This window comes from Pistacia vera, unplaced genomic scaffold (genome assembly GCF_008641045.1).
Source record: "Pistacia vera cultivar Batoury unplaced genomic scaffold, PisVer_v2 Contig317, whole genome shotgun sequence".
Lineage (NCBI taxonomy): Eukaryota > Viridiplantae > Streptophyta > Magnoliopsida > Sapindales > Anacardiaceae > Pistacia > Pistacia vera.
The window spans coordinates 1,031,318-1,103,406 of NW_022196132.1; the positions used below are offsets into that span (position 1 = coordinate 1,031,318).

General features: G+C 37.3%; 6 protein-coding genes and 3 pseudogenes across 7 annotated transcripts in view; all 9 read left to right on the forward strand.

Moving 5' to 3' along the window:
- Window positions 1-2,796: 2,796 nt before the first annotated feature.
- Window positions 2,797-5,485, forward strand: LOC116136565 (annotated as a pseudogene).
- Window positions 5,486-8,075: 2,590 nt separating this feature from the next.
- On the forward strand, window positions 8,076-24,069 carry LOC116136610 (anthocyanidin 3-O-glucosyltransferase 2-like). Of its 2 annotated transcripts, XM_031422280.1 has the most exons (3): window positions 8,076-8,374; window positions 20,339-20,563; window positions 23,679-24,069. In XM_031422280.1, exons 1-3 carry the CDS (start codon window positions 8,259-8,261, stop codon window positions 23,989-23,991), a joined length of 654 nt encoding a protein of 217 aa, XP_031278140.1. In that variant the 5' UTR covers window positions 8,076-8,258; the 3' UTR covers window positions 23,992-24,069. The 2 variants fall into 2 exon arrangements, with proteins under 2 accessions (XP_031278140.1, XP_031278139.1); XM_031422279.1 differs by lacking the exon at window positions 23,679-24,069 and having other exon boundaries at window positions 8,080-8,364; window positions 20,329-20,954.
- On the forward strand, window positions 14,974-17,528 carry LOC116136607 (pentatricopeptide repeat-containing protein At3g22150, chloroplastic-like). Its single transcript, XM_031422277.1, is given in 4 exon segments — window positions 14,974-17,196; window positions 17,199-17,327; window positions 17,330-17,434; window positions 17,437-17,528. Coding segments are annotated over 4 exon segments (2,475 nt in total). The 5' UTR covers window positions 14,974-15,029; the 3' UTR covers window positions 17,511-17,528.
- Window positions 24,070-27,626: 3,557 nt separating the features above from the next.
- On the forward strand, window positions 27,627-29,959 carry LOC116136566 (annotated as a pseudogene).
- A 5,153-nt stretch (window positions 29,960-35,112) lies between these two features.
- On the forward strand, window positions 35,113-36,149 carry LOC116136567 (annotated as a pseudogene).
- A 1,587-nt stretch (window positions 36,150-37,736) lies between these two features.
- Window positions 37,737-39,207, forward strand: LOC116136649 (anthocyanidin 3-O-glucosyltransferase 2-like). Its single transcript, XM_031422321.1, has one exon. The coding sequence runs from the start codon at window positions 37,737-37,739 to the stop codon at window positions 39,189-39,191; it is 1,455 nt and encodes a 484-aa protein (XP_031278181.1). The 3' UTR covers window positions 39,192-39,207.
- Window positions 39,208-43,068: 3,861 nt separating this feature from the next.
- Window positions 43,069-44,571, forward strand: LOC116136568 (anthocyanidin 3-O-glucosyltransferase 2-like). The gene has a single exon (XM_031422247.1). The coding sequence runs from the start codon at window positions 43,069-43,071 to the stop codon at window positions 44,569-44,571; it is 1,503 nt and encodes a 500-aa protein (XP_031278107.1).
- A 4,611-nt stretch (window positions 44,572-49,182) lies between these two features.
- LOC116136571 (anthocyanidin 3-O-glucosyltransferase 2-like) lies at window positions 49,183-50,748 on the forward strand. Its single transcript, XM_031422248.1, has one exon. It carries the CDS (start codon window positions 49,183-49,185, stop codon window positions 50,683-50,685), a length of 1,503 nt encoding a protein of 500 aa, XP_031278108.1. The 3' UTR covers window positions 50,686-50,748.
- Window positions 50,749-71,160: 20,412 nt separating this feature from the next.
- Window positions 71,161-72,089, forward strand: part of LOC116136632 (anthocyanidin 3-O-glucosyltransferase 2-like) — a 1,794-nt gene continuing 865 nt past the window's right edge. Inside the window, exon 1 of the mRNA XM_031422304.1 lies at window positions 71,161-72,089. This exon is cut by the window's right edge and continues 865 nt beyond it. Within this exon, the coding sequence (XP_031278164.1) occupies window positions 71,209-72,089 (881 nt within the window). The 5' untranslated portion in view covers window positions 71,161-71,208.

Sequence of the window (72,089 nt, forward strand, 5' to 3'; positions counted from 1 at the left end):
TTTATGTGTGTGATTTAGTGTGAATGAATTATGCCAATTGCTTCCTGGAGGATAAATTCTGAGTAATTGTTCGCTTCTAGTTGCAGTAGATTCTGAAAGTGGAAATGTAATGGTTTGTAATTGAATTTCTAGATGGTTGCAGCATAAAAGTTTGAGTTCGACTCTTTTTACTTTTGTAATATGTGGCGTATGAGGAATTTTGATATGTTTCATGATGCTTCATTTTGAACTCCATTACATGACCTGTGTCGTTTTTAGTATTGTTCAACTCAAAATTATATCATGTATGTATTATAGTTTGTGGAATTCTGAGTAAAAGTTATTGTTTTAATCTGTTTCGGGTCAAAACCCGTGAGATCAAGGGTTTGTAGTACAAAGCACCAGAATTAAAACCTGATTTTTATTTACCATTTTGTCACCTGGACAGATCAATACTGGTCTAGATTTATGATGGTGGCATGTAGGGAGATGGGATTGTATGGATTTGACATTTTTGAAGAGAATTGTGACGATGCAATGAATTGGCTTTGATATATTTGAATGTGAATTGTGACTGACAATGAAGTGATTTTAACTCCAATTTTGTGATCTCCCATTTAAAACCTACTAGTTTTTCTATCCGATTGAAGATCTTTGTATTGCCCCCCAATTTTTTTTTTCTTTTTTGTTTACAATTCAGCGAATTGCATTTTGATTTTCAAATCTACTCTCTTGTTGGGTTTAAATTGACAAATTTCATTATATAATGTCAATTTATTTTGCATCAAACTCAAGGTCAAAATGGTAATTCAATAGTTTCAAAATTTGAAACTCTCAAAGGTTACCGGTTGATTTTTAGCATTGGGGACAAATTTCACACAGTACCACGTCAACATATAAACATATTCGAAATTTCACCTATGTCGTATTATGTAATAATAAAAAAATATTATATAGGACATTTTATCATTTCATCTAAGCGATATAGTGAAACCCATTCAATGAAATAATGACATCATTAAGTTGGAAAAAACTATTCATAGACAAGATTTGACATTGGCATACTTTCACTTTGATTCTCTTGGTTTTATTGCTTTTATTTCCTTCTCCTCGCACGAGTTTTCAATATCTTACATGGATCGCGGAACTCAAAAAGACCATATTTACCGTATACCGCATCATCTTCTAAATGAAAAATGCTGATATAGGGCCGCTCTCAGTTTAATGAAAAGTAAACTCAGAAGATAATGACAGAAGAGTTGAAAAATTAATCCTGTTGAGAAGTTCAGTGCCTGAATTGAAGCAAATGCAAATTATGCCTGTAATCAAAGGCCGCCTTCATCTTTACCTACTTCTAATGTCATTAAGTATAGTAAATTATTAGTTATTGTCTCGCTTATCACTTTAACCTGAACATTTATTTTTCTATACAAATAATTATTGTCTTTGACCTCGATGATTGAATGAATCTTTTAAATTAAGATATAGTCTACTGGTTTATTATCACATGCTGTGAACAACTTACTTGGAGTCTCAGAAAATAATCAACTTACTTGCTCACTCATTTTTCATTAATAAATAATTTTAGTTCAATCTCTGTATAACTTTCATTGAATTTACTCTCACAACTGAAAACAGTCACAATCAATAGGTTCAATGAATAACAAAGCCGAGCTCGTCTTCATTCCTGCACCAGGCGTAGGCCACCTCGGCTGCACCGTGGAGTTGGCCAAGCTCCTCCTCACGCCACCAACGCATCTCCATCACGGTCCTCGTCATGAAATTACCCTCCGACTCCAAAGTTAACATCTATCTAAACTCACTCTCTTCTGGCGACCGCATCAGCTTCCTTCATCTCCCCAATGATGACCTACAAGGATTCAACCCCAAAAAATTCTTCCCTTCTTTCATTGAATGTCATAAAACCCTCGTCAAGAGCCGTCTCTAAGCTTGTTCACTCCAAGTCAGCCTCCCATGACTCACCTCGACTCGCCGGGTTTGTCTCGACTTGTTTGTACCAGCATGATCGATCTTGTGATGAGCATGGAGTTCTTAGCTATTTTCTTCACGTCCAGTGCGGGTTATCTGGGTTTGATGCTTCACGCGCAGGCTCTTTATGATGAGCAGAACAAACACATTATTGAGTTCAAAGACTCAGATTCTGAGTTGGAAGTACCGAGTCTTGTTAACCCAATTCCTGCAAAGTTTTGCCTTCTGTATACTTGGAGAAAGATTGGTCCATGATTGGGTTTGAGCTAGCGAGGAGCTTTCGGAGAGTTCAGGGTATTGTTATAAATTCATTAGTGGAGCTGGAATCCTATGCGATCAAGTCTTTCTCAAATGGTGAAACCAACATCCCACCCGTTCATCCTGTAGGACACATTTTGAATCTTGAGGGTAATAGCATTGACCTAGGGTCAGGACTCAGGTGGGTCCAAAACAAAAGCAGAGATAATGGAGTGGCTTGATGATCAGCCGCCAGCATCAGTTTTGTTCATGGGAAGCTCCGATGAGTATCAGGTGAAAGAGATTGCCTAAGCGCTCGAGCAGAGTAAGCATCGATTCTTACGGTCTCTACGTCAACCTCGACCTAAGCATTTATATAGAGCAAGTGTGACTTGATAGACTTGGTAAACAAACGAGCATGGAAACTTGGTAAGCAAGGCAAGACTTAGACTTTTAAACAATTTGCCATAACTTAGTAATATTATTACATAAGACATACAGGTGTCTCGCTGTTAGCAAAGCATTGACATCATCACTTAGTTATCGTCTTGTTTTTTAATAAATAATTTTACTTCCATTTTTTTATATAAAATCCATTACCTACTCACCAAAATGAAAAAACAATCAATCCACACACAATCAACAGCTTCAATGAACAACAAAGCCGAGCTCGTCTTCATCCCTACACCAGGCGTCGGCCACCTCGGCTCCACTGTGGAGCTGGCCAAGCTCCTCGTCCAACGCCACCAACGCATCTCCATCACGGTCCTCGTCATGAAATTACCCTCCGATTCCAAAGTTAACACCTATCTAAACTCACTCTCTGCCGGCGACCGCGTCAAATTCATTCATCTCCCCAGCGATGAATTTCAAGGATCCAACCCCAAAAGCTTCTTCACTTCGTTCGTTGAATCTCATAAACCCCTCGTCAAAGAAGCCGTCTCTAAGCTTGTTCACTCCGAGTCAGCCTCCGATGGCTCAGCTCGACTCGCCGGGTTTGTTCTCGATATGTTTTGTGCATGCATGGCCGATGTTGCTGATGAGTTTGGAGTTCCTAGCTATATTTTCTTCACGCCCAGTGCGGGTTTTCTGGGTTTGATGCTTCACGCGCAGGCTCTTTATGATGAGCAGAACAGACAGATTACTGAGTTGAAAGACTCGGATTCTGAGTTGGAAGTACCTAGTCTCATTAACCCATTTCCTACTAGAGTTTTGCCTTCTCCGTACCGGGAGAAAGATTGGTCCATGATTCTATTTGAGCTAACGAGGAGGTTTCGAAGGGTTAAGGGCATTGTTGTAAATTCCTTCATTGAGCTGGAATCATATGCGATCAACTCTTTCTCAAATGGTGAAACCAACATCCCACCAGTTTATCCTGTAGGACCCATTCTGAATCTGAATGGTGATAGCATTGATTTAGGTTCAGGTGGGTCCAAAACAAAAGCAGAGATCATGGAGTGGCTTGATGATCAGCCGCCATTGTCAGTTGTGTTTTTATGCTTTGGGAGCATGGGAAGCTTCGTTGAGGATCAGGTGAAAGAGATTGCCTATGCGCTCGAGCAAAGTAGGTATCGGTTCTTATGGTCTCTACGTCAACCTCAATCGAAGAGCCAGTTTGACACTCCGAGTGATTACGCAAATCTAACAGACGTGTTACCAGAAGGATTTCTCAATCGAATAGTTGGGGTTGGAAAAGTGATCGGGTGGGCCCCACAAGTGTCGATATTAGCCCACGAGGCGATCGGAGGGTTCGTATCGCATTGCGGGTGGAATTCGACGCTAGAGAGCATATGGTTTGAAGTTCCAATGGCGACGTGGCCGATGTATGCGGAGCAACAATTTAATGCATTTGAGATGGTGATTGAGTTAGGATTAGCGGTGGAGATTAAAATGGATTATAGGAAGGAATTTTCGGGAGAGAACCAGATGATTGTGAAGTCATATTTAATGCCATTTTGTCATGTATTCAAGATGCGCTTTGTCCATACATCATTTAAAGTTTTTGATAATATGCCGGAACGGGATGTTGTTTCTTGGAATACAATGATTTCTGCTTTTGTTCAGAATGGGTTGGATGATGAAGATTAATCTTGTGTATGAGATGCGAAGCACAATTTATGATTGATTCCGTTACTGTTACTGCTTTGCTTTCAGCAGCTTCAAATCTGGAGAACCGTGATATTGGAAAGCAGACCCATGCTTATCTTTAAGGCATGGCATTCGTTTGAGGGAATGGCAAGTTATCTTATAGACATGTATCAAAATCTGGTTTGATTAGAGCTTCTCAACAAATTTTTGAGAGAAACAATACTGGAGACAGAGATCAAGCCACTTGGAATGCTATGATTGCTGGGTATACCAAAATGGATTGGTTGAGGAAGCTTCATTACTTTTAGGCAGTGCTTGTGCAGAACGTAACTCCCAACGTTGTGACTATAGCATCTGTGCTTCCAGCTTGTAATCCAATGGGAAGTATAGAGTTAGCAGGCAACTCATGGATTTTCTATCCGCCATTTGTTGGACCCAAATGTCTTTGTAGGCTCTGTCTTGTTGATATGTATTCTAAGCAGGGTCAATTCTTATGCTGAAAATGTGTTTGCCCAAACCTCTGAAAAAAATCCGTCCATATACACACATGATATTGGGTTATGGTCATGGGATGAGCGAAAGAGCCTCTCTTTGTTTCATAAAATGCAGAATGTGACATTGAACCTGATGCTGTTGCTTTTGTTGCAGTGTTGTCTGCTTGGTTATGCTGGCTTGGTTGATGAAGGTCTTCAAATATTTGAGTTGATGGAGAGTAAATACAAGATTCAGCCCTCAACTGAGCACTACTGTTGTGTTGCGGATATATTAGGTAGGGTTGGGAGGGTGGTTGAAGCCTATGAGTTTGTCCAAAAATTAGGTGAAGAGGGGAATGTGTTGGAATTTGGGGTTCACTTCTTGGTGCTTGCAAACTTCATGGAAAATCTGAATTGGAGAAGTTTTGCCAAAAGTTGCTTGAATTAGATACAAGAAACAGAATGACGGGCTATCATGTTTGCTCTCAAATATCAGGCGAGAAGGAAACTGGGAAAATGTGACAAAGTAAGGAAAGAGATGAGAAAAAGAGGGTTGAGAAAAGAAGTTGGATGTTCTTGGATTGATACTGGAGGTTATGTGAACCGTTTTGCGTCTAAGGATCAAGACATCCGCAAGTGATGAGATATATGAGATGTTGGAAGGATTAGCCATGGATATGAAAAATGCTGGTTATAGGCCAGCCAAAGCTCCAATCTAGATGCCATCTCACAGTTTAATGAATGAACCGGAATAGTCGTTATAGACTTTGAAATGGGAGAATGAAAACCATGTTTAGTGAAGACCCTAGCTGCAAAAATGTTGGCTGTTGAAGTATCGCTCTCTTTTGCTCCAGGAAATGTAATCCGAGACAATTTCGATCACTGCTCAACTTGCTCAGTTGAGCAGCTCAGTGTTTAGGATGACGCAAATAATCTGGATGTTGCATGGCCTTCAGTGGTCAAGTTAAGCAATGGAGACTAAATCAGAGTAAACTGAATAAACTGCTCACTTTATCAAACAGGTCTATCTCATTGATCAGGTAAATACAGAAAAACTCTCATCCTACATGATGTAAAGATTTGCCTTTAAAAAAATTATATCACTCTCTTGCTCAGCAGCAACGGGGCGTTATTATATATGGTGCATGATTTCTTTATTGGATCTTTGACACTTTCCTAACTGCAGTGGCTGCTTTCTCTTGCTTCTTAGTTATGGATATCTTCTATGTTCTTTCCTCTGTTGTGATCAAAGCACTTTCTTCATATTGTAAAGTGACCTTACCTAAATTTTATCATAGAATCGTCTTTCAGGTGCAAACAAAGAAGAAAATGAAAGATTCAACTGAGAACTATATAAAAATGTAGAAAAAATTGTCATATAGTTTCTATTATTTAAGTTTTAGATACTTTATTCTTGAAACTGTTAGGATTTCTTTAAGCTGATAGTTTAGACATCTTTTCATATCTCAACATATGAAACCATTTCAGGTAGATAAATTGGTAATATGGAGAGTTTGGATCTTATGCTTGAATGATGGATGATTGAAAGGGAAATTTGAACTAATTTTGATCCTAGACAAGAATAAGTTTTAAAACGATAAACCCGAGCAAAAGTTTATAGCCTTTTTTTTATTGACATATAAGATTTGACATTCACTAAGTTGAGAAGAAAATGCCTATTTTGGATTCTCTAGGTCTTTTGTTTTGTTTCCTTCTCCTTGAAACAATTTTTGATAGTTGTCGATGTGATACTCTAATGGATGTTCACAAGATTAATTAGTTCAAAAATTGTAATTTCATTTTCCCTTTTATTGAAAATATCAATTATAATTGTGACAGGAACGAATGTTACATGGATTGCAAAACTCAATAAGACCATATTCTCGCTCTAGCACATCATCATCTGCAATCGGGCAGCATGATCGTGGAGTTGCCAAGGGGTCGACGCCATCTACCGCCTTCTGCCAGTTTGCACCAGTGTTCCTGCAGACCAAATGAATTAAACCTGAGAGATTGAAGGAGCTACAGAACTTAACCCTCAACCGACATTCAAGTTCATATGAAGTGATGCTGAACTTTTTCATATGAATTCCAGCATGTAAATAACATTCTTCTATTACTTTCACACTGAATTTATATGAAGTAACAGTGTTCATGAAATTTCATCAATGTGGTTAAAAAAATAAAAAATAAATACTTATCACCTCAGCAATACAAAGATATTCGAGAAATTTCATTTATATCGTATAGATGTTGAAGAAAAATATTTATGTAGGGTAGTTTCATTGTCTCATCTAAGTAATTTAGTTTTCATAATCACATCACTGTGTTAGTTATTGATGAACATATAAGGTAGTTATTGATTAACAAGTTCATAGGCGGGTGAAGAGTCATTTAATAACACGTGTCACTATTTCATTGGATTTTATTAGTCACGTATGGGATATACTCCTTCATAGTTATGCTTGTATGATGACATGGCATACACAGCACACTCATTCATGAGTTACACGTGTCTCTCCTCTTTTCACTGTTAGCAAAGCAGTGACATGCATACCCAGCGCACTCATTGCATGAGTTACACGTGTCTCTCTCTTTTCACTGTTAGCAAAGCAGTGACATCATTTACAATTATTTACGTATGTAAATCCATAAAAGCTTCATATAATTTTACTCACAACCACAAAAGGGCTCATCAATCTCCACACAATGAAGAAAAGCTCAGCTCGTCTTTATTCCTAACCGGGCATCGGCCACCTCGTCTCCACCTTGGAGCTAGCCAAGCTCCCGTCCACCACCACCACCACCTCTCCATCACCGTCCTCGTCATGAAAGTACCATCTGACTCCAAAGTCAACGCCTACCTCGACTCAATCTCGTGAGCCACCGTATCAATCGTTCATCTTCCCAACGATCACCTTCCACTTCCTGGATCCAATCCCAGAAAATTCTTCCCTTATATATTGAATCTCATAAACCCTCGTCAAAGCAGCTGTCTCTAACTTCTTCACTCCGAATCAGCCTCCGACTCACCCAGACTCCGGGTTCGTTCTCGACATGTTTTGTACAGTCATGATCGATATTGCTGATGAGCTTGGAGTTCCGAGCTATATTTACTACACATCGAGCGCAGGGTCTCTCGGTTTGATGTTTCACGCGCAGGCTTTTATATGATCAGAACATGCACACCGCTGAGTTAAAGACTCGGATACTGAGTTGGAAGTCCCGAGTCTCGTTAACCCAATTCCTGCTAAGGTTTGCCTTCTGCGTACTTGGAGAAAGATTGTCTATGATGTGTTTTGAGCAAGCGAGAGGTTCCGAAGGGTTAAGGGTATTGTTGTAAATTCATTTATGGAGCTGGAATCCAATTGATAAAGTCTTTCTCAAATGGTGAAACCAACTCCCACCCGTTTATTCTGTAGGACCCATTTTGAATCTTGAGGTGATAGCATTGATTTAGGGTCAGGTGGGTCCAAAACAAAAGCAGAGATCATGGAGTGGCTTGATGATCAGCCGCCATCGTCGGTTGTTTTCCTATGCTTCGGGAGCATGGGAAGTTTCGATGAGGATCAGGTGAAAGAGATTGCCTGTGCGCTCGAGCAGAGTGGCATCGATTCTTATGGTCCTTACGTCAACCTCCCCAAAGGGTCAGTTCCCCATACCGAGTGACTACACAAATCCAAACGACGTGCTGCCAAAAGGATTTCTTGATCGAAGGTCAAGATTGGAAAAGTAATCGGATGGGCTCCCCAAGTGTCAATCTTAGCCCACAAGCGATCGGAGGGTTCGTATCACACTGTGGTGGAATTCTACACTAAGAGCATATGGTTTGGCGTTCCAATTGCGACTGCCTATAGGAACGAGCAACAATTGAATCCTTTGAAATGGTGATTGAGTTGGGATTAGCGGTTGAAATTAAATGGATTACAGGAAGGATTATTCAGGAGAGAAACAAGTGATTGTGAGCGCTGGGAGATAGAGAGAGGGATCAGGAAATTGATGAGCTGATATAACAAAGGAAAACTTGAAGGAGATGAGCGAAAAGAGTAGAAAGCCATGATGGAAGGTGGATCTTCATCACGTCATTGGGTTGCTTCATCGATGATGTGATTAGCAATTTGGAATAAATTACAGGAAAAACATTTCATGTATAAGATTTGACATTGGCATACTTTGGATGGATTCTCTTGGTTTTTTGTTTTTATTTCGAGTAAACGATTTTTTTTCTCACACAAGGTTTGCCTTAATGACTTTTCCACCCAATTGTCAGTTCCGGTAGTAGTTTTTGTGGAGGGCGAAGACTTGTACATACCCAAAGTTTACTGTAATGACAAGTTGGTACCCAAAAGGTTTTGAAACGCAAATGGTACCTTCCGTCATATTCGGTTGATGATTTTTGTTTATATAGTGAAAAGACTAAAATGCCCTTCAAAGTTTCAATTTTTGTTTTTTATAAATTTAAAAATCTCAAAAAACCCCCTAGGTTTGCTAATTTAATTAAACACCCCCATATATAAAAAGTTTTAAATAACAAAAACACCCCCACCACCCAATGCCAGATTCCGGCCACCAGCGGAATCTGGCCGAAAAACTGCATTACGACACAGATCCCCATCGGATCTGTGTCGTAAAGTGCCGATGTGGCCTTTCAGGCCAGATCCGCCACGGATCTGCCGAAAAGGCCAGATCTACTGCCAGATCTGGCCGTCGACGCCGCAGATGGAGTTTTGCAGCGTCGACGGCCAGATCTAGCCGTAGATCTGCTGCTCTTTTCCGCCCAGATCAGCCACGGATCTCCGGAAAAGGCCAGATCGACGCTTACGACACAGATCCGACGGGTCTGTGTCGTAACGCAACTTTCCGGCCAGATTCCGGCGGTGGTGGCCGGAATCTGGCACTTGCCAGTGGGGGGTGTTTTTTGTTTATTTTATAAAACTTTTATATATTGGGGTATTTGTGAAATTTGTAAACTTAGGGGGTTTTTTGAAATTTTTAAATTTATAAAAAACTAAAATTCAAACTTTTAAGGGTATTTTAGTCTTTTCACTATTAATAAAACTAATAAACAGAAATCACTAAAAGAACATGACGGAAAGTACCTATTTGTCATTTCAAAATCTTTGATACCAACTTGTCGTTATGATAAATCTTGGGTATGTATAAGTCGTTCTCCCTTTTTGTGATGTAAAGACATTATTGTTAATTAATATTTAAATCTAAAATTAAATTTGAAATGAAGTATAGGGCTTGGGCGTTGACACGTGTCTATCAGAGTTGACATTTGAAAGAAACTGTAAAAGAAAGGCAGTAGTCATTCGACTTATGCGTGTTCTTGAAGCGGAGACTCTTGGGTTTGGGCGACGTCTTCGACTGCCTTCTAGTGGCTATTTACGATGACCGGTAGTGTTACGGCGAGGTAGACTGGCAGTGAGTGGCTGTTTGCGAGTTTAGGGTTTGGGTTCGTGTATAGTGTTAACGATAGGGGTTAAGGGTTGTTGACAGGGACTTTTTTCGGCAAACGGCGAGGTTTTCGGCGACTTCTGTGACAAGTTGGTCTTCTGATCCCTTTTTAAAATTTGTTTAGGCTTTCATTTGTCCTTCCTAGTATCTATGATTCCAAAACTTCTTTTCTAGAGTTTGATTTTCTGTTTGTGACGTAATGTGTTGAAGTTTATTGGGGTGTTGATGCATATATGTTAGTGAGTGTGATGCAAAATTGCTTTATTTGTTCGACCGGTTTGAGTTGATGTGTTGCATGTTCAATTCCTTTTCTTTTAGCTGACAATTTATAAAGCCTGAAGTCTTTGTGAACTATGGCTGACTGGATTGCATGTATCGGTTGGGAAAAAAATTGAAGTTTGCATGTTAGTTTAGAGCTTAGCCGAATGCATTGGTGGGAACCTGAAATGGGCGTTTCGTAATGAAAATCTCTGACTTGCTTTTGGGTGGTAATTGGATTCTTTTGGGTTGAACATCTCGGCTGGAATGATTTGGAGGACAATTACATTAAGCTCAGCTCCAAAAAGGATGACTCTTGTTGTCTTTTTGCTTGTTAATTATAATTAACGTACTTAGCTTTTCATAAGATTAATTGGTTTTCGATGTTGAATTGAGCAAGACTTATAATGATCTGAAACAGCAGCCCGCCAATAGTTTAAAAAACAGGGGCAGAGCAAGCAGAGGCGGGTAGAGCAGAAGCGAGGAAGGCAGAAGCTTCACCAATTTATCGACCCAGAAAAAAGTAGCAAAGGTAGTCTCAACAGCATCCAGTGGATCAGCATCAGAGGCGAAGCATTGAATCAGATCCAACTAACCTATGGAAATGCAGTACAGCTACATCTAAGCTAATGTGAGTTGTTGATTCAGCTTAGACTATGGTCATGCATGTGGGTTTGGGTTATTGCAGAAAGTAGAGGTAGAAGGCTGACTGGATTGATGGGCTCACATACTTTAGTATATATAGTATGTATATATTATTCTATTTTATAATGATCAAATTATTTTCTCAGGTGACACTGGAATCTTGGCTTCTAAATTATGTCCCATTGTTCAATTGCCTGTCGTTGTTTCTATAAGATTGCATTTTACACTTGTTTTGCTTTATTGTTAATGTTGAGCTCTTTGTTAGCCTTGAATCCTAGGGATCTTTTATGTGTGTGATTTAGTGTGAATGAATTATGCCAATTGCTTCCATGGAGGATAAATTCTGAGTAATTGTTCGCTTCTAGTTGCAGTAGATTGCTGAAAGTGGAAATGTAATGTTTTTTTGAATTTCTATGGTTGCAGCATAAAATGTTGAGGTTCGACTCTTTTACTTTTGTAAATATGTGGCGTATGAGGAATTTTGATATTGTTTCATGATGCTTCATTTTGAACTCCATACATGACCTGTGTCGTTTTTAGGATATGTTCAACTACAAATTTATTACGTATGTATTATAAGTTTGTGGAAATTCTGAGTAAAAGTTATTGTTTTAATCTGTTTCGGGTCATAACCCTGGAGATCAGAAGGGTTTGTAGTACAAGAAGCACCAGAATTAAAACCTGATTTTTATTTACCATTTTGTCACCTAGACAGATCAAATACTGGTCTAGATTTATGATGGTGGCATGATGGGGAATGAGATTGAATTGGTTTGACTTTTTGAATGGAATTGTACGATGACAATGAATTGGCTTTGTATATTTGAATGTGAATTGTGACTGACAATGAAGTGATTTTAACTCCATTTTGTGATCTCCCAATTATAAAACCTACTAGTTTTTTTTCTACCAATTGAAGTTCTTTGTATGCCCTCCATTTTTTTTTTCTTTTTTGTTTACAATTCGCGAATTGCATTTTGATTTTCAATCTACTCTCTTGTTGGGTTTAAATTGACAAAATTTCATTATATAAATGTCAATTTATTTTGCATCAAACTCAGGTCAAAATGGTAATTTCAATAGTTTCAAAATTTGAAACCTCAAAGGTTACCGGTTGATTTTTAGCATTGGGGACAAATTTCACCAACAGTACCACGTCAACAAATAACATATTCGAAAAATTTCACCTATGTCGTATATATGTATAATAAAAAATAATTATATAGGACAATTTTACATTTCATCTAAGCGATATGTGAAACCCATTCAATGAAATATGACATCATTAAGTTGGAAAAACTATTTAGACAAGATTTGACATTGGCATACTTTCCTTTGTTCTCTTTTTTTTATTGCTTTTATTTCCTTCTCCTCGGAACAGAGTTTTCAATATCTTACATGGATCCGGAACTCAAAAAGACCTATTTACCGTATACCGCATCATCTTCTAAATAAAAATGCTGATATAGGCCGTCTCTCAGTTTAATGAAAATAAACTCAGAAGATAATGACAAAGATTGAAAATTAATCCATGTGAGAAGTTCAGTGCCTGAATTGAAGCAAATGCAAATTATGCCTGTATCAAAGCCGCGCCTTCAGTCTTTACCTACTTCTAATGTCATTAAGTAATAAATTATTAGTTAATAATTGTCTTCGCTTTATCACTTTAACCTTTACGTAACATGAACATTTATTTTTTCTATAACAATATAAATTATTTTGTCTTTGACCTCGATGATTGATGAATACTTTTTAATTAAGATATAGTCTACTGGTTTTAATTATCACATGCTGTGAACAACTTACTGAGTCTCAGAAAATAATCAACATTACTTGCCCACTCTTTTTCATTAATAATAATTTTAGTTCAATCTCTGTATAACTTTCATTGAATTTACTCACAATACTGAACGAACATCACAATCAATAGGTTCAATGAATAACAAAGCCAGAGCTCGTCTTCATTCTCCTGCACCAGGCGTAGGCCACCTCGGCTGCACCGTGAGTTGGCCAAGCTCCTCCTCAACCGCCACCAACGCATCTCCATCACGGTCCTCGTCATAAATACCCTCCGACTCCAAAGTTACACTCTATCTAAACTCACTCTCTTCTGGCGCCGCATCAGCTTCCTTCATCTCCCCAATGATCCTACAGGTTTCACCCCAAAAAATTCTTCCCTTTTTCATTGAATGTCATAAACCCCTCGTCAAAGAAGCCGTCTCTAAGCTTGTTCACATCCAAGTCAGCCTCCCATGACCACCTCGACTCGCCGGGTTTGTTTCTCGACTTGTTTGTACCACATATCGATCTTGCTGATAGCATGGAGTTCTTATCTATTTTTTCTTCACGTCCAGTGCGGGTTATCTGGTTTGATGCTTCACGCGCAGGCTCTTTATGATGAGCAGAACAAACACATTATTGAGTTCAAAGACTCAGATTCTGAGTTGGAAGTACCGAGTCTTGTTAACCCCAATTCCTGCTAAAGCATTTAAGTTTATAAAAAAGTTAGCCAGTAAATAATAACAGAGAAAGAAGTTAATTGAACCCAATAGGATTGTGTATAACTTTTATTAAAGATAATTAAGATTATTCTTTATTAATGACATATTTCCTAATACATCATCAATAAAGCGTCCAAATGCAGCAAATGAAGATCCTCCTTCCATCACTGCTTATATGCTCTTTTCACTCATCTCTTTCACCTTCTTCCTCACTGCATTATCACTCTCCATCACACATTTTATAGCTCTTGCTATTTCATTTCCCAATACTACTTCCCCATTAGTGATCCTATAATCTACTCTCAACTCCACAACCAATCCCAAATCTTTCACCATTTGGAAATCATTAAGCTGCTGCTCAGCATACATAGGCCATGTCACAATTAGAACACCAAACCACAAACTCTCCAAGATTGAATTCCACCCACAATGTGACACAAATCCTCCCACTGATTTATGAGCCAACACCTCCTTTTGCGGTGCCCGTCCACACACCAAACCCTTGTCCTTTGTTCTTTCCAAGAACAAATTTCATTATCTCATCAGCTTTTTCTGTCTCATCACTCTGACGTCCCTTTACATCAATAACTGGTCCGACTGTGTAAATTGCTGGCATATGATCAATTACCAACCCAGCAAGAGTAGCTGAATTAGAACTGGAAATCACATGCTTGACAATCGCTTCTTTAACACAAGTTTTATGAGAATCTATGAACTCAACCCCAGACTTTCCTACAGATTTATGAGCATCTTTTGAAGATTGATGAACCTTATTGCAGAATTAGATTCTGCAAGTGATTTATAAAACGTATGTGTAACAAGATTTCCAGCAAGAATAGGATCCATGAGAAGAATAGTCACTGAGAAACGTCCATCATCTCGCTCTAGCAATCCCTGTGCAAACTCAACTTCAGAAACCAAGTGGCCTGCAGCAGCTATAGGGATGAACACAAGCTCAGCTTTCTTCATTGTTGGCGATGGCAGAGGAAAATGAAATGAAAATTTGTGATTTCTTTTCTTCTGGGTAGTGGATAAGGATGTGGACCACTCCTTTGATAAAGTAGTGGTCTTGTTGGATACGTATATGAAATCAATCAACCGACAACCATGTTACACAGAAAGTCTTTTGGTCATGGAAAAGCCTGACATATACAGTAATAGAAGTTGTAATTAAGGATTAACAATAAAATAAAAAAATGAAATAAATTTACACCACAAAAATAATTTTAATCTATTTAAAAATTATTAGAATTTAGTAATTTACCCTAGTCTAAATAAATGAATAAAAAAGTGCTTTTGGTAAAAGCACTTTAGTTGATTGTAAAGCCTTTTGACGAGTTTGAAAGGATAACAGAAAACCAGAGCCTTAAAACTGCCAACAAAACTCACTCATCCATCCATGGCCTCCTCTGTTCCTCTTCCGCCGCCGCCACCACCGCCCACCACTTTTCCGCCACCCCTTTCCCTTTCACCGCCCCTTCCCAAACTCAAAACCCCCACAATTCGTTCCCGCCTGAGTAAAATATGCCAGGAAGGCCAACCTCATTTAGCCCGCCAACTGTTCGACACAATTCCCCGCCCTACTACCGTCCTTTGGAACACCATCATTATCGGTTTTATTTGCAACAAAATGCCACAAGATGCCATTTTGTTCTATGCCCAGATGAAAAAATCCGCTCCTTATACTTTGTGTGATAACTATACTTACTCTTCGGCTCTCAAGGCTTGTGCCGCGACACGCAATTTGAGAGTCGGTAAAGCTGTTCATTGCCATCTTATTAGGGGCTTATTGAACCCCAGTAAGATTGTGTATAACTCTCTGTTGAATATGTACTCTACTTGTTTGAGTTCTGTGGCGGATAGTGAAATTGGTGGGTGTGGTTATTCTGATTTTGATTATTCGAAGTATGATTTAGTTTGTAAAGTGTTTGATACGATGAAAAGGAGAAATGTTATTGCTTGGAATACAATGGTTTCATGGTACGTAAAGACAGAGAGATATGCAGAAGCGGTTAGGCAATTTAGGATGATGATGGTGAAGGGAATTAGACCCAGTACTGTTAGTTTTGTTAATGTTTTCCCGGCTTTGTCGAGTTTAGGGGACTATAAGAATGGTAACGTACTTAATGGACTGCTTGTTAAATTGGGAAGTGAATATGTAAATGATTTGTTTGTTGTGAGTTCGGCTATTTTTATGTATGCTGAGCTTGGTTGTCTTGATTTCGCTAGGAAGATTTTTGACTGTTGTTTGGAGAGAAATACTGAGGTTTGGAACACTATGATCGGTGGGTATGCACAGAGTAGTTCTCCTGTCGAAGCTATTGAGCTTTTCATTGAAGCTATGTTATCAGATGAAATTGGTTTTGATGAGGTGACTTTTTTATCGGTCTTAACTGCAGTTTCACAGTTGCAGCGATTGGCCTTAGCTCAACAGCTGCATGCCTATATAATTAAGAATTTGGCAACATTGCCAGTTATTGTATTGAATGCCATTATTGTCATGTATTCAAGATGCGGCTTTGTCCATACATCATTTAAAGTTTTTGATAATATGCCGGAACGGGATGTTGTTTCTTGGAATACAATGATTTCTGCTTTTGTTCAGAATGGGTTGGATGATGAAGGATTAATGCTTGTGTATGAGATGCAGAAGCAACAATTTATGATTGATTCCGTTACTGTTACTGCTTTGCTTTCAGCAGCTTCAAATCTGAGAAACCGTGATATTGGAAAGCAGACCCATGCTTATCTCTTAAGGCATGGCATTCAGTTTGAGGGAATGGCAAGTTATCTTATAGTCATGTATGCAAAATCTGGTTTGATTAGAGCTTCTCAACAAATTTTTGAGAGAAACAATACTGGAGACAGAGATCAAGCCACTTGGAATGCTATGATTGCTGGGTATACCCAAAATGGATTGGTTGAGGAAGCTTTCATTACTTTTAGGCAGATGCTTGTGCAGAACGTAACTCCCAACGTTGTGACTATAGCATCTGTGCTTCCAGCTTGTAATCCAATGGGAAGTATAGAGTTAGGCAGGCAACTTCATGGATTTTCTATCCGCCATTTGTTGGACCCAAATGTCTTTGTAGGCTCTGCTCTTGTTGATATGTATTCTAAGTCAGGGTCAATTTCTTATGCTGAAAATGTGTTTGCCCAAACCTCTGAAAAAAATCCTGTCACATATACCACAATGATATTGGGTTATGGTCAACATGGGATGAGCGAAAGAGCTCTCTCTTTGTTTCATAAAATGCAAGAATGTGACATTGAACCTGATGCTGTTGCTTTTGTTGCAGTGTTGTCTGCTTGTAGTTATGCTGGCTTGGTTGATGAAGGTCTTCAAATATTTGAGTTGATGGAGAGTAAATACAAGATTCAGCCCTCAACTGAGCACTACTGTGTTGCGGATATATTAGGTAGGGTTGGAGGGGTGGTTGAAGCTATGAGTTTGTCCAAAATTAGGTGAAGAGGGAATGTGTTGGAAATTTGGGGTTCACTTCTTGGTGCTTGCAAACTTCATGGAAAATCTGAATTGGGAGAAGTTGTTGCCAAGAAGTTGCTGAATTAGATACAAGAAACAGAATGACGGGCTATCATGTTTGCTCAAATATCTATGCAGAAGAAGGAAACTGGGAAAATGTTGACAAAGTAAGGAAAGAGATGAGAAAAAGAGGGTTGAGAAAAGAAGTTGGATGTTTTGGATTGATACTGGAGGTTATGTGAACCGTTTTGCGTCTAAGGATCAAGAGCATCCGCAAAGTGATGAGATATATGAGATGTTGGAAGGATTAGCCATGGATATGAAAATGCTGGTTATAGGGCCAGCCAAAGCTCCAATCTAGATGCCATCTCCAGTTTAATGAATGAACCGGAATAGTCGTATAGACTTTGAAAATGGGAGAATGAAAACCATGTTTAGTGAAGACAACTAGCTGCAAAAATGTTGGCTGTTGAAGTATCGCTCTCTCTTTGCTCCCGGAAATGTAATCCGAGACAATTTCGATCACTGCTCAACTTGCTCAGTTGAGCAGCTCAGTGTTTAGGATGACGCAAATAATCTGGATGTTGCATGGCCTTCAGTGGTCAAGTTAAGCAATGGAGACTAAATCAGAGTAAACTGAAAAAACTGCTCACTTTATTCAAACAGGTCTATCTCATTGATCAGGTAAAATACAGAAAAACTCTCATCCTAGCATGATGGTAAAATTTGCGCTTTAAAAAAATTATATCACTCATGCTCAGCAGCAACGGGGCGTTATTATATATGGTGCATGAATTTCTTTTATGGATCTTGACACTTTCCTAACTGCAGTGGCTGCTTTCTCATTGCTTCTTAGTTATGGATATCTTCTATGTTCTTTCCTCTGTTGTGATCAAAGCACTTTCTTCATATTGTAAAGTGACCTTACCTAAATTTTATCTAGAATCTGTCTTTCAGGTGCAAACAAAGAAGAAAATGAAAGATTCAACTGAGAACTATATAAAAATTGTGAGAAAAAATTGTCATAAGTTTCTATATTTAAGTTTTAGATACTTATTCTTGAAACTGTAGGATTCTTTAAGTGATAGTTTAGACATCTTTCATATCTAACATATGAAACCATTTCAGGTAGATAATTGGTAATTGGAGGGTTGGATCTTATGCTTGATGATGGATGATTGAAAGGGAAATTTGAACTAATTTTGATCCTAGACAAGAATAAGTTTTAAACAGATAAAACCCGAGCAAAAGTTTATGCCGTTTTATTGACATATAAGATTTGACATTCATAAGTTAGAAGAAAATGCCTATTTTGGATTCTCTGGTCTTTTGTTTGTGTTCTTCTCCTTGAGAAAGTTTTGATATGTTGCGATGTGATACTCTAATGGGTTCACAAGATAATTAGTTCAAAAATTGTAATTTCATTTTCCCTTTATTGAAAATATCAATTATAATTGTGACAGGAACGAATGTTACATGGATTGCAAAATCAATAAGACATATTCTCGTCTAGCACATCATCATCTGCAATCGGGCAGCATGATCGTGGAGTTGCCAAGGGAGTCGACGCCATCTACCGCTTCTGCCAGTTTGCACCAGTGTTCCTCTGCAGACCAAATGAATTAAACCTGAGAGATTGAAGGAGCTACAGAACTTAACCTCAACCAGACATTCTAAGTTCATATGAAGTGATGCTGAACTTTTTCATATGAATTCAGCATCGTAAATAACATTTTTTATTAATTTCACACTGAATTTATAGAAGTAACAGTGGTTCATGAAATTTCATCAATGTGGTTAAAAAATAAAAAAATAATACTTATCACCTCAGCAATACAAAGATATTCGAGAAATTTCATTATATCGTATAGATGAATGAGAAAAATATTTATGTAGGTAGTTTCATTGTCTCATCTAAGTAATTTAGTTTTCATAATCATCATCTGTGTTAGTTATTGATGAACATATAAGGTAGTTATTGATTAATCAAGTCATAGGCGGGTGAAAGAGGTAATTAATAACACGTGTCACTATTTCATTGGATTTATTAGTATGGGATATACTCCTTCATAGTATATGCGTTGTATGATGACATGGCATACACAGCACACTCATTGCATGAGTTACACGGTCTCTCCTCTTTTCACTGTAGCAAAGCAGTGACATGCATACACAGCGCACTCATTGCATGAGTTACACGGTTTCTCCTCTTTTCAATGTTAGCAAAGCAGTGACATCATTTCAATTATTTAGTATGTAAATCATAAAAGCTTCATATAATTTTACTCACAACCAACAAAAGGGCTCATCAATCTTCACACAATGAAGAAGAAAGCTCAGCTCGTCTTTATTCCTATACCGGCATCGGCCACTCGTCTCACCTGGAGCTGCCAAGCTCCTGCTCCACCACCACCACCACCTCTCATCACCGTCCTCGTCATGAAAGTACCATCTGACTCCAAAGTCAACGCCTACCTCGACTCAATCTCTGGAGCCACAGTATCAACTTCGTTCATCTTCCCAACGATCACCTTCCACTTCCTGGATCCAATCCCAGAAAATTCTTCCTATATATGAACTCATAAACCCTCGTCAAAGCAGCTGTCTCTAAGCTTCTTCACTCCGATCAGCCTCCGATGACTCACCAGACTCGCCGGGTTCGTTTCGACATGTTTTGTACAGTCATGATCGAATTGCTGATGAGCTTGGAGTTCCGAGTATATTATACTACCACATCGAGCGCAGGGTCTCTCGGTTTGATGTTTCACGCGCAGGCTCTTTATGATGATCAGAACATGCACACCGCTGAGTTGAAAGACTCGGATACCGAGTTGGAAGTCCCGAGTCTCGTAACCCAATTCCTGCTAAGGTTTGCCTTCTGCGTACTTGGAGAAAGATTGGTCTATGATTGTGTTTGAGCAAGCAGGAGGTTCCGAAGGGTTAAGGGTATTGTTGTAAATTCATTTATGGAGCTGGAATCCAATATGATAAAGTCTTTCCAAATGGTGAAAAACAACATCCCACCGTTTATTCTGTAGGACCCATTTGAATCTGAGGGTGATAGCATGATTTAGGGTCAGGTGGGTCCAAAACAAAAGCAGAGATCATGGAGTGGCTTGATGATCAGCCCGCATCGTCGGTGTTTTCCTATGCTTCGGAGCATGGGAAGTTTCGATGAGGATCAGGGGTGGAAGTAGATTAGTTGTGCGTCGCCAGCAGAGTGGGCATCGATTCTTATGGTCCTTACGTCAACCTCCACCAAAGGGTCAGTTCCCCATACCGAGTGACTACACAAATCCAACGAACGTGCTGCCAAAAGGATTTCTTGATCGAACGGTCAAGATTGGAAAAGTAATCGGATGGGCTCCCCAAGTGTCAATCTTAGCCCACAAGGCGATCGGAGGGTTCGTATCACACTGTGGTTGGAATTCTACACTAGAGAGCATATGGTTTGGCGTTCCAATTGCGACGTGGCCTATAGGGAACGAGCAACAATTGAATGCCTTTGAAATGGTGATTGAGTTGGGATTAGCGGTTGAAATTAAAATGGATTACAGGAAGGATTATTCAGGAGAGAATCAAGTGATTGTGAGCGCTGGGGAGATAGAGAGAGGGATCAGGAAATTGATGGAGAATGATAATAAGACAAGGAAAAACTTGAAGGAGATGAGCGAAAAGAGTAGAAAAGCCATGATGGAAGGTGGATCTTCATTCACTTCATTGGGTTGCTTCATCGATGATGTGATTAGCAATTTGGAATAAAATTACAGGAAAAACTATTCATGTATAAGATTTGACATTGGCATACTTTGGATGGATTCTCTTGGTTTTTTGTTTTTATTTCGCTTAAACGATTTTTTTCTCACACAAGGTTTCCCTTAATGGCACTTTTCCACCCAATTGTCAGTTCCGGTAGTAGTTTTTGTGATGTAAGGACATTATTGTTAATTAATAATTTAAATCCAAAATTAAAATTTGAAATTGAAGTATAGGGCTTGGGCGTTGACACGTGTCTATCAGAGTTGACATTTGAAAGAAACTGTAAAAGAAACGCAGAAGTCATTCGACTTACGCGTGTTCTTGAAGCGGAGACTCTTGGGTTTTGGGTCGACGTCTTCGACTGCCTTCAAGTGGCTATTTACGATGACCGCTGAGTGTTAACGGCGAGGTAGACTGGCAGTGGAGTGGCTGTTTGCGAGTTTAGGGTTTTGGGTTCATGTATAGTGTTAACGATAGGGGTTAATGGTTGTCGACAGTGATTTTTTTGGGCAAACGGCGAGGTTTTGGTGACTTCTAGTGACAAGTTGGTCTTCTGATCCCTTTTTTAAAATTTGTTTAGGCTTTCATTTGTCCCTTCCTAGTAGTTTTATGATTCCAAAACTTCTTTTCTAGAAGTTTGATTTTCTGTTTTGACGTAATGTGTTGAAGTTTATTGTGGTGTTTGATGCATATATGTTAGTGAGTGTGATGCAAAAATTGGCTTTATTTGTTCGACCGGTTTGAGGTGATGTGTTGCATGTTCAATTCCTTTTCTTTTAGCTGAACAATTTGATAAAAGGCTGAAGTTTTTGATGAAACTATAGGCTGACTGGATTGCATGTATCGGTTGGGAAAAAATTTGAAGTTTGCATGTTAGTTTAGAGCTTAGCCGAATGCATTGGTGGGAACCTGGAAATGGGCGTTTCGTACTGAAAAATCTCTGCCTTGCTTTTGGGTGGTAATTGGATTGTTTTGGGTTGAACATCTCGGCTGGAATGATTTGGAGGACAATTACATTAAGTTCAGCTCCAAAAAGGATGACTCTTGTTGTCTTTTTGCTTGTTAATTATATATTAACGTACTTAGCTTTTCATAAGATTAATTGGTTATCGATGTTGAATTGAGCAAGACTTATAATGAATCTGAAACAGCAGCCCGCCAATAGTTTAAAAAACAGGGGCAGAGCAAGCAGAGGCAAAGGCACCTCCAAAGGCCTAGGCAGAGGCGGGTAGAGCAGAAGCGAGGAAGGCAGAAGCTTCACCAATTTAAGTCGACCCAGAAAAAAGTAGCAAAGGGAGTCTCAACAGCATCCAGTGAATCAGCATCAGAGGCGGAAGCATTTGAATCAGATCCAACTAACCTAGTGGAAATGCAGATACAGCTACATCTAAGCTAATGTGAGTTGTTGATTCAGCTTAGACTATGGTCATGCATGTGGGTTTGGGTTATTGCAGAAAGTAGAGGTAGAAGGCTGACTGGATTGATGGGCTCACATACTTTAGTATATATATATGTATGTATATATTCTATTTTATAATGATCAAATTATTTTTCTCAGGTGACACTGGAATCTTGGCTTCTAAATTATGTCCCATTGTTCAATTGCCTGTCGTTGTTTTCTATAAGATTGCATTTTACACTTGTTTTGCTTTATTGTTAATGTTGAGCTCTTTTGTTAGCCTTGAAGATGCCTAGGGATCTTTTTATATGTGTGTGATTTAGTGTGAATGAATTATGCCAATTGCTTCCATGGAGGATAAATTCTGAGTAATTGTTCGCTTCTAGTTGCAGTAGATTGCTGAAAGTGGAAATGTAATGTTTTGTAATTGAATTTCTTGATGGTTGCATGATAAAAGTTTGAGGTTAGACATCTTTCTAGTTTTGTAAATATGTGGCCTATGAGGAATCTTTTGATATTGTTTCATGATGCTTCATTTTGAACTCCATTACATGACCTGTGTCGTTTTTAGGATATGTTCAACTACAAATATTATATAGTGTATGTATTATAAGTTTGTGGAAATTCTGAGTAAAAGTTATTGTTTTAATCTGTTTCAGGTCATAACCCTTGGAGATCACAAGGGTTTGTAGTACAAGAAGCACCAGAATTAAAACCTGATGTTTATTTACCATTTTTGTCATCTAGGACAGATCAAATACTGGTCATATTTTTGCTCTATGTATATAATACTGATCATAGATTTATAATGGTGGCATATAGGGAGATGGAGATTGAATTGGATTTGAAATTTTTGAATGAGAATTGTGACGATGACAATGAATTGGCTTTGATATATTTGAATGTGAATTGTGACTGACAATGAAGTGATTTTAACTCCAATTTTGTGTTCTCCCAGTTTAAAACCTACTAGTTTTTTTTATCCAGATTGAAGATCTTTGTATTGCCCTCCTTTTTTTTTTTCTCTTTTTTGGTTTACAATTCAACGAATTGCATTGTGATTTTCAAATCTACTCTCTTGCATAGTTAGTAAATACGGGTACGGTAAAAAAACGGTACGGGAATTTTACGGGAATGATACGGCAAACGATGAAAAATACGTTTATAAAAATTCGGCCTTAAAATTTGGATACGGGAAAAATATGATACGGGTATATACGGGTTTAATACGGTATATTGTCAATAATACGTTTTGAAAAATACGGTAATATTAATCCTGATTTTATTATTTTTTATGATCATTGAATTAATTATTCTCTATTTTTCGTTATAGGTGTATGATTTATATTTTTTTAATTATAATATTTTAGTTTATTATTACCGAATTCTACACTAGAGAGCATATGGTTTGGCGTTCCAATTGCGACGTGGCCTATAGGGAACGAGCAACAATTGAATGCCTTTGAAATGGTGATTGAGTTGGGATTAGCGGTTGAAATTAAAATGGATTACAGGAAGGATTATTCAGGAGAGAATCAAGTGATTGTGAGCGCTGGGGAGATAGAGAGAGGGATCAGGAAATTGATGGAGTATGATAATAAGACAAGGAAAAACTTGAAGGAGATGAGCGAAAAGAGTAGAAAAGCCATGATGGAAGGTGGATCTTCATTCACTTCATTGGGTTGCTTCATCGATGATGTGATTAGCAATTTGGAATAAAATTACAGGAAAAACTATTCATGTATAAGATTTGACATTGGCATACTTTGGATGGATTCTCTTGGTTTTTTGTTTTTATTTCGCTTAAACGATTTTTTTCTCACACAAGGTTTCCCTTAATGGCACTTTTCCACCCAATTGTCAGTTCCGGTAGTAGTTTTTGTGATGTAAGGACATTATTGTTAATTAATAATTTAAATCCAAAATTAAAATTTGAAATTGAAGTATAGGGCTTGGGCGTTGACACGTGTCTATCAGAGTTGACATTTGAAAGAAACTGTAAAAGAAAGGCAGTAGTCATTCGACTTATGCGTGTTCTTGAAGCGGAGACTCTTGGGTTTTGGGTCGACGTCTTCGACTGCCTTCTAGTGGCTATTTACGATGACCGGTGAGTGTTAACGGCGAGGTAGACTGGCAGTGGAGTGGCTGTTTGCGAGTTTAGGGTTTTGGGTTCGTGTATAGTGTTAACGATAGGGGTTAATGGTTGTCGACAGTGATTTTTTTGGGCAAACGGCGAGGTTTTGGTGACTTCTAGTGACAAGTTGGTCTTCTGATCCCTTTTTTAAAATTTGTTTAGGCTTTCATTTGTCCCTTCCTAGTAGTTCTATGATTCCAAAACTTCTTTTCTAGAAGTTTGATTTTCTGTTTTGACGTAATGTGTTGAAGTTTATTGTGGTGTTTGATGCATATATGTTAGTGAGTGTGATGCAAAAATTGGCTTTATTTGTTCGACCGGTTTGAGTTGATGTGTTGCATGTTCAATTCCTTTTCTTTTAGCTGAACAATTTGATAAAAGCCTGAAGTCTTTGATGAAACTATAGGCTGACTGGATTGCATGTATCGGTTGGGAAAAAAATTGAAGTTTGCATGTTAGTTTAGAGCTTAGCCGAATGCATTGGTGGGAACCTGGAAATGGGCGTTTCGTAATGAAACATCTCTGACTTGCTTTGTGGTGTAATTGGATTCTTTTGGTGGTGAACCATGCTCGGCTGGATGATTTGGAACATTACATTAACCTCAGCTCCAAAAAGGATGACTCTTGTGTCTTTTTGCTGTTATTATTATTAAAGTACGTAGTCTTTTCAATAACTATAGTTGGTTTTCGTATGTTGAATTGAGCAAGCTTATAAGATCTGAACACGCAGCCCGCCCAATAGTTAAAAACAGGGGCAGAGCAAAGCAGAGGCGGGTAGAGCAGCCAAGCGAGGAAGGAGACTGCACCAATTTACAGTCGAACCAGAAAAAGTAGCAAAGGTAGTTCAACAGCATCCAGTGGATCAGATCAGAGGCGGAACATTTGAATCAGATCCACTAACCTAGTGGAAAATGCGCATACAGTACATCTAACGCTAATGGTAGTGTTTGATTCAGCTTAGACTATGGTTCCTGCATGTGGGGTTTGTGGTTATTGCAGAAAGTAGAGAGAAGCTGATGGATTGATGGGCTCACATACTTAGTATGATAGTTATTTATGTATATATATATTTATTTTACTACATGATCAAATTATTTTTAAGGGCACTGGAATCTGGGCTATAAATTATGTCCCATTGTTAATTGCACTGTCGTTGTTTTCTATAAGATTGCATTTTACACTTGTTTTGTTTATTGGTAATGTTGAGCTCTGTTGTAGCCTTGAAGATGCCTAGGGACTCTTTTTAGTGGTGTGATTTAAGTGTGAATGAATTATGCCAATTGCTTCCATGGAGGTACAATCTGAGTAATTGTTCGCTTCTAGTGCTGTAGATTGCTGAAAAGTGGAAAGGAATGGTTTAATTGAATTTTAGATGTGGCAGCAAAAGTTGGAGGTTCGACCTCTTGTTACTTTGTAAATTGTGCGGTAGGAGAATTTTTGATATTGTTTCCTGCTGCTTCATTGTTGAACCCAGTACATGACCTGTGTCGTTGTTTAAGGATATGTTCACATGACAAACTAGTTATACTGTATGTATTATAGTTTGTGGAATGTCCCTGAGTAAATGTTATTGTTTTAATTGTTTCGTGTCAAACCCGGAGATCAGAAGGGTTTGAGTACAAGAAGCACCAGAATTAAAACCTGATTTTATGACCATTTTTGGTCACCTAGGACCGATCAATATTGGTCACGATTTACTATCGGGTCGCATGTAGTGTATGAGACGGAGATTGGATTGGATTTGACATTTTGAATGAAATTGTGACGATGCACATGAATTGGCTTTGTATATTTTTGAATGTGAATTGTGATGACAATGAGATTTTAACTCCATTTTGTGATCTCCCATTTAAAACCTACTAGTTTTTTCTATCCGATTGAAGATCTTTGTATTGCCCTCCAATTTTTTTTTTCTTTTTTGTTTACAATCAGGAATTGCATTTTGATTTTCAATCTACTCTCTTGTTGGGTTTAAATTGACAAAATTTCATTATATAAATGTCAATTTATTTTGATCAAACTCAGGTCAAAATGGTAATTTCATAGTTTCAAAAATTGGAACTCTCAAAGGTTACCGGTTGATTTTTTAGCATTGGGGACAAATTTCACACAACAGTACCACGTCACATTAATATTCGAAAAATTTCACTATGTCGTATATATGTATAATAAAAAAAAATATATAGGACAATATCATTTCATCTAAGCGATATAGTGAAACCCATTCAATGAAATCAATGACATCATTAAGTTGAAAAAAATATTCATAGACAAGATTTGACATTGGCATACTTTCACTTTGATTCTCTTGGTTTTATTGCTTTATTTCCTTCTCCCTGGAACAGAGTTTTCAATTTTAAATGGATCGCGGAATCAAAAAGACCATATTTACCGTACGCTCATCTTCTAAATGAAAAATGGCTGATTAGGGCCGTCTCTCAGTTTAATGAAAATAAACTCAGAAGATAATGACAGAAGAGTTGAAAATTAATCCATGTGAGAGTTCAGTCCTGAATTGAAGCAAATGCAAATATGCCTGTAATCAAGGCCGCCTTCATCTTCTACTTCTAATGTCATTAGATAGTATTATAGTTAATTGTCTTCGCTTTATCACTTTACCTAGAACATTTATTTTTCTATACAAATAAATTATTGTCTTTGACCTCGATGATGAAGAATCTTTAAATTGATATAGTCTACTGGTTTTATATCACATGCTGTGAAAACTTACTTGGAGTCTCAGAAAATAATCAACTTACTTGCTCCATCATTTTTCTAATAAATATTTAGTTCAATCTCTGTAAACTTTCATTGAATTTTACTCACCCAATGAAAAACAGTCAATAAATAGGTTCAATGAATAACAAAGCGAGCTCGTCTTCATTCCTGCACCAGGCGTAGGCACCTCGGCTGCACCGTGGGTTGGCCAAGCTCCTCCTCACGCCACAACGCATCTCCATCACGGTCCTCGTCATGAAATTACCCTCCGATCCAAAGACATCTATCTAAACTCACTCTCTTCTGGCGACCGCATCAGCTTCTTCATCTCCCCAATGGATGACCGTACAAGGATTAACCAACCCAAAAAATCTTCCCTCTTTCATTCGAATGATTCATAAAACCCTCGTCAAAGAAGCCGTCTCTAAGCTTGTTCACTCCAAGTAGCCTCCCATGACTCACCTCGACTCGCCGGGTTGTTTCTCGAATGTTTTGTACCAGCATGATCGATTTGCGGACTGATGAGCATGGAGTTCTTAGCTATATTTCTTCTTACGTCCAGTGCGGGTTATCGGGTTTGATGCTTCACGCCAGGCGCTTTTCAGGCATCTCTTTAAGAACAAGATACTACTTTGACAAAGACTCAGATTCTGAGTTGGAGTACCGAGCTTGTTAACCCAATTCTGCTATAAGTTTTGCCTTTGTGTATACTTGGAGAAAGATTGGTCCTGATTGGGTTTGAGCTAGCGAGGAGCTTTCGGAGAGTTCAGGATTGTTATAAATTCATTAGTAGGAGCTGGAATCCTATGCGATCAAGTCTTTCTCAAATGGTGAAACCAACATCCCCCCGTTCATCCTGTAGGACCATATTTGAATCTTGAGGGTAATAGCATTGACCTAGGGTCAGGACTCAGGTGGGTCCAAAACAAAAGCAGAGATAATGGAGTGGCTTTGATGATCAGCCGCCATCATCAGTTTGTGTTCATGGAGCTTCGATGAGGATCAGGTGAAAGAGATTGCCTACAGCGCTCGAGCAGATGTAAGCATCGATTCTTACTCTCTACGTCAACCTCGACCTAAGCATTATATAGAGCAAGTGGACTTGATGGACTTGGTAAACAACGAGCATGGAAACTTGGTAAGTCAAGCAAGACTTAGACTTTAAACAATTTGCCATACTTAGTAATATTATTACATAGAATACAGGTGTCTCGCTGTTAGCAAAGCATGACATCATCACTTAGTTATCGTCTTGTTTTTAATAAATAATTTTACTTCCATTTTTTATATAAAATCCATTACCTACTCACCAAAAGAAAAAACAATCAATCCACACACAACAACAGCTTCAATGAACAACAAAGCGAGCCGTCTTCATCCCTACACCAGGCGTCGGCCACCTCGGCTCCACTGTGGAGTGGCAAGCTCTCGGCCAACGCCACCAACGCATCTCCATCACGGTCCTCGTCATGAAATTACCCTCCGATTCCAAAGTTAACCCCTATAAAACTCACCTCTGCCGGCGACCGCGTCAAATTCATTCATCTCCCCAGCGATGAATTTCAAGGATCAAACCCCAAAGCTTCTTCACTTCGTTCATTGAATCTCATAAACCCCTCGTCAAGAAAGCCCGTCTAAGCTGTTTCACTCCGAGTCAGCCTCCGATGGCTCAGCTCGACTCGCCGGTTTGTTCTCGATATGTTTTGTGCATGCATGGCCGATGTTGCTGATGAGTTTGGAGTCCTAGCCTATATTTTCTTCACGCCCAGTGCGGGTTTTCTGGGTTTGATGCTTCACGCGCAGGCTCTATGATGAGCAGAACAGACAGATTACTGAGTGAAAGACTCGGATTCTGAGTGGAAGTACCTAGTCTCATTAACCCATTTCCTACTAGAGTTTTGCCTTCTCCGTACCGGGAGAAGATTGGTCCATGATTCTATTTGAGCTAACGAGGAGGTTTCGAAGGGTTAAGGCATTGTTAAATTCCTTCATTGAGCTGGAATCATATGCGATCAACTCTTTCTCAAAGGTGAAACCAACATCCCAAGTTTACCTGTAGGACCCATTCTGAATCTGAATGGTGATAGCATTGATTAGGTTCAGGTGGGTCCAAAACAAAAGCAAGAGATCATGGGTGGCTTGATGATCAGCCGCCATTGTAGTGTGTTTATGCTCTTGGGAGCATGGGAAGCTTCGTGAGGATCAGGTGAAAGAGATTGCCTATGCGCTCGAGCAAAGTGGTACGGTTCTTATGGTCTCTACGTCCAACCTCAATCGAAGAGCCAGTTTGACCTCGAGTGATTACGCAAATCTAACAGACGTGTTACAGAAGGTTCTCATCGAATAGTTGGCGGTTGGAAAAGTGATCGGGTGGGCCCCACAAGTGTCGATATTAGCCCACGAGGCGATCGGAGGGTTCGTATCGCATTGCGGGTGGAATTCGACGCTAGAGAGCATATGGTTTGAAGTTCCAATGGCGACATGGCCGATGTATGCGGAGCAACAATTTAATGCATTTGAGATGGTGATTGAGTTAGGATTAGCGGTGGAGATTAAAATGGATTATAGGAAGGAATTTTCGGGAGAGAATCAGATGATTGTGAAGTCAAGGGAGATAGAGAAAGGGATAAAGAAATTAATGGAGGATGAGAACGAGATAAGAAAAAGAGTGAAGGAGATGAGCGAAAAGAGTAGAAAAACCATTCTAGAAGGTGGATCTTCGTTCACTTCATTGGGGTGCTTCATTGATGATGTGATGAGTAATTTGTCATAAAATTATGATAGAACATGCATGTAATAATGATATTTATAATAAAAAATGTTATATTAATCAAATACTCTTTTGTGAAATAAGCATGTATATTCAATCTAATTTATTATACCATTGTTCTTATTTTCTTTCAAAAGGCAATTACGTGTTGTAAACTAATATAAAATCTTAACACCATCCATCTTGTTATACAGAATCTTAAGTGTTTATTTATTTATGATGAGTCATCGTATGAGTTAGTACCGAGTTGACTGAAACAGGAACATATAATTTTTTCAAAAGATATTTATGTACAGGCGTGATCTCGCCTGGCGACACCATAGGCCGCCGGGGACCAGGCCACCTTTTTTTATTGATTATGTCAACCCCCCACCGAAGGGCCAAGTTGGTAACCCTACTGATTATGCATATCTGATGGACATGCTGCCCGAAGGGTTCATTGATGGTACGACTAAGATTGGGAAAAGTAATCGGATGGACCCCACAAATATCAATCCTAGACTACAAGGCGATTGGAGGGCTCGTATCAACATTGTGGGTGGAATTCAGTGTTTGAGAGTGTATGGTTTGGCGTTCCAATTGCGGCATGGCCAATGTACGCTGAACAATAATTCAATGCGCCTTTGAGATGGTGGAGTAGGAATCACAGTTTTAAAAGTTGGACCGAACCGGTCCAATCGGGATTCGATAGGCTCTCTGATTTGGATTATCATTTTTTACTATTCACAAAATCCATAATTTGATTATCAATGATCAAGAGGTTATCGAGTGTCGGGGTTAGAGAGCTTTTGTAGAATAGAGGTTGGTGGTTTAAGAGGTAGTGTCAAATTGAATTTTGGATGCCGGAACAAGCCAGAATTTGACAGAAAAATTCAACCCAATATGCAAGTCACGACCCGCGAACGGGGAGTTACTAAGTGCCGAAGTTAGAGAGATTTTGTAGAGTGGAAGTCAGTGGTTTAGGTGGTAGTGTTCAATTAAACTTTGGCCATCTAAATCAGTCAGAATTTGGCCGGAAAAGTCAAAACCCAAACACATTATAGGGGTATATTTGTAATATTTTAAACCTATAAGGACTGATATATTTTTAGGGGTGTGTTAGTAAGATTTTAAACTTTTTGAATCACTAGAAACCGTTGGTTTAACCAGCCGGACTAGTCAACCCAGGACCTAGTGGCCTTGGTGGGTCCCTTAATAGGTCGGGCTTTGAAACAGGGGTTGGAATTAGCGGTTGAGGTTAAAATGGATTATAAGAAGGATATTTCAGGCGAGAGTGTAACAGTTGTGATTGCAAAAGATATAGAGAAAGGAATCAAGAAATTAATGGAGGATGATAGTGAGATAAGGAAACAGATGGGGGAGACGAGAGAAAAAAGCAGAAAGGCTGTGATGGAGGGTGGATCTTCCTTCTCTTCGTTGGGTAGCTTCATTGATGATGCGATGGACAACATTGGATCAAAAGAAGCTAAAGAAACTTCACCAAATTGAAGTTAGTGTATTTGGAATATTTATTTCACTTTAAAGAGGAATGTATTAGAACTCCAATGATGCTCTAATGGATGTTCACAAGAATCAATTATTCAAAATTTTATAATTTCATTTTCCTTTTTTTTGAGAACATCAATTATAATTGTGACAGGAGCAAATGTTCTTGGAACACAATTTACAATATGTTGGTGGATGTTCACAAGAATTAATTCATTCAAAAGCTTGCAATTTCATTTTCTCTTTTTGTGAGAATGAGAAATGTTACATGGATTGCGTAACTCAAAAGACCGTATAACGCATCAGCACCTATAATCGAGTGGCATAATCGTAGAGTTGCTACAGGAGTTAACACCATCCACCGTCTTCAAAGCACTAGTAAAAGGGTGCTGAACAATTTCATGTGAAGTCCACCAGGTAAATAATATTCTTTTGTTTCTTTTCACCCTCAATTTATATGGAGTACGTGTGGTTCTGTTGGGAATTTAGAGTATTTAATGAAGAAGCTGCAGCAAAGAAAATAATAGAAAGTGTTATGCCCAAAAAAACCAGGGTTATGAGCTTAAATCAGCAAAGACCAATCAAAATTAAGAAGGTTTTTTACCGTCTTGATGCAGCCACGTCCAGCAAGGATGAAAGGGGTAAGGCCATCATCAGTGAGACAGGTGAACGATAGACTTATGAGTGGTTAGGAATTGTCCACCTGCTGAAGTCCTACACGATTTAAGAATATCTCTCATGCAGACAACTAATGGGAAGCGGGTTAGAAATTGTATCACACCTACGCACACGTAGAATCATGATTACCAGCTTGAATCCTTCAACTATAAATAGAGAGCTCTCTTCCATTTTACATGATTGGCTCACCCATCGCTAAAAACATATACTCTCTCTCTCTCTTTGCACTTATTTTCTCTATTGTAATTCAGCTCATCGAGTCCGACCTGATTGTTATCACCCATTAATATAATTACAGTGGACATATGATTCACCTTAGGCATCTAAACCACTTTAAAAATTGCTACATGTTCAATATCTCTTTCTATACTTCCATACCACGTGTGATTTCTAAATCCATTTAGCATTTCATATGCGTGAATAATTGGTGTCAAAATCAAGCATCAACATAAAGAAATGCATAAAATTGAAGCTCACTTATTATCTACTGAACTGAAAGTGCCTATTTAGATAGGCTTACAACCAACAATAAAACTAGGGACACCGAAAAATCTGCACCAAAATTTTGTACCGACCTACGTGTAACACGCCTCTGACTTTTTTAACAATTTTTTTCTAGTGAACGGCCGTCCATCAAATTTGGACGACCGTTCACTTACATGGACGCCCGTCCATATTATATGAACGGGCGTCCCCATTTAAAGGGAGCCCGTCCATAAATAAAATACAATAAATTTTTTTTATAAATATTTGGGACGGTCGTCCATCTGTGATGGACGGCCATCCATTACGTTTGGACGGGCATCCATTCATAATGGACGGTGTCCATTATGAATGGACGCCCGTCCCTTATGTTTGGACGGGCATCCATACTTAAAAAACTCTTTTTTCTTTTGGCTGGGAACATGTCGCCNAAAATTAGGAAGGTTTTCTGCCATCTTGATGCAGCCACGTCCAGCAAGGATGAAAGGGGTAAGGCCATCGTCAGTGAGATAGGTGAACGATAGACTTATGAGTGGTTAGGAATTGTCCACCTGTTAAAGTCCTACACGATTTAAGAATATCTCTCATGAAGACAACTAATGGGAAGCGGGTTATAAATTGTACCACACCTACGCACACGCAGAATCATGATTACCAACTTGAATCCTTCAACTATAAATAGAGAGCTCTCCTCCATTTTACATGATTGGCTCACCCACCGCTAAAAACGTATACTCTCTCTCTCTTTACACTTATTTTCTCTATTGTAATTTAGCTAGTCGAGTGCGACCTGATTGTTATCACCTATTAATATAATTACAGTGGACATAAGATTCACCTTAGGCATCTAAACCACTTTAAAAATTGTTATATATTCAATATCTCTTTTTATACTTTCATACCACGTGTGATTTCTAAATCCATTTAGCATTTTATATACGTGAATAGTTGGTGTCAAAAATGCATAAAATTGAAGCTCACTTATACTGAACTGAAAGTGTCTATCTACAACCAAAAGCAAACTAGCAGAGCTTTACTCAACCACTAACGAGATTTTAGCTACAATATCAGACCCTTTATTTGACTAACAGAAGTAGAAAAATATGGGCCAATATTAACAAACCAAAAGACCAAGTCAAACTTTGAATCATTCCTCAACACTCTCCCGTGATTCAAGGTTGCAAACACCAAGCTGAAATCTAAAGTAAACAAACTTATCTCTTGGCAGAGGCTTTGTAAGTATATATGCCAATTGATCATTTGTGTTACTAGAGGATGTTCTTGGATCGATACTAGAGGTTATATTAACCGTTTTGCATCTAAGGATCAAGAACATCCACTCAATGATGAGATGTTGGGAGGATTAGCCATGGAAATGAAAAATGCTGATAAGTGCCTGAATGTTATTAATTTCAAAGGCCGCCGCCTTCATCTACACCTACTCCTAATGTTATTAATTTCAACCAAGTATAGTAAATTATTAGTTAAAATTATTTGAACTAGAACATTTATTTTTCTATAAAATATGCTTTGAATAAAATTATCGCCTTTGACTTCGATGATCGCATGAATCTTTTAATTAAGATATAGTCTACTGATTTAATTATCACATGCTTTGAACAACTTACTTGGGAGTCTCAAAGAAAATAATAAAATATTATTGCCGTCATTTTTTATTCATAAATAATTTTACTTCAATCTCTGTATAAGGGAATGTTTGTCTGAGCTTATGAAAATTAGCTTATAAGCAACAATTGCTTATAAGCTAAAATTAACTTATAAGCATTTAAAATTTTAAGCAATTACATATTTGGTTAAAGTACTTATAAGTGACTGATAAGTAATTGACGTGTTTGGTAAAATATGACTTATAAGTACATTTTATTATAAAATTACTAAAAAAGGTACTACATTAAACAAGGACATACTATGGAATTTTAAAATTAAACAAGGATAATGTGGTAATATACTTAGTCAAACTAGTTTATAAGCAAAGTGCTTATAAGCTAAAAAAAATAAGTACCTCCCCCCAACTTATTTTTTTTAGCTTATAAGCTCAAAGCTCAAAAAAATTATAAACAAATAGGTCAGCTTAATTTTAAAGCTTATAAACAAGTTTGACCAGCTTATAAGCTTAGACAAACACCCCTTGCTTTCATTCAATTTTACTCACAATACTCAAAAACAATCACCAGGTTCAATGAACAACAAAGCCGAACTCGTCTTCATCCCTGCACCAGGCGTTGGCCACCTCGGCTCCACCGTGGAGTTGGCCAAGCTCCTCCTCCACCGCCACCAACGCATCTCCATCACTGTCCTCGTCATGAAATTACCCTCCGACTCCAAAGTTAACACCTATCTAAACTCACTCTCTTCTGGCGACCGCATCAGCTTCCTTCATCTCCCCAATGATGACCTACAAGGATTCGACCCCAAAAAATTCTTCCCTTCTTTCATTGAATGTCATAAAACCCTCGTCAAAGAAGCCGTCTCTAAGCTTGTTCACTCCGAATCAGTCTCCAATGACCCACCTCGACTCGCCGGGTTTGTTCTCGACTTGTTTTGTACAAGCATGATCGATGTTGCTGATGAGCTTGGAATTCCTAGCTATATTTTCTACGTCCAGTGCGGGTTATCTGGTTTGATGCTTCACGCGCAGGCTCTTTATGATCAGCAGAACAAACAATTGAGTTGAAAGACTCGGATTCTGAGTTGGAAGTACCGAGTCTTGTTAACCCAATTCCTGCTGGAGTTTTGCTCGTATACTTGGAGAAAGATTGGTCCATGATTGGGTTTGAGCTAGCGCGGAGCTTTCGGAGAGTTAAGGGTATTGTTATAAATTCGTTCAGGAGGCTGGAATCATATACGATCAAGTCTTCTCAAATGGTGAAACAACATCCCACCGTTTATCCTGTAGGACCCATTTTGAATCTTGAGGTGATAGCATTGATTTAGGGTCAGGTGGGTCCAAAACAAAAACAGAGATAAGGAGTGGCTTGATGATCAGCCGCGATCGTCCGTTGTGTTCCTATGCTTCGGGGCATGGGAAGCTTTGATGAGGATCAGGTGAAAGAGATGCCTGTGCGCTGGAGCAGAGTGGGCAACGGTTCTTATGGTCTCCACGTCAACGCGACCAAAGGGTCAGTCTGGCGGTCGAGGGATTACACAAATCTAACGGACGTGTTACCAGAAGGGGTTCTCGATCGTACGGTCGGGATTGGAAAGTAATGGGTGGGCCCCACAAGTGTCGATCTAGCCCACAAGGCGATTGGAGGGTTGATCACATTGGGGTGGAATCGATACTAGAGAGCATATGGTTTGAAGTTCGATCGCCGCGTGGCCGATGTACGCCGAGCAACAATTGAGTGCCTTTGAGATAGTGATTGAGTTGGGATTAGCGGTTGAGATTAAATGGATTACATGATGGATTTTTCAAGAGAGAATCAAGAGATTGTGAGCGCTGGGGAGATAGAGGGAGGGATAAGGAAATTGATGGAGAATGATAATAAGAAAAGGAAAAAATTGAAGGAGATGAGCGAAAAGAGTAGAAAAGCCATGATGGAAGGTGGATCTTCATCCACTTCACTGGGTTGCTTCATCGATGAGTGATGAGCAATTTGTCATAAAATTATGGGAAAAACTATCATATAATACTTTGGATGGATTCTCGGTTTCTGTTTTATTTCCTTTCCTTGGAACACAGTTTTCACAAGGCCATGTTTGTAATTTCATTTTCCCTTATTGGAGAAAACTAAATATATGTGGGGGATTAACGTGAGAAGCTTTGATGCATTGTCTCCTCTTACTACATAGACGCTTGTTCAAGTCTTACAAAAAAACCGTCTGATGAGATATATGAGATGTTCGAAGGATTAGCCATGGAAATGCAAAATGCTGATGTAAGGCCACCTGAAGCTCCAAACTAGATGCCATCTCTCAGTTTAATGAATGAACAGGAATATTCTTCACAGATTTTGAAAATGGGAGAACGAAAACCATGTGTACGTAGTAAACTGAAGACAGCTAGCTGCAAAAGTAATTGGCCGTTGAAGGCTTGCAGATATAAACACGATGGTAGGTCTAAATGTTGGTCTTTTGTCCACACTGACTATTGATGCAGTGATACTTTTGCTGGAAATGCATCAAATTTCCAGTTTGCTGTTTGAATATTTTGGCGCCAATTGAATTCTGTTTCTGCAGTTGGTCTGACTTGTGTAGCTGCAGTTTTGGTGCATTTTAGTTGATTGGTTTAGGAGTGATTAAGTCATATAAATGATGTACTTTGAGCTTGTTTTTGTTGGTTGTTAGAGTTTAAATTCAAATGAAAAATCTCTGCTGTAGTTGTTGTAACAGTGGATGGTTTATTTGTATTGTTGTATAAATTGTCAACCTTAATGAAGTAAGTTTGGCTTTTCCATACTCTCATCAGTTTTTCCTTTCTTTTTCTTTGAATTCTCCGGCCATAACATCATCACTCACAATTTGGATCACTGCCCAATTGTTCAGTTGAGCAGTTCAGTGTTTAGCATGACGCAAAAAGTCTGCATTCTTTAGTGGATCTTTCACACTTTATTTAAACAGGTCTTAACTCTTTTTTCAGGTAAACTACAAAAATCCTTCTCAACGCCATCTACCGCCTTCTGTCAGTTTGCGCCCCTGTCGCTCTGCAGAATCATACGAGTTAAACCTGGAGATCAACCAGGCAATCTAAGGTCCAACAGGTAAAGGATGCCCAAAATATTTCATGTGAATTCCAGCAGATAAACAATAATCTTCTTAATTCTTTTCACACCGCATTTATGTAGATCAGCAAGTATGGCTTATACCTACCATGTCACAAGTTAATACATGAACATCTGATAAACAAGGCAAGGCTTGACTTTTAAATAATTTGCCATAACCTAGTTGAGGATGATTTTGATTAATCAAAAAGCAAGACATCTTTGTCTATTGGTAAAATATGTGAACATAAATCACTAAAGTAAGGTTAGATTCATTAGAGTCTGAAAAGTAATACTCAAGCTACTTTTCAATTATCAGTTATTTGAACTCATACAGGTCTTCTCCCGGTTAGCAAAGCACTTACATCATCGCTGACTTATCGTCTTGTTTACATAAATAATTTTACTTCAATTTCTATATAAAATCCATTAACTTTCTTTGAATTTTACTCAAAAAACACAATAACCAGCTTCCATGAACAAGAAAGCCGACCTCGTCTTTATCCCTACACCAGGCGTCGGCCACCTCGGCTCCACCGTGGAGCTGGCCAAGCTCCTCGTCCACCGCCACCAACGCATCTCCATCACGGTCCTCATCATGAAATTACCCTCCGACTCCAAAGTTAACACCTATCTAAACTCACTCTCTGCTGGCGACAGCATCAACTTCGTTCATCTGCCAAGCGATGACCTTCAAGGATTCGACCCCAGAAGCTTCTTCACTTCGTTCATTGAATCTCATAAACCCCTCGTCAAAGAAGCCGTCTCTAAACTTGTTCACTCCGAGTCAGCCTCCCATGACTCACCTCGACTCGCCGGGTTTGTCCTCGACATGTTTTGTACCAGCATGACCGATGTTGCTGATGAGTTTGGAGTTCCTAGCTATATTTTCTTCCCACCCAGTGCAGGTTTTCTGGGTTTTATGCTTCACACGCAGGCTCTTTATGATGAGCAGAACAAACACACTGCTGAGTTGAAAGACTCGGATTCTGAGTTGGAGGTACCGAGTCTTGTTAACCCAATGCCTGCTAGGGTTTTGCCTTCGGTATACTTGGAGAAAGAAGGATCCATGATTGTGTTTGAGCAAGTGAGGAGGTTTCACAGAGTTAAGGGTATTGTTGTAAATTCGTTCATGGAGCTAGAATCCTATGCAATCAAGTCTTTCTCAAATGCTGAAACCAAAATACCACCCGTTTATCCTATAGGACCCGTTTTGAATCTTGAGGGTGATAGGATTGCTTTAGGGTCAAGTGGCTCCAAAACAAAAGCAGAGATCATGGAGTGGCTTGATGATCAGCCGGCACCGTCAGTTGTGTTCCTATGCTTTGGGAGCATGGGAAGCTTCAGTGAGGAACAGGTGAAAGAGATTGCCTATGCGCTCGAGCAGAGTGGGTATCGGTTCTTGTGGTCTCTACGTCAACCTTCTCCGAACGGTCAGTTTACTACTACGAGTGATTACACAAATCTAACAGACGTGTTACCCGAAGGGTTTCTCGATCGGACAGTTGGGGTTGGAAAAGTAATCGGGTGGGCCCCACAAGTGTCGATCTTAGCCCACAAGGCAATCGGAGGGTTCGTATCGCATTGCGGGTGGAATTCGATTCTAGAGAGTATATGGTTTGAAGTTCCAATGGCGACGTGGCCGATATACGCAGAGCAACAATTCAATGCGTTTGAGATGGTGATTGAGTTAGGAGTAGCGGTGGAGATTAAAATGGATTATAGGAAGGAATTTTCGGGAGAGAATCAGATGATTGTCAGGTCAAGGGAGATAGAGAAAGGAATAAAGAAATTAATGGAGGATGAGAATGGGATAAGAAAAAGAGTAAAGGAGATGAGCGAAAAGAGCAAAAAAGCCATGATGGAGGGTGGATCTTCCTTCACTTCATTGGGGTGCTTCATTGATGATGTCATGAGCAATTTGTCATAAAAGCAATTTCGAGAACATGTATGTAATAATTATTTTTACAATAAACAATATGTTATATTAATCAAATAAACATATATTCTAAATTTCTAATCCAAGGGCAACCATGTATTCATCCCTGAGTTGGAAGTACCGTGTCTTGTTAACTCAATTTTTAATAGAGTTTTGTCTATCGTGTTGTTGGAGAGAGTAGACTTATAGTTCTGTTTGAACAAGCGAGAAGATATAAAGGATTGAAGGGCACAATCGTATGCTGTCAAGTCTTTCTATCAGGGTAAGATGTTCAATGTACCACCTCTACACACGGTGGGCTTGATCATCAACCGCCGTCATCAGTTGTGTTTCTTTGCTTTTGGAGCAAAGAAATCGCATGTTGATCAGAGAAGGGAATCAAGAAATTAATGGACGGTGATGGTGGAGATGAGTACAAAGAGTAGAAAGGCTTCGTTGAAGGGTTGATCTTCTTTCTCCTAATTGGGTTGCTTCATCCATGATGTGATGCACAACATCGAATAAAAAGTAGCAAATTCATGTCAGAATATATATTTTACTTTAAATAGGTATGTATTAGAATACCAAAGTGGACAAAATTTATATTTCTAAATCTTATAACCAAAATAATATTCCGTTAGTTTCAATGTATACGTCATTCTAGACTTAATTTTTTTTTATAAAATAAGTGTCTTTTTGACAAAAAAGTTGAGCGGTCCTCTCTCTGTCTCTCGTTTTATGAGCCATATCTCCTCTCTCTTATTCTTTTTCTCTTACCTCTCTTCTTCGCTCTCTCTCTCTCTCTCTTTTTCTCTTTTTGTTACTTGGTGTGCCATTTATTTCCAACAAATTTAAAATCTCTCTTTGTCTCAATTTTGAATATGTCTCCGTGACTTAAACTGACATTGATCTTAGCTCGTTATACAGAACCAGAAACACAATCCATGGTAGTCTCTTCTAGATCTCTCTATTTATATATTGGGAGCGTTTGGTTCAAAAATATTAGATTACTGAGAATATTGAATTACTGGAAAGATAGATTACCTTGAAAGATTATTGGGAATCTTTAGAAAAATATGCCGGAGCCTCCCACAGAATTTTCAGTGTTTTTAGGGACTCCGGCAATTTTCTGGCGGTGGTCCGTGGTGGTTGACCCGCTGTCGGCGATGGTGGCTGGGTGGCTGTGGTGGTGGCTGCTTGGTGGCAGTGGTGGTCTGTAAATTATTTTAAATATAAGGGCATTATTGTCCAAAATTTTAATTAAACAAGGGTAAAATTGAAATAGGATATTAATGTAAATTTGTTTTAAAGTAGGGGTATTATTGTCCAAAATTTTTATTAATAAGGGATAAAATTATAACAAAAAAAATAACCCTGGTAATCTCAGAAAACCTAAGAAAATGGAGGTAATCAGATTACCACTTATATTACCAATAGTAACCACTATTGGTATTTGAAGATTACTGGTATCTTATATTACTTAACAACCAAACGTGGTAATCAAGTAATATAAGATGACATTACCCCAGTAATGCCACTTAACCCCGAACTAAACTGATCCATTGTGTTTTTGTTGATTTTTTCAAATGTCATTAACTTTTCACATTTCTCTTTTGTTTCAGATTACCAGTATCAAAATGTTCTCCTCTCACCAGCTTCTAGCTCGCAAAGCTTCCATGGGACTAATATGGTGACCTTATTTAACTTTTATTGAATTAATTAGCTCACAAAGTTCTTCAAAGTTAAAACTTTGTTATTGGTGCTTTTGTTTGCTTGAATTTGGTTTATTTTTTTATTTTATGTCTTTGCTTCCATTTCCCAGGTCACTTATACTTTCATTATTGTTAAAAATTGTTGCTTTTTATACTGGATATTAATTGGTCGGCATTAAATTTCAAAAATTTCATTGACTTTAGCACAGATTTAGGACACGGCTGGTCAAAAGGGGTTTAGGGCTGTTACTATGACGGTCAAAAGGGGTTTAGGGCCGTTACTATGATGAGTAATGTTATATACACCAAAATTTTACATTAAATTTTTGTATCGAAGGACACGACAACCAGCCAGACGTGATATGCTAGAGTCTTTTGTGAATAAATAATTATCCAATATTTATGAACGCCTGCCTATATTTAATAGACTTCTATTTATATTATATGGACAGATGTCCATTTATTATGGATAGACATCCATCCCGTCCAAAAAATTTAAAAAAATAAATAATGGACGGGTGTCTACATAAAATGAATGCCTGTCCATACTTAAAAGAAGTTTCCCTCGACTTCTCTGACTTGGACGCCCATCCATACTAAGCATTTTTCTTTGCAAAACGTCTGCAAGCATGAGATCATATTCATGAACCGCACGGGTGTCTACATAAAATGGATGCCTGTCCATACTTAAAAGAACCTTCCCTCAACTTCTCTGACTTGGACGCCCATCCATACTAAGCATTTTTCTTTGCAAAACGTCTGCAAGCATGAGATCAGATTCATGAACTGTAGAAAAGCACCAATCAAAGTTGTCTAAGCTGCAAAGCAGGCCTGAATTTGAGTGTTGTTTGTTGAAAATGTCAGATCAACTTTAGTTGTTGAAAGAGTCTTCTTCAAGAATGCCTCTTTACAGGTTCGGGAATATATCCATGGAAAAAAAAAAAGTCGAGAAGCAGGTGCAAAATAAAGTAAAGAAGCAGGTGCTATTAAATAGAGAAATAGCACGTCCAATACTTTTTTTAAAATTTAAACCATGGCAGACGTTCATCTAATAAAAACGTTTATCTATTCAGTAGTGACACTTTCAATTTTTTTTTTAATTCAAATTATGGATAGACGTTCATTATATGTGGACGACCGTTCATATAATATAGACGGTCGTCCACTTAAAATAAACGATCGTCTAATAACAATAGACGATCGTCCATATTTGATAAACGATCGTTCATTCGTGAAATATTTGTTAATGTGCTACGTGGCTCGTCTGAATAAGTAGATATATTGTTTAGTGTAAAAATTCAGTGTAAAATATCGGCATCCGTAGCATTTTTCTACTATGACATTGTTCGCCATGATGATTAGTGAAAAAAAAGAGATGAAATAAGGTGAAAAAAGAAAAAATACTATAATTTAGAAGATGTTACTGCTATTATGGCGTAATGAGAGAAAATAATATGGCGTAATGAGAGGGAAAGAACTGTAAAACAAAAAAAAAATTGCACCAAACTTTGAGAGTGAAAAGTAATTTTAAATTTGATAATTTTTCAATCATTGAAAAGTGAGCCGACAAAGTGGGATGGAGAAAATCTGAATCAGCTTTTGTTAATGGAGGAAAGTGTTAACAAATTATGAAGGAATATCTGTTTACATTAAAAATTACTTTCTTATAAGAGAGAAAAGTATGTCGTTGAAAATTATGTAATAGAATAATCTCAAAAGTATTATACAATATAATATACATTACTTTATTATATATACTTAAAAACAAAAATTGAATGAAATAAAATAAGATAATGAAGTATAATAAGACAAAGGACATGATGTGTGATGTGTCTCACTCTTACGTTGGTTTCCGCACATCGGCCTAAACAAATCTTTCATTACAAAACCACTGGCCACGTGACAGGGGCACGCACAATAATAAGATAATAACTCAATGCCTTCAGATGAGCGGTCGAGATGATAGCTTTAAAAAAATTATTTTGATTTACAAGCGTGATCTCGCCCGTCACACCTAAGCCGGCGGCTACCAGGCTACCTTTTTTATTCCTTTATTATTAAATAAATATTTTTCTCGTAAACTGGCATAGTAATTACATCATCATATTCAACAACCATTCAACCCTTTGTCCTGTATATAACTTGCCATCAACTTTGTTAGTGAACAAAACAAAAGGATGAAGAAAGCTGAGCTAGTGTTGATTCCTTCATCGGGCGTCGGCCACGTTGTAACGATGGTAGAGATGGCCAAGCTCCTGGTCCACCGTGACCACCGCCTCTCCGTCACCGTCCTCATCATGCAGCTCCCCTTCGACACCAAAGTCCCCCTCTACCTTCATTCACTCTCTCTCTCTCCACTCAACCCGAACTTCAAAATCATTCAACTCCCAAAAGTCAATCTTTCCCCTTCAAAATCATCTTCTCGTATAATCTTTATGGATTTGTTCGTCAAAAGCCATAAACCCCTCGTCAAAGAAGCAGTCACTAAGCTAATTCAGACCGAGTCAGCCTCCGGTAACTCACCTCGACTCGCCGGCTTCGTTTTCGACATGTTCTGTGCGGACATGATTGAAGTTGCTAATGATTTTGGAGTTCCTATCTATATTTTCTACCCTTCGAGTGCAGCTTTTCTTGGTATGCAGTTACACTTGCAATTTCTTTGTGATGAGCAAAACCATCCCATCACTGAGTTGAAAGACTCGGTCACTGAGTTGACTGTCCCGAGTCTCGTTAAGCCGTTTCCTGTTAAGAATTTTCCTTTAGTTTTGACAGAGAAAGAGTGGACTACTGTTATGTTTCAACAGGCGAGGGGGTTTAGAGAAGCAAAGGGCATTATTGTAAATACATTCAAAGAGTTGGAATCCTATGCGGTCGAGTCTTTCTCTGATGGTAAGTTGACCAATACCCCACCTGTGTATACACCAGGATCCATTTTGAATTTAGATGTTGATAAGATTGATCGAGGATCAGGTGGGTCCTTCTCAATAACAGAGATCAAGGAGTGGCTTGATGATCAACCGCCATCATCGGTTGTGTTTCTTTGCTTCGGTAGCATGGGAAGCTTCGGTGGGGATCAGGTGAAAGAAATCGCTAGTGCGCTTGAACATAGCGTGCATCGGTTTTTGTGGTCCCTACGTCAACCTCCACCTGAGGGTCAAGTTGGTAACCCTACTGATTATGCAAATCTGACGGACGTGCTACCTGAAGGATTCATTGATCGGACAATTAAGATTGGAAAAGTAATCGGATGGGCCCCACAAATATCAATCCTAGCCCACAAGGCGATCGGAGGGTTCGTATCACACTGTGGGTGGAATTCAGTGTTGGAGAGCGTATGGTTTGGCGTTCCAATTGCGGCGTGGCCAATGTACTCTGAGCAACAGTTCAATGCGTTTGAGATGGTGACGGAGCTAGAATTAGCGGTTGAGATTAAACTGGATTATAAGAAGGATATTTCAAGCGACAGTGCAACAATTGTGAGTGCAAAAGATATAGAGAAAGGAATCAAGAAATTAATGGAGGGTGATAGTGAGGTAAGGAAACGGATGGCGGAGATGAGTGCAAAGAGCAGAAAGGCAGTGATGGAGGGTGGATCTTCCTTCTCTTCGTTGGGTAGCTTCATTGATGATGTGCTGGACAACATTGGATCAAAAGAAGCTAAAGAATCTTTACCAAATTGAAGTTAATGTATTTGGAATATTTATTTATGTATTAGAACTTCAATGATGCTCTAATGGATGTTCACACAATCAATTAATTCAAAATTTTTTAATTTCATTCTCATTTTTTTTTTTGAGAACATCAATTATAACTGTGACAGGAGCAAATGTTCTTGCAACACAATTTACAATATGTTGGTCGATGTTCACAAGAATGGATTCATTCAAAAACTTGTAATTTCATTTTCCCTTCTTGTGAGAATGAGAAATTTTACATGGATTGCGGAACATAAAAGATCATGTTTACCGTATAAAGCATCAGCACCTATAATCGGGTGGTATGATCGTAGAATTGCTAAGGAGTTAACACCATCCACTTCCTTCAAAGCACTAGTAAAAGGGTGCTGAACAATTTCATGTGAAGTCCACCAGGTAAATAATATTCTTTTGTTTCTTTTCACCCTCAATTTATATGGGGTACGGGTGGTTCTGTTGGGAATTTAGAGCAGAGTATTTAATTAAGAAGTTGCAGCAAAGAAAATAATAGAAAGAAATGCATAAAATTGAAGCTCACTTATTATTTACTGAACTGAAAGTGCCTATCTATATAGGGTTACAACCAAAAGCAAACTAGCAGAGCTTTACTCAACCACCACAGCCACTAATGGGATTTTAGCCACAATATCAGACCCCTTATTTGACTAACACTCACCCGTGATTCAAGGTTGCAAACACCAAGCTGAAATCTGAAGCAAACAAACTTGTCTTTTGGCAGAGGCTTTGTAAGTATATCTGCCAATTGATCATTTGTGTTACAATATTGATATGCTTTGTTCTGCCATGAAAAACTGAATTTTTTGTCAAGGAGACAGTTGCTTTGTTGTCACATAATATTTTCGTCGCTTCTTTTTGCTTTAGTTGAAGTTAGGCAGAATGACTTACACGTACCCAAGGTTTGGCGAAACGATAAGTTGGTATCAAAAAGGTTTTGAAACAATAAATAGGTACTTTCCGTCATGTTCTGTTAGTGATTTTCGTTTGATAATAGTGAAAAGACTAAAATGCCCTTGAAAGTTTGATATTTTAGTATTTCTAAAAAACCCCCTAGGTTTGCTAATTTGACTAAATACCCCAATATATAAAAATTTTATAAAATAACAAAAACATCCCGCCACCTACAGTGCCAGATTCCTGCCACCACCACTGGAATCTGACCGAAAAATTGTGTTACGACACAGACCTGTCGGATCTGTGCCGTAACGGGTCGATCTGGCTTTTTTCGGTCAGATCTACAGCCAGATCTGGCCGTCGAGGTCGGAAAAGGCCAGACGTAGATCTAGCCTTTTTCGGCCAGATCCTCCACGGATCTAGCCGAAAAATGCCAGATTGACGCGTTACGACACAGATCCGATGGGTCTGTATCGTAACGCAATTTTTCGGCCAGATTCTAGCCTCGACGGCCAGATCTAGTCCTAGATCTGGCATTTTCCGGTCAGATCAGCCACAGATCTTGTTAGAAAATACCAGATCTACGCGTTACGACACAGGTTAGACAGGTTTGTGTCGTAACGTAATTTTTCGACCAGATCCCGACAGTGGTGGTCGGAATCTGGCACTGCAGGTGGCGGGGGTGCTTTTGTTATTTTATAAATTTTTTATATATTAGGGTATTTAGTCAAATTAGCAAACCTAGGGGGTTTTTTAGAAATTTTTAAATTTATAAAAACTAAAATATCAAACTTTCAAGGGCATTTTAGTCTTTTCACTATTATCAAACGAAAATCACTAACAGAACATGACCGAAGGTACCTATTTGTTGTTTCAAAACCTTTTGGGTACTAACTTATCGTTTTGATAAACCTTGGGTATGCGTAAGTCGTTCGGCCGTTGAAGTTATGCTAATATTTTCCTTAACCAAACGGAAAAACTATTCATGTATAAGATATGACATTGGCATAGTTTGGATGGATTCTCTTGGTTTCTTGTTTTAATTTCCTTCTCCATGGATCACTGTTTTCAATCTGTTGGTTGGCGTCAGGCTCTAATGGACGTTAAGAATTGATTAATTCAAAAAATTTGTAATTTCATTTTCCTTGTTTTTTTGTGAGAATATCAATTATAATTGTGACAGGAGCAAATGTTACTTGGATTGCAGAACTCAGCATCATCTGCAATCGGGTAGCGTGATCGTGGAGTTGCCAGGGGAGTCGACATTGGCATACTTTCACATTTTGATTCACTTGGTTTCTTGGTTTTATTTCCTTCTCCTTGGAACAGAGTTTTCAATATGTTACATGAATTGCGGAACTCAAAAAGACCATGTTTACTGTATAACACATCATCTTCTACAATCGAGTGGCTACAGATGAGAGGTCTCTTCTTACATGAGATGCTTGTACTAACCTAAGTATCACATCCATTACAAGAATTTCCAAAGACAAACTAGAATTTCAAGTCTTACAAAAAAATCAAAAACATTTACTAGAAAATTCTAGTGTTTTGAAATTAAATTCCAAGAGGATATTCTTGGATCGATACTAGAGGTTATATTAACCGTTTTGCATCTAAGGATCAAGAGCATCCACTGAGTGATGAGATGTTGGAAGGATTAGCCATGCAAATGAAAAATGCTGATAAGTGCCTGAATTGAAGAAATGCAAATTATGTCCGTAATCAAAGGCCGCCTTCATCTGCACCTACTCCTAGGGGGCGTTTGGTTGGAAGTTATATGGGATTACTGGGGTAATGTCATCTTATATTACTTGATTACCATGTTTGGTTGTCAAGTAATATAAGATACCAGTAATCTTCAAATATCAATAGTAGTTATTATTGGTAATATCGGAGGTAATCTGATTACCTCAATTTTATTAGTTATTCTGAGATTACCGGGGTTATCTTTTTTTGTTACAATTTTATCCCTTATTAATAAAAAATTTGGACAATAATACCCCTACTTTAAAACAAATTTACATTAATATCCTATTTCAATTTTACCCTTATTTAATTAAAATTTTGGACAATAATGCCCTTATATTTAAAATAATTTATAGACCACCACTATCACTCAGCCACCACCACCATTGCCACCTAGCCACCATCGTCGACAACGGGCCAACCACCAGGGGCTGCCGCAAGAAAATCACCGAAGTCTCTAAAAAGAACGAGATTCGGTGGGAGACTCCAGGAGGCTTTGATCTGGCTGTAACGGGACCTGGCCGTTAGCGGCCAGATCTATTCTGGCTATTCTGGCCGAAATCTGGCTAGGGATCTGGCCTGATATGGCCGGAAACGGCCATATCGAAGCCTCTTGGTCATGGTCAACTACTGATGGGGACTTTCGGAGACTTCCGGCGGTGGTTTGCGGTGGCGGCAAGTGGTGTGGTTGATTTCGTAATAAATTAAAGTTTTATATAAACGGGGTGTTTTAACTAAATCTGAAATATTGGGGGTTAAAAGAAATTATTCAAAAATTAATAATAAAAATAGTATTATATTAATATTTGAAAAGGGGATAATTTGATAATTTAAATAACATACCCACTAACTTATTCCCCATAACCAAACATATTAATATAAGACACCCACTAATTTATTCCCCATAACCAAACATATTAATATAACATATCCACCAACTAACCAAACACATTTTTCTAAAGATTTTCAGTAATCTTATAAGGTAATCTATCCTTCCAGTAATCCAACATTCCTCGTAATCTAATATTCCTGAACCAAACGCCCCCTAATGTTATTAATTTCAACCAAGTATAGTAAATTATTAGTTAATTGCCTTCTCTTTATCACTTTAACCTAGAACATTCTTTGAATAAAATTATCGCCTTTGACTTCGTTGATTGCATGAATCTTTTAATTAAGATATAGTCTACTGATTTACATTTCAAAAATTTCATTGACTTTAGCACAGATTTGGGACACTATTGGTCAAGAGAGGTTTAGAGCTGTTACTGTAACATTGTTCACCTATGGTGATTAAAAAATACTATAATTTAGAAGATGTTACTGCTATTATGGCGTAATGAGAGGGAAAATACTGTAAAACAAACAAATTTTGCACCAAACTTTGAGAGTGAAAAGTAATTTTAAATTTGATAATTTTTCAATCATTGAAAAGTGAGCCGACAAAGTAGGTGGAGAAAATCTGAGTCAGCTTTTGTTAATGGAGGAAAGTATTAACAAATTATGAAGGAAGATTTGTTTACATTAAAAATTACTTTCTTATAAGAGAGAAAATTATGTAATTTGTTAAAACCACCGATAATTTGATGGGAGTGAGTACAATGTAATAGAATAATCTCAAAAGTATTATATAATATAATATAATATTTTACTATTATCTTGTTTATCTTGGCCCACTGGCCACTGGCCACGTGAAAGGGGCACGCACAATAATAATTATTAACTCAATGCCTTCAGACGAAGGGTCGAGAAGATAACTTTAAAAAAATTATTTTGATTTACAAGCGTGATCTCGCCCGTCACACCAACTTTATTATTAAATAAATATTTTTCTCGTAAACTGGCATAGTAATTACATCATCATCTTCATCATTCATCAACCCTTTGTCCTGCATATAACTTCCCATCAACTTTGTTAGTAAACAAAACAAAAGGATGAAGAAAGCTGAGCTAGTGTTGATCCCTTCATTGGGCGTCGGCCACGTTGTAACGATGGTGGAGATGGCAAAGCTCCTTGTCCACCGCGACCACCGCCTCTCCATCACCGTCCTCGTCATGCAGCTCCCCTTCGACACCAAAGTCCCCCTCTACCTTCATTCACTCTCTCTCTCTCCACTCAACCCGAACTTCAAAATCATTCAACTCCCAAAAGTCAATCTTTCCCCTTCGAAATCATCCTCTCGTATAAGCTTAATGGGTTCGTTCATCAAAAGCCATAAACCCCTCGTCAAAGAAGCAGTCACTAAGCTAATTCAGACCGAGTCAGCCTCCGGTAACTCACCTCGACTCGCCGGCTTCGTTCTCGACATGTTCTGTGCGGACATGATTGAAGTTGCGAATGATTTTGGAGTTCCTAACTATATTTTCTACCCTTCGAGTGCAGCTTTTCTTGGTATGCAGTTACACTTGCAAATTCTTTGTGACGAGCAAAACCATCCCATCACTGAGTTGAAAGATTCGGTCACTGAGTTGATTGTCCCGAGTCTCGTTAAGCCGTTTCCTGTTAAGAATTTACCTATAGTATTGACAGAGAAAGAGTGGACTACTGTTATGTTTCAACAAGCGAGGGGGTTTAGAGAAGCAAAGGGCATTATTGTAAATACATTCAAAGAGTTGGAATCCTATGCGGTCGAGTCTTTCTCTGATGGTAAGTTGACCAATACCCCACCTGTGTATACACCAGGATCCATTTTGAATTTAGAGGCTGATAAGATTGATCGAGGATCAGGTGGGTCCATCTCAATAACAGAGATCAAGGAGTGGCTTGATGATCAACCGCCATCATCGGTTGTGTTTCTTTGCTTCGGAAGCATGGGAAGCTTCGGTGGGGATCAGGTGAAAGAAATCGCTAGTGCGCTTGAACATAGCGAGCATCGGTTTTTGTGGTCCCTACGTCAACCTCCACCAGAGGGTCAAGTTGGTAGCCCTACTGATTATGCAAATCTGACGGATGTGCTACCTGAAGGATTCATTGATCGGACGATTAAGATTGGAAAAGTAATCGGATGGGCCCCACAAATATCAATCCTAGCCCACAAGGCGATCGGAGGGTTCGTATCACACTGTGGGTGGAATTCAGTGTTGGAGAGCGTATGGTTTGGCGTTCCAATTGCGGCGTGGCCAATGTACTCTGAGCAACAGTTCAATGCGTTTGAGATGGTGATGGAGCTAGAATTAGCGGTTGAGATTAAACTGGATTATAAGAAGGATATTTCAAGCGACAGTGCAACAATTGTGAGTGCAAAAGATATAGAGAAAGGAATCAAGAAATTAATGGAGGGTGATAGTGAGGTAAGGAAACGGATGGCGGAGATGAGTGCAAAGAGCAGAAAGGCAGTGATGGAGGGTGGATCTTCCTTCTCTTCGTTGGGTTGCTTCATTGATGATGTGATGGACAACATTGGATCAAAAGAAGCTAAAGAATCTTTACCAAATTGAAGTTAATGTATTTGGAATATTTATTTCACTTTAAAGAGGAATGTATTAGAACTCCAATGATGCTCTAATGGATGTTCACAACAATCAATTAATTCAAAAATTTTGTAATTTTATTAGTTCAATCCTCCTTGACTCTTTAATCTCAACCATGTGTTTCTAATTTTCTTTTACCAGGGTTTAGGATGAAACTTTGTTTAATGAAGTGATTCACTTTTTAAAAGATTAATTTCCATTTATTTGTTCTTCATAGATTATGGTTTTTGCTTATATAGATAATTGAATTATATATATTATTTCATCATTAATATCAAGTATTTTTGATAGTTAGAATATTGACTTACTTTATCTATGCTTGATCCTCTAAAGAATAATGTGATTCCTTTGATTCTTTGTGTTCTTCTACCAAATCAATACAATGAATGCTTAGGCACACAACTAATTGAGAGAAGAAAAACCAATATTAGATTTGTTAAATTCGGGCTTAATTGATTTCTCCATGAGATGACATTGATTGATTTCGATTTGCCACTTGATTTTTGGGAAGTTAATTTGTTAATTAGATAATTTGCTAAGTTAGACAATGGTAGATTTTAAAACCTTGGTAGTTTTAATCCTTTGAATTTTCTAAATTAATTTTGTTATTCTTTATTTTCTCTGCGGTTTCATTATTTAAAATTTCATTGAGTGTTAGAATTTGCTAAAATTAGATTAAATTTTCTAGGCTAAGCAATCCTTGTGGGTTCGACCTCGTTGCTTACGTTTCTATACTCTAATAGACTCGTGCGCTTGCGAATACATTTAAAATTTGCACAACAGTGACCATGATGACTTACTAATGGTCAATCTTGGTCTGTGTTTAGTGAGACGACTAATTTGTGTCAATCGTGAGACTATTTATTGCCGATGTGAAGAGGAGCATTCGGATCACACACATAGAAAATATATTAAGGATGAATTGGTGAAAAAGGGTATTTTCGTCATTTGCAATGAAATGGTATTTTCGTCATTTATGATGGAAAGGATATTTTCGTCTTTTGAGATGAAAAGGCATTTTGGTAATCTCACAACGCAATTAAATTTGTTTGGTCGTTGCCTATATTTAATTTCATATTGAAATTAAAATTAGTGAGATTATGTATTTAAATATATTCATATATTTAAATATTATACATATATTATTCAATATTAATATTTGATGATATTAATATTAGTGAAGATAATATATATGAAATATTAAATTCATATTTGAATTTAATTACATATTCAGTATTAATATTTGATGATATTAATAAATATAATATATGAATATGAAAAATCATATTTGAATTTGAATAAGATATCATGTTGATTATTACCTTGTTTAGTAATGAGGATTTACTATTCTAATCATAGAATAAATTTATTTCTAATTAGATTAGGGTTTTAATTTTTGTTACATATAAAAGGCAACTTAAAATTAAAATAAAATGAGAACACATTAATTAAATACAAACCACTCACCTCACTCTCTCATGTTTTTTATTTGGTGGAGAAGAGAATTTTTGTTAAAGAAAAATTATGCATTCTTTTTATTTGTGTGTATTACTAGCACTTGAAACCGCAAATCAATCGTCATCCTGTGGATACTGAGAGTTGTCACATTCCATTGGGAATTGCTCTCTTTTTCTGAAAATATATCCCCTTGAATCCCGGGGGTCTGTAAATAAGACAGACCCAGACGGCCAGACCCATCTCTTCTCTCTCACCCCACCCCTTGCCCTGCTCTTACCTGCTCCCTCACTTCTGCATTTCATCACTTGACTTCCACGGTTCCACCCTCTCCTTTACCAGAGATAGGACTAAATTAAACGAAATTATAATCATAATTAGAAACCCAGTAATTAACATTAATTATAAAGCCATGATTTCTTACTAGTTTAGAAGAGTTGTTATGTAACTTATGTGAATGGAAGACGAATGTTTAATATGCACAGATTTAGAAAGCGCGTGGAGGGATGAGTTGGTCTGCAGATTGCTTGAGGCTTTTAACAAAGGGGTTTTAGCCAGCAATAACCTTGTCCATTCCAATCCTAGAAAAAACTAAAAAGTCCCCCAAATTTTATGTCAGCAGCAGAGATAGCTTCAGTTTCTTGAAGAAGTTCAGAGTCAAAATAGTACAATTTCCTCTCTATAGACCATAGTTATCAAATCTCTCTCTTTCTTTCAATTTCTGAACAACTACTACTACTACTATACTGAGTCAATGATAACATTGATGTCATACAAGCCAAACCCACGAGGGAGCGATTCGTATCGATTGAAGGAACCTTCAAATGCTGGTATAAAATCTGAAAATTTTATATTCAATATCATTTCATATGTAAATAACGTAAATCGGATATAAGGTTCTTGGGGATTTTATTTTTGTTTTCCGTTGCGTAAACCCCATCAGTGACTAACAGTGGTATCAGAGCCTTCCTTATACATTTTACGTTCTTATTCGATGTTTGGTTGAATTGATTTCGATATGTATCAATTATGTTATTGCATGACGTGTAAAAACTGATTTTTTATGTTAAAAATCTGCCGCGGTTGATGTGTTGCTAATCTGTTTTTGTTTTTTGCATCTATTTTTGGGGGATCGAAATCAAATAAAACTTGATTCCAATTAAGGGAGGATGCTGCCTTGTAAGGTGGCATGTTGTTGTGTGCTGCCGCGCACGGCAGCAACAAGAAGCAACAGCGACAGTGCACAAACGCGTGCTGCTACTTCACATATTGTGTGCGACTGTTGCTCGCTGCCACACAGGGAGGAGTGCTGGCCACATGCTCCAGCATGTGGCCTTGGGCTGTGCCGCCGCAAACGGCACAATAGCAGCCTTGTGTGACTACACCAAGGCTACTGCCGTACGCAGCAGTGGCGCATGCGAATGCACAACTGCTGTCCTCTTGATTGGTTGCTATTTTGGGGCTGCTCCCAGTACTTGGCCTCAGTTGGCAATTGGTTTTTCAGCAAAGGGCCTGATCTGGTGCGCGTTAAAACGTGCACTAAATCTGGATTTTTTGGGCAGCCCACGTAAAGATGCAATGAGCTGAATTTTGGGTCGTGATCGCATTGTTGTGTGATATCTTTAATCCATAATTTTTTTAAAAAATGTTGCTGCATGTTAGAAACATGCTGGAGGCCCAATTGACTGAGGCCCAATAATAAGGGACTACAATAAAAATTTTAAAACTTATTGGACTTAAATGCAACACTGTCAAAAATCAAGGGGTAACTCGTAATTTACCAACCTAATCAAAATTAAATTTTGATTGTTTATGCATGATTCTTGTTTTTGAACATGCATGGTGCTTGGTGCATAAGCCCACGAGCCTAATTTAATTGTGTTGGGTTCTGTAATTTAAAATAGGGCCTATGTACCTTGCCTTTCTCTAAACCTCCAATGTAACTTTTTTCTCTCATCTCACTCCCCTCGAATGTAACTCGAGGTTTATTTTCAATAATGTAAAATTTTATTTTATTTTTGAAAGTTGTGTAATGTTCGAGAAGAAGAAGCGATAGAAGGGAAGGAGGCAAAATTACTTGAAGAATCCATTTCCTTTTAAACCTAGGTTGACCTATCGATTCCTCTTGACTTGAGGAAATCGGTTTTAGTTAAGGCTATGCACCAACACGTTTATTTTATGCTTAGTATGCATGCTAAGGGTGTATGTTATGACTATGACATGCTAAGAAAGAAAAAATTGGTAAGACATAAAATAGAAAACCCCTCAATTAAAGTATATTAAGTCAAAATTGAAATGTCTTCCATCACTATGTCTTTAATCAAACCACTGTTTGTTGGAACCTTGTTCGCCAAAGCGAATAGTACACTTCTACCAATGGGAGGTTTCAGTTCATTGGAGTTTTCCTTAATGGTAATGGATCAACTTAAAATGACATGTTTTGCTTGTTCGCCAAAGCAAATGTTGATAAACATGTCATAGACATAGTAGAGAAGTACACATGTTATGTGTACGTGGCACATGTAATGTCCACTCTACTGATACTGAGAATCACACATGAGGATAATGACTTCGGTCATCGTATTGTGTGATTGACTTGTTGGCTTGCTTCACATTTGAGGTTGGTAGTGGGAGCTATCAATTGACGTGAATTAAGTTTGTTGGCCTACCTAATCAACCTATTTTGGCTTGTTTGCCAAAGCGAAAGTTTGAAATAGGCTAGATGAGATCTCAGTCCACTAGGAAAGCCAACACGCTTTCCCTTGAGGAAAATAGTGGGAACTTTTTTAATAAAAGACTATATCAAAATAAAAATAAACTTTATATTGACTTTACTTATTCTGCACTTGTAGATTCACTTAAAAATTGATCAATATGATCCCATCATCATTGCAATAAATCATCAAATTAGGAGACAAATGAAATGGTGAGAATTTTATTGATTGGTATAGAAGTATAAACAATATATTTTAGTCAAGTGATAGATTATACACCATTGAGTAGGATTTGTCACCCGAGCCTACTGATAGTTCTATCCATCGGACTAGGTATGTATATATGAAGCATACATATGATGCAAAAGCAGAAATGACAAGATATATTGTGCTTGCATCAATGACACCATTAATAAGATAGCAGTGCCAGAATATGGACTTAGCTTCTATTCTTTACTTTCTCTAGAGAAATGAGAAGCATATGGTGTCTCGGTCACTGTTCAGATGCAAGATGGAAGAGGGTACCAAAATTGGCGACCATATACTCAAGTTGACTGAGTATATGAACAAGCTTGAGATTTTGGGATGCAGACTTAATGAGGGTTTAGCGATAGACCTAATATTATAGTCTTTGCTAGATTCTTACTCTCAATTTGTCTATGACTTCATTAAGGATGATAAGAAGAATACAATTTTCGAGCTTCTGGATATCTTGAAGGCTATTGAGTCAGACATGAAAATGTCAAAAATATTGACATTGGTTGAAGCCAACTCAAGTGAGAAGGAAAAGGCTCAGAAGTCGTTGGAAGGAACTATTGTAGATAGGAAGGGTGTTTGTCCTCACTGTGGGAATCCTAGCCATTGGAGGAAACATTGTAAGGCTTTCCTAGCAAAAAGAAAGAAAAATGCTACTTCTTCGTCAAATACGTTCATGATTGAGATTAACTTCTCCTATCAACACCTTGGGTCATTGACACAAGATGTGATACTCACATTTGTTTTGATGTGTAGGAACTACGGTAGAGTAGATTGCTTGCCAAGGGAGAGGTGAACTTATCAGTTGGAAATGAAGTATGCGTTGCTGCATTAGCTGTAGGATCTTATTGTTTGATTTTGCCTACGACCTTGTTACTTGGAACTTGTGGATTATTATGTTTTTTCCTCAGTTTCTAGAAATAATATTTCTGTGTCCAATTAGGACAAGTGAGAATATTACTTTACTAATGGATTGTTTTCCTTGAGTATAAATAATATTCTTTGTGGAACTATTCATAATAGTATGTTCTTAAATAGACAATAAGGATATTCTCAAAATAACAACTATGCCAAGTATGGCAAGTTGAGTTAAACATACTTGAAGGAATGTGGAACAGTATTAAAACTCACCCCTCTGTATACACCTAACACAATGGAGTGTTTGAAAGGAGGAATAGGACCTTACTTGAAATGACTAGGTCTATGATGAGTTTTAGTGATTTGCCCACATCATTCTGAGCTTATACCCTAAAGACTACGACTCACGTACTGAACCGTGTGCCATCAAGGTCTGTATATAAGACTCCATATGAACTATGGAGTGGGTGAAAACCCAACTTGTCTTATCTAACGATTTGAGGTTACGAAGCTTATGTCAAGAAATTAACTTCGAACAAGCTGGGCCCAAAATCTAACAATTGTATATTTGTGGGGTATCTTAAAGATACCAAAGGATACTATTTCTACCACCCAGAAGAGCGCAAAATTTTTGTCACTCGTACTGGTGTCTTCTTAAAAAGAATTTTTCCTAAGAAGTATTAGTGGGGAAAAGTAGAACTCAATGAAGTTCTAGAACCACAAAATGCATTAGACAAAGGACGGGAGGATGAGCCACAGGAAGCGGTTGAACATCGTGAGGAGGTCACTCCACAATTCATGGATCAAAGTGAACCACCTCAAGTAGAACAAAAGTTACGTAGGTTTGGAAGAGTACGTCATGAGCCCAATAGATATATTTTCTCATGACTCAACATGGCAACGTACTGGTCTACCAAGACTATGAATCTAGGACCTACTACGATGCTATATCGGATCTGGATTCCATTAAATGGCTTGAAGCTATGAAATCTGAGATGGACTCCATGTACCAGAACCAGTTATAGTTTCTAGTTGATCCACCTTAAAGGGTAAAACTCATAGGGTGTAAATGGGCCTTTAAGAAGAAGACTGACATGGATGGCAATGTGCATACCTATAAGGCACGACCGGTTGTCAAAAGTTTCAAACAAATTCATGGTATTAACTATGAAGAAACCTTTTCGCTGGTTGCCACGATTAAGTCTATCCAGATTATACTTGCGATTGTTGCATATCACAACTATAAAATTTGGCAAATGGATGTTAAAATGGCTTTCCTAAACGGAAACCTTGAAGAGGATGTGTATACGACAAAACCCGATGGTTTCGTTCTTGATGGATAAGCTGATAAGGTATGCAAGTTGTAGAGGTACATTTATGGACTCAAGCAACCTTCAAGGAGCTAGAACATTTGTTTTGATGAAGCCATAAAAGAATTCGGTTTTATCAAGAATGAAGATGAGCCTTGTGTTTACAAGAAAGTAAGTGGGAGCGCAATGGCATTCTTAGTTTAATATGTCGACGACATACTTCTTATCAGGAATGATATACCGAACTTGCAGTCGGTAAAGACCTGGTTCTTAAAGTGCTTTTCTATGAAGAACTTAGGAGAAGCAGCCTACATCCTCGGAATAAAGATCTATCATGATAGATCGTGTAGGTTGCATGGCCTAAGTCAAATACATACATACACAAGGTACTGAAGAGATTTAGTATGGAAGAATCCAAGAAGAGATTTCTTCCGATGCCACATGGTATCTATCTCTCTAAGGATATGTGTCCTAAAACACACGATGAGAGAGATAGAATGAAGAGGATCCCATATGCGTCAGCAATTGGATCCATCATGTATGTCATCTTGTATACTCGGATTGATGTCTCATATGCATTAAGCACTTACAGAAAATATCAATCGGATCCAAGTGAGCGATGTGATGTTGTGTACTCAGATTGATGTCTTATGTGCATTAAGCACTTGTAGAAGACATCAATCAGATCCTAGTGAGTGACACTGGATAGGTGTCAAGAACATTCTTAAGTACTTGAAAAAGGACTAAGGATATATTCTTGGTCTAGGAAGGAGAAGATGAGCTCACTATAAGAGGATACAGTGATGCAAGTTACCAAATAGATAAAGATGATTTTTGCTTGCAATCCCAGTTTATATTTTGTCTCAATAGAGCTGTAGTGAGCTAAAAGAGCTCGAAGCAAAGTATTGTAGTGGATACTACAACTAGTGCTAAGTATATCGCATTACATAATGTAGTCGTGTAGACGGTTTGGATCAAGAAGTTCATTACTGAACTTGATATGGTTCTAAGCATTGCTGATCTAGTAAAGTTCTGCTACGACAACAATGAAGCCATTGCTGTGACTAAGGAACCACAGTCTCACCAGTGATCCAAACACTTACTTAGTTGATTCAATCTGATCAAAGAAATCAATCAAAAAGGGGGATGTGCAGATTTGCAAAATACCTACTAACCCACAATTAAAGTTTTTGTTGCAGTAGAAGCTTGATGGGCACTTAGGGCCATTCGGTGTTAAGTACATGAAGGATTGACTATAGTGCAAGTGGGAGATTGTTAGAGTAGGTGCCCTAGAGCTAATCAATTATTATAGAATTGATTCTTTGAAATAATGTTTATCAATCAATAAAAGGCAGTTTTCTTCTATATCATGTAAATCATAATTGCGTGTATTGATATACGTCTTTAGGATGGTAGAACCGTGATAAGGGTATCAAGTGTTTCAAATTGTGAGAACCCTATGATCACATATGATAGCTATTCTAGAAATATCCGTAGCCCCAATATTATTCTAACCAAGGACACAGATAATACAGTAAGGCTATCATAGTGTTGAACGACCCTGTCGAAAGATAGTGATTGATCTCACTTATCAAGGTTGTTTGTCGACAACCTGATGTGACACATGGGTGCTTGCTGTAGGTAAGTTCATTGGACAGACCCACCAGAGAATTCATATAGATGGTAACCCCAATGTCTATGGAATAAATTCTTTAACGAATGGTGGTGCATGTGATCCTTAGACTTGAGATCACCGGAGCACCTTGTTCATTGATTGGTGTAGTTTGACACAAGCCTAACGTAGTTCTATTCAGAGCTATCAATATGGTAGTGAATGACTGCATTGAGAAGTGTATCAAGACTATGGTGGATCAACAAAGGATTCATCACTCTCGGGTATGAGAGAAGTTATCTCATGACGCAATTCAGTGAATGGCAATGACACTAAAGTTGTGGCTGTAGTGGGATTGCATTGTTACTCATTCCAATTTATTATTCCGGTCATTGGTCCAGTAACTAAATAAAAAGATATTGAAGATAACTAAGGTTGACACTATTTCTGTACCTCAGCCTCGATAAGATAACAGATGATAAAGGATCAATTTGCACAGTAACCATATCGTTGATAGGCAAACTGTTTCACTGAATCCGAATCTATCAGGTAGCCATGATGTCTTGCTAGAGGTCAATCTTGGTCTGTGTTTAGTGATACAATTGATTAGTGTCAATCGCGAGACTACTCATTGCCGATATGATTAGGAGCATTCGGGTCACACACATAGAAAACAGATTAAGGATGATTGGTGAGAAAAGGTATTTTCATCATTTGTGATAAAAGGGTATTTTCGTCATTTATGATAGAAATGATATTTTCATCTTTTAAGATGAAATGACATCTTGGTAATCTCACAGTGTAATTAATTTGCTGAGGTCGTTGCCTATATTTAATTTCATATTGAAATTAAAATTAGTGAGATTATGTATTTAAATATATTCATATATTTAAATATTATGTATATATTATTCAATATTAATATTTGATGATATTAATATTAGTGAAGATAATATATATGAAATATGAAATTCATATTTGAATTTAAATATATATTCAATATTAATATTTGATGATATTAATAAAGATAATATATAAATATGAAAAATCATATTTGAATTTGAATAAGATGTCATGTGGATTATTACCTTGTTTGGTAATGAGGATTTATTATTCTAGTCATGGATAAATTTATTTATAACTAGATTAGGGTTTTAATTTTTGTTGCATATAAAAGGCAACTTAAAATTAAAATAAAATTGGAGAACACATTAATTAAATCCAAGCCACTCACCTCACTCTCTCTCACGTTTTCACTTGGTGGAGAAGAGAATTTTTCTTGAAGAAAAATTATGCATCCTTTTTGCTTGTGTGTCTTGCTAGCACTTGAGACTGCAAGTCGATCGCCATCCTGTCTTCGTGTCGATACCGAGAGTTCACTCTTATCTTAGAGTGAGAGTGATTCGTATCGATTGAAGGAGCCTCCAAACGCTGGTATGAAATCTGTAAATTTGCTATTAAATATCATTTCATATGTAAATAACGTAAATCGGGTATAAGGTTCTTGGGTTCAATGTTGTTGTTGGGGATTTTATTTTTGTTTTTCGCTACGTAAACCTCATCAACGACTAACAAGAACTTGACCTACATCTATTGTTATCTTATTGTTTTTGACAGCTTACAAAGAACAGTATAATTCCTAAGAAAATTTGTGTAGAACAATTGCCCAGCCCCCCTTAAAAACAAGTTATTATGGGTTTATATAGCTCTCATTTACACGATAAAGTTGGGATAAGATTTAAATACATAAGATTAGGAAGTTGCATGATCTTCAGCTACTTTAGTTGGAATCTAAGTCAATCTGAATATCTTTCTTCCAAATTGAACCAATCTAAATATTTTCTCTCTTAATAAATAATTATCCTCTCCAAATTCACCGCATAACACTAGGGAACAGAACCGTTGGAACCTATGCTAATAAAGATGGAGCAGGGAGGGTGGATATTCCTTCTCTTCGTTTGGTTGCTTCATTGATGCTGTGATGGACAACATTGTATCAAAAGAAGATAAAGAACCTTCACCGAATTGAAGTTAATGTATTTGGAATATTTATTTCAATTTAAAGAGGAATGTATTAGAATACCAATGATGCTCTAATGGATGTTCACAAGAATCAATTAATTCAAAATTTTGTAATTTCATTTCCCTTTTTTTGAGAACATCAATTATAATTGTGATAGAAGCAAATGTTACTTAGATTGCAGAACTCAACAAGATCATATTCTCCCCCTAGCGCATCATCATCTACAATCGAGGCAGCATAATCATGGAGTTATCGGGGGAGTCGACACCATCTACCACCTTCTGCCATTTTGCGCTAGTGTCTCTCTGCAAACCTGAGAGATTGAAGGAGCTACATCTCTTGACCTTCAACCAGGCATTCTAAGTTCTAACCTTGTTTTCTATGCCTTCAAAAGACTGAAAAGGGATGTTGAACTATTTCATGTGAATTCCAACATGGCATGTAATTGTATGTTGATCTCCTTGACAATGGACAACGTTGTTGACTACCTTGATTCATGCTCAATCCACCTTTTGTTCGGAACATTACCGAGAATACTAGGTAACAGACCGCTAGAAACCCCTGCTTCATAAAGACGGAGCAGAGATGCATATACTAAACCCGACACCCTTGATCAATTTCTATGGATGAAGCTTCTGTTAGTGTATGCCCTAGGAACCAATCGTGTTGTCGGTTTCAAGACATTATCTCTTTTAAATATATTATGAATAAAAGAAAGTGTTCTTATTTCACATGTTGATTTTCTGCTTCATTTATATTATATTATATTTAATATTGCATGTGAAATGTCCGGATGATACGGATCTTCAGACGATCAAATCATCAAAGAATTCCCTACGCAAGTAATGTTAGTTAGGCGATAACATTGCATAGTAGGCATGTTGAATGTCTCCATTGAATATCATGTGATGGTATTAGTGTGGGTGATTATAAGAGGTATGTCACTAAGGTATTAGCATGGATAAACGGTTAGTGAACTGTTTATCGAATACGACCGATTACAATGAATCACATGGATGTAATCAATGATGTATCGCAGAATTGTGATAGTGTACCACTGATCCTTAGACCAGAGACATCACAATTGGATTCAACATAGGATGCATATGGTTCATATGGTGTATAAGCACGAGACAAGTGATGGTCAAGATGGGATCCGTTAACTTAAAATGGTCTAATCTCGAGTTCCCAGATGAATGTCAATAAACATTGGAAAAGAGAAATCTCTGGCTAGAGTATAATGAATGTCAGATGAAAAGTAGTTTCATGTTGACAAGTTCCATTGTATCGATTGAAAATTCGATTAAAGATTAAGTTATACAATGACAATTCGATTAAAGATTAAGTTAAAGGTTTTGACATACCATAAACCATTCATTATCAGGATTAGATAACAGAGGGATTTGACTACACGGTACGTACGATCAGAATAGGTTCGTTAGAGTTTACACTTCATTGTGGTTTAGGGGTTATGAAACATTGCTAGACATCTACCATAATCAGTTGGAGTTTCGATTACAAAGAGTTATAACGAAACATATATTAGGCCCAAGGCGAGATTACAGTGAACTAAAATGTCCACACATAAAACCGAGCTCAAGGAGAAAGAGTAATACATATCATTAATCAGATTAATGATGTTTGGACGTAAATAGTTGCGTCCGAATTAATGTATTGATGAGAATGATTATCCATAGATAGCTAGCACAAACCAAGGCTAATAAGGATTTATTAAATATTATTATTGAATCGGATTTAATAATGGGGACAAAAGAGCATTGGTTTTATTCTAAAGAGTTAGAATATTTAATGGGATTAAAATTTGGGCTAATTATGAATTAACCATAAAACCAAGGACTTGACATAAATGCTCTTTTCCAAGATTAATTTTAAATTGTTTGAGGATTTCCCAAGACAATTTAAAATTACACTTTGTGCCCATGGTATATAAACCAAGTGTTATACCATTTTCATAGATTTGAAAGAATTGAAACAAAAATCACTCTCTCATTTTCTCTCTCACTCTCTTGGCTCTCTTTTCCTTGACTTGTGTGGATCACATTTTGAGGTTATTCAAGTCCACTTGAAGAACTAAGACTCCAAGAAAGAAGTTTCAAGTGTTGAATAGCAAAGGAGTTGGTAATTTTCTTACATTAATATGTTAATGTTTTAATTGTTTGTGTTCTACCTTGCATCCATCAACTTGTCCATCATTTCTACACCTTGTCCATGTCCAAAATGCATGAATCCCAACAATGCTATTAGAGCATGTTTAAATTCATGCATGCATGTAGCATTTTTGGTGAAAAATGGTTTGGTTTGGACATGAATATGCTCTTGCTTTAGATGCATATTGAAGTTATTATGTATTTTGAATACAAATGATGACGGATACGCGATATTCATGCTTATTAACATGCTTCTATGAAATTTTGATATTTAGAATACAAAATTTCTTGTTCTTGAAGTCATATGTAACATGCATGTTTGATTTATTGTATCTTGATGCATTTTTGTTAAATATGAATATGTCTCATTCATATGGTACATGCATGTGTAATATAAGCATATTTGATGCAAATTTGATGATTTTGAGAAGGGATGAATTCGGTCAAAACAGATTCAAATGCATAATATATTTTGAATGCATATTGGAAAGTGTTATATGTGATAGAATAGTCTATAAATGCATTTGACTTAGATCATATTGTGAATGCAAGTTGGTTGATTCATCTTTGAGTAAAAATAGGTGCATCATGATGGTTTACATTTAATTTTATTTGATTGAATGTGATGTGATGTGAGAGATTTTTTAATGTGACGGTTAATATAATATTTTTTCATAAATATTATGGAGATGAAATTATGCATGTGCCCTTGGTTTAATCATGACATATTTTATACATTTATTGCATGAAATCCTTAGGATAATATATATTTCTTTATATTCATGTGATGGATAAAATAATTATATTATAAGTTTAAGGGTAGTAAAATGATGCATATACCATTTGTTTAATCATGACACTTTTTTATGTATTTATTACATGAAGTCCTTAACTTATAAATATTGCAACTTGCATAAATATTTATTTATATGCCCTTGATTAAATTATATTTATTAATGTGATGGATGAATATTAATTAGGGGCTAAACATGGGTGTATATTTAGTTTTCCCAAAAATATTTGATATTTGGGCATGTAAAATTCTTTCAATGGCTTGTAATAATAATTCATTTTATTATTAGTTTGTTATCTAGGCTTGCGTGTCCTAAATTGGTTTATGTAATCATACGACCGAACGGAGGATGGAGATCCGAACAATCACCAGATGAAGATCTGCAAGGAGTGATAGAATTAGGTGAATAGTTTACCTAATTAGGATGTATTTTCAAAAACCCCCCATGATCATCCCACCATGTTTTATATTTATATGGATGCATTTGAATTGATGTATGTGATAAATGTAAAACATTTTTTTTTAATCAAAGGTTAAACCTAATAATCTCCCTAACAAACAATATTAGATCTAAGCCTTCCATTATGGACCAATTAATTCTTTAGCATAAAATTAGAGAACCCAAAATTTCTATTATGTGAGGGATGCTAATTTTATGATATGGAATTAATTGTCTTAGTTCTTGGATATAAATTTTCATAATATCCAAGATTTCTATTGTGTGAGGGTATAACAGGAATTCTATTTTAAGAAAGCATAATGGGTTAGATTTAACTAGTCTAGGGTACTAAGATTTCTATTATGTGAGGTATCCAAAACTAGAGGCAATGAATGAATCATACCTTATATAGCGATATAAAAGGAAATAGTTTCCTACTTGTTAAATTTAATTGACGAAGATTTTTATTATGTGAGGTTTAATTAAATTTAGTAAAAATTTGATTCCCCACTAGAAATTTATTCCAACAAAATTTCCAAATCGTCATTTAGGGGAGTATGAGATTTGAATAAAATAGTGGGAGCTAATAAGATTACGATTAAAGGGTTTAAATTTACAAGACACTAATAAAACTTATATTTTTCCTTGTAGTCTTTCAATATTTTTGTGATATTTAGTTAATGAAAATGAGCACTAATCTGCTTTTGATGATTCTCGATGAGAACAAGTTGATCGGACCAAGTTTTAATAATTGGTTATGGAATTTGAGAATTGTTTAAAATTCCGAAAAGGTCGAGTATGTCTTGGAAGCACCCATTCCACTTTCTTTACCTCCTGATGCCACACCACAAGAAAAGGAAGTTTTTGAGAAGGGGCAAGAGGATGTTTTTGCAGCTTCTTCTAGTAAGGCTGAGAAGAAGCAATAGAAGCAAAATAAAGGTCCAAAAGTTGGGCCACATAAAAGCCTTTTAAGAATGATGCTTCTAAGACCAAGAAGGGCAAAGAAAAGGTCGATGATAAAGGAAAGTGGTTCCACTGTAAGAAAGATGGACATTAGAGGAAGAATTGTCCTCTTTATCTGTAGAGCTTTAAGAAAGCTCAAGCAGGTATGTTCCATTCTTATGTTATAAAATTTGAATTAAATGTTAGTTTAAATGATCATTCCTAGATATTAGATTCAGTTGCTACATCTCACATTTGTGTTTCATTGCAGGCACTATGGAATACTTCTGCACTGTTAAAAGGTGAAGTCATTTTGAAGATGGCAAAGGGAGCAAACGTTATGACCGAGGCAGTACGAACTTGCAATTTGACATTGCCATCGGGACACATTTTGTATTTGTACAAAACTTTGTATTTTGCCAAAGCAATTAGAAACCTCATTTCTACTTTTGTTTTATGTAAATATGGTTACAAAATACAGTTTAATGGAAATAAATGTCTAATTTATTTTGGAAATGAATTAGTTGGCAAAACAATTAATACAAATGGTTTGTATGTTTTGGTAATGAATGATTATGACATAATTAATACCATTACAAATAAGAGATCTTGAAATGAAATTAATCCAAAATTACTTTGGCATCATCGATTAGGTCATATAGGAGATAAAAGGATAATCATGTTAAAAGCAAATGAGCTTTTAAGCATATTGGGTTTAGAACCCTATCCAACTTGTGAATCTTGTCTTCAAGGAAAAATGACCAAATGGCCCTTTAAGGGTAAAAGGGAAAGATCCAAAGAATTTCTAGAGGTTATACATTCAGATGTATGCGGACCATTTAATGAAATGGCTCGAGAAGGTTTTCAATACTTCATTATCTTTATTGACGATTATTCTAGGTAAGGGTATTTGTATTTAATGAAATACAAATCTGAATCCTTTGAAAAATTTAAAGAGTTTAAGAATGAAGTAGAGAAATAGACTGGAAAGAGTATTAAGTCTTTGCAATTAGATCGTGACGGTGAAAACTTAAGTACAAAATTTCGAGATTTTGTAAAGGAGAATGATATAATATCCCAGTTGACTCCTCCATATATGCTGCAACATAACAGTGTGTCTAAAAGGAGGAACTGTACTTTATTAGATATGGTACGGTCGATTGTAAGTTTTACGGACTTGCCAACGTCACTATAGGGATTTGCCCTTGAATCCACTGTGCATATTCTGAATAGGGTACCATCTAAATCTATTGAGATAACACGATATGAGATGTGGTATGGTAAACCTCCTAGTCTCAAATATATGAGAATTTTGGGTTGTCTAGCTTATGTCAAGATTGTCAAGACAGATAAGTTGGACGTTAGATTTGAGAAAGGTCGGTTTATAGGGTATCCCAAAAATAGTTTGGGATATTATTTTTACTTCCACACTGATCAATGAATTTCGATCAATAGGAGTGTACACTTTCTTGAGAAAGAGTTCTTAGAAGAGTGTGGCATGGGAAAAAAAATTATGCTCCAAGAAGAGTTCGGGGAGCCTTAGACCGAAAATACTCAGATGGGTGGTCCTTCTCATGAAACCTTAATACCTGAAACGATTTCGATTCGTAAATCGTCTAGAGTATCTCGACCTCCAGAAAGATATGGGTTACTTCATGAAGATATTTTTGAATCTATCATGATTGGAGAAGTCAGTCATGGGGATGATCCTAGAAGTTATGAAGAAGCGATATTAGATATCGATTCTGGAAAATGGCTAGAAGCTATGAATTTTGAGATGGAATCCATGTATGCTAATCAAGTATGGACTCTCGTTGATCCTCCAGAAGGAATAGTTGCTATTGGATGTAAATGGATCTTCAAGAGAAAGATTAACAAAGATGGAAAGGTAGAGCCCTACAAAGCAAGATTGGTTGCGAAACATTATACTAAAAAACAAGGGTTGGATTATGAGGAAACTTTCTCACCAGTCACTATGCTTAAATCAATTAGAATTATGCTAGCCATAGCTACATACTATGATTATGAGATATGGCAAATGAATGTCAAAACAACATTCCTCAATGGATTTATTGAGGAAAATATCTACATGCAACAAACTGTAGGTTTTGTATCTAGTTCTGAAAGAAATAAAGTGTGCAAGCTGCATAAATCCATTTACGGGTAAAAATAAGCTTCAAGAAGCTGGAAATCTGGTTTGATGAATAATCAAAATGTTTGGTTTTATAAAAAAATATGGATGAAACTTGTGTTTATAAATGGACAAAGGATCATGCAATCATATTTCTCATACTGTATGTAAATGACATACTATTGATGGGAAATGACATTGGGATGATGATTGAAGTTAATATGTGGTTATCCAGAACTTTCTCCATGAAAGTCTTGGGAAAAGCGATCTACATCGTAGGAATTCGTATCTATAGAGATAGAACAAAAGGATTAATAGGCTTATCCCAAAAGATGTACGTAGAAAAGATGTTGAAACAGTTCGACATGCAAGACTCTAAAAGGGGAATTTTGCCTTGCAGTCACGAAATTCATCTTTCAAAAGATATGAGTCCAAAGACTGATAAGAAGCGTGAGCAGATGCGTGGGATACCTTATGCTTTAGGTGTAGGTAGTCTCATGTACGCCATGCTATGTACTAGGTCTGATATTGCATATGTTATGAGTGTTACAAGCAGATATCAGTCTGACCCAGGGTAAAAACACTAGTCAACTGTTAAGACAGTTGAGAAGAACTAAGGATCTAATACTAAGTTATGGAGGTTCAGAGTTGAAAATTGATGGATACTCTGATTCGGATTTTCAATCAAATATGGATGATAGAAAGTCTACATCCGGGTTTATTTTCACATGCAATAGAGGTACAGTCAGTTGGAAGAGTTCAAAACAGTCGACTACTATTGATTCCAATATAGAAGCTGAATACATTGTCGCTTCAGAAGCAGCAAAGGAAGTTGTCTGGATGCGCAAGTTCATGATTGAACTTGGTATGGTTCCAAACATGGTTTATCTGATAATCTTGTACTGTGACAATACTGGTGCTATTGCACAGGCGAAGGAGCCAATAGCACATCAGAAGTCAAAACATATTCAGCGTAAATATCACATTTTGAGAGAATTCGTTAGAGCTGGGGAAATTTTGGTGCAGAAAACACCTTTAGCAGAGAATGTAGCTGACCCACTCACTAAAGCGATGACACAAAAGCAATTGGACTATCATCTTGAGAAAATAGGTATTAGATACTATAGCGATTGACTCTAATGCAAGTGGGAGTTTTGTTAGTGTATGCCATAGGAACCAATCGTGTTGTTGGTTTCCGGACATTATATCTTGTAAATGTATTATGAATAAAAGAAAGTATTCTTATTTCACATGTTGATTTTTTGCTTCATTTATATTATATTATATTATATTTAATATTGCATGTGAAATGTCAGGATGACACGAATCTTCAAACGATCAAATCATCAAAGAATTCCCTACACAAGTAATGTTAATTGGGTGATAACATTGCATAATAGGCATGTTGAATGTTTTCATTGAATATCATGTGATGGTATTAGTGTTGGTGATTATAAGAGGTATGTTACTAAGGCATTAGCATGGATAAACGGTTAGTGAATTGTTTATCAAATACGACCGATTACAATAAATCACATGGATGTGGTCAATGATGCATCGCAGGATCGTGCTAGTGTACCACTGATCCTTAGACCAGAGACATCACAGTTGGATTCAACATAGGATGCATATGGTTCATATGGTGTATAAGCACGAGACTAGTCATGTCTTGTGTAATAAGCCTGTTTGGTCATATGTTATTCATGTGCGAGGACAAGTGATGGTCAAGATGGGATCTGTTAACTCAAAATAGTCTAATCTCGAGTTCCCAGACAAATGTCAATAAACATTGGAAAAGAGAAATCTCTGACTAGAGTATAATGAACGTCAGATTAAAAGTAGTTTCATGTTGACAAGTTCCATTGTATCGATTGACAATTCGATTAAAGATTAAGTTAAAGGTTTTGACATACCATGAACCATTCTTAATCAGGATTAGATAACGGAGGGATTTGACTACACAGTACGTACGATTAGAATAGGTTCATTGGAGTTTACACTTCATTGTGGTTTAGGTGTTATGAAACATTGCTAGACGTCTACCATAATCAGTTGGAGTTTCGATTATAAAAAGTTATAACGAAACATATCAAAATCTGATATTGGGCCCACGACTAGATCACAGTGAACCAAAATAGTCACACATAAAACCAAGCTCAAGGAGAGAGAGTAATACATATCATTAATCAGATTAATAATGTTCGGACGTAAATAGTTGCATCTGAATTATTGTATTGGTGAGAAATGATTATCCATAGATAGGTAGCACTAACTAAGGGTAATAAGGATTTATTAAACATTATTATTAAATCGGATTCAATAATGAGAAAAAAAGTGCATTGGTTTTATTCTAAAGAGTTAGAATATTTAATGGGATTAAAATTTGGGCTAATTATGAATTAAACATAAAACTAAGGACTTGACGTAAATACTTTTTTCTAAGATTAATTTTAAATTGTTTGAGGACTTTCCAAGACAATTTAAAATTACACTTTATACCCATGACATATAAGCCAAGTGTTATACCATTTTTAAAATTATACTTTGTGTCTATGACATATAAGCGAGTGTTATACCATTTTCATATAATTGAAAGAATTAAAACAAAAATCACTGTCTCGTTTTTTTCTCACTCTCTTGGCTCTCTTTTCCTTGATTTATGCGTATCATATTTTTAGGTTATCTAAATCCATTAGGACTCCGAGAAAGAAGATTAAGTGTTGAATAGCAAAAGAATTGATCATTTTCCATCATTTTCATATATTAATATTTTAATATTTAAATTGTTTGTATTCTACTGGCATCCATCAACTTGTCAATTATTTCTATGCCTTTTCAATTATAAAATGCATGAAACATTATTAGACGTCTACCATAATCAGTGGGAGTTTCGATTATAAAGAGTCATAACGAAACATATCAAAATCCGATATTAGGCCCACAGCTAGATCACAGTGAACCAAAATGATCACACATAAAACCAAGCTCAAGGAGAGAAAGTAATACATATCATTAATTAGATTAATAATGTTCGGACGTAAATAGTTGCATCCGAATTATTGTATTGGTGAGAAATGATTATCCATGGATAGCTAGCGCTAACCAAGGGTAATAAGGATTTATTAAACATTATTATTGAATCGGATTCAATAATGAGAAAAAAAATGCATTGATTTTATTCTAAAGAGTTAGAATATTTAATAAGATTAAAATTTAGGCTAATTAGGAATTAACAATAAAACTAAAAACTTGACATAAATACTTTTTTTTAAGATTAATTTTAAATTATTTAAGGACTTTCTAAGGTAATTTAAAATTATATTTTATGCCTATTATATATAAGTCAAGTGTTATACCATTTTCTTAAATTTGAAAGAATTAAAACAAAAATCACTCTCTCGTTTTCTCATTCACTCTCTTTGCTTTCTTCTTCTTGATTTGTGTGTATCACATTCTGAGGTTGAGCAGCAAAAGAATTGATAATTTTCCATCATTTTCATATATTAATATATTAATATTTTAATTGTTTGTATTCTACTGGCATCCATCAACTTGTCCATTATTTCTATGCCTTTTAAATTTATAAAATGCATGAATCCCACCGGCGTCTCTGGGAGTCAACAGTCCTCTGCTCTTTTCACTGCTAGCAAAGCACTGATATCATCTCTTACTAGCTGTCATTTTCACGTATGGCAAAAAATCATCATTTACAAATTTTTATTTATAAATCCATGAAGCTTCATATAATTATACTCACAACCAACAAAAAAAATCATCAATCATCCACACAATGAACAAGAAAGTTGAGCTCGTCTTTATTCCTACACCAGGCGTCGGCCACCTGGTCTCCACCGTGGAGCTAGCCAAGCTCCTCGTCCACCGCCACCAATACGTCTCCATCACCGTCCTCATAATGACACTACCTTCTGACACCAAAGTCAATGCCTACCTCGACTCACTGTCTGCACCCAGCCGTATCAACTTCGTTCATCTTCCCAACGATCACGTTTCACTTCCAGGATCCAACCCCAGAAAATTCTTCCCTTCATTTATTGAATCTCATAAACCCCACGTCAAACAAACTGCCTCTAAGCTTCTTCACTCCCAGTCAGCCTCCGATGACTCACCCAGACTCGCCGGGTTCGTTCTCGATATGTTTTGTACATACATGATCGATGTTGCTGATGAGCTTGGACTTCCTAGTTATATTTTCTTCACGTCGAGTGCAGCGTCTCTCGGTTTGACGTTTCACGCGCAGTCTCTTTATGATGAGCTCAACAAACACACCGCTGAGTTGAAAGACTCGGACACTGAGTTGAAAATTCCGACTCTGGTTAACCCAATTCCTGCTAAGATTTTGCCTTCTCTGTACTTGGAGAAAGATTGGTCTATAATTGTGTTAGAGCAATCGAGGAGGTTCCGAAGGGTTAAGGGTGTTGTAGTAAATTCGTTTGCAGAGCTGGAATGTTATGCAATCAAGTCCATTTATAATGGTGAAACCAACATCCCGCCCGTTTATCCTGTGGGGCCCATTTTGAATCTTCAGGGTGATGGCATTGATCTCGGGTCAGGTGGGTACACGACAAAATTAGAGATCATGGAGTGGCTTGATGATCAACCACCATCATCGGTTGTGTTCCTATGCTTTGGGAGCATGGGAAGCTTCAATGA

Bases quoted from the DNA above. Each gene is read 5' to 3' on its own strand.
- LOC116136610 (XM_031422280.1), top strand. From the start codon at position 8,259: ATGGAGTGGCTTGATGATCAGCCGCCATCGTCGGTTGTTTTCCTATGC. The intron at 8,375-20,338 runs CATCGATTCTTA...CCAGCAGAGTGG, and splicing joins TGTGCGCTCGAGCAGAGTGG to GCATCGATTCTTATGGTCCT. The intron at 20,564-23,678 runs GTTTGGCGTTCC...AGAGAGCATATG, and splicing joins TCTACACTAGAGAGCATATG to GTTTGGCGTTCCAATTGCGA.
- LOC116136649 (XM_031422321.1), top strand. From the start codon at position 37,737: ATGAACAAGAAAGCCGACCTCGTCTTTATCCCTACACCAGGCGTCGGC.
- LOC116136568 (XM_031422247.1), top strand. From the start codon at position 43,069: ATGAAGAAAGCTGAGCTAGTGTTGATTCCTTCATCGGGCGTCGGCCAC.
- LOC116136571 (XM_031422248.1), top strand. From the start codon at position 49,183: ATGAAGAAAGCTGAGCTAGTGTTGATCCCTTCATTGGGCGTCGGCCAC.